Below are 71,774 nucleotides of genomic sequence, written 5' to 3'. Positions count from 1 at the left end.
AGACAAAGCATCTTTAAGTTCAGAAGTTGAGAAAGAATCAAATACCTCATTTTCATCGTCAGAGTCTGGATCTCCTTCTGATTCTGAGTCAGAGTCAACAGCATCCTTTGACTCTGCTCCTTTGTCTTTGACAATAGCCATGAGTCCTTGAACTTCACCATCAGAGTCAGCATCCTCTGACTCTGATTCATCAAAAGTCACCATCAGACTTTTCTTTGGTTTGAAATGCTTCTTTAACTTTTTGTCCTTTGATGAGCCTTTGTATTTGCTCTGCCTGTGCTTCCAGATGCAGTTGAATTTTCTGGATATCAGAGTCAGCTCATCTTCATCAGAATCTTCTGATGCTTCTTCAGATTCTTCTGCTTCAGCTTGGAGAGCTTTTGACTTCTCAGATTTAGCCTTCTCAGAGCGCTTCAGCTCATGGCATTTCAGTATGCTGATGAGTTCTTCTAAACTCATATGCTCAACATCTCTTGTAAGCTCTATTGAAGTCACTAAAGGCATCCAGCTTTCAGGAAGACTTCTGATGACCCTTATGACATGATCTTTTGTAGTGTAGCTTTTGTTGAGAGGTCTTATTCCAGCTACGAGCAACTGAAATCTGGAAAACATATCCTCAATGGATTCGTCAGGTTCCATTTGGAAGGATTCATACTGCTTGATCAGAGACAACGCCTTTGTCTCTTTCACCTTTTTGTTTCCTTCATGTGTCATCTTTAAGGAATCAAATATGCCCTTGGCGGAATCACGATCAGTAATTTTCTCATATTCTTCATATGAAATGGCACTTTGCAGAATAGCTCTTGATCGGTGATGATCTCTGAACTCCTTCTTTTGATCTTCACTCATCTTCTCCCTTGGGATTTTTACACCATGTTCATCAACAGGAGGGGTGTAGCCATAAACAACAAAATCCCAAAGATCAGGATCAAAGCCAAGAAAGAAGCTTTTGATTCTATCTTTCCAAAAATCAAATCTCTGACCATCAAAGATAGGTGGTCTTGCACTGTATTGATATTTGCTTGTAGTAGTGGTGGAATCCATGAGTTTTTCACACTGGCCCGGATCTACTGAACACTGTTAAGTGTGGTAATCAGAACTTGCGCTCTGATACCAATTGAAGGTGTGAAAAACGACTAGAAGGGGGGGTTGAAGAGCGTTTTCAATATAAAAACTTTCCCCTTAAGATTTAAAGTAAATCTTTTCGGTTTCTCTAAGATAGATGGTGCAGCGGATAAAGATAGAGAGAAGAGAAAAGCACACAAGTATTTTATCCTGGTTCACTTGATAAATCCCTCAAGCTAATCCAGTCCACCCGTTAAGGTGATTTCTTCCTTCTTAGAATGAAGGCAATCCACTAATCAGATAATTGTTACAACTGCACTTGAAACCTACAAGTGACTAACAATACACTGACTTAGCTCACACTAAGATTCACTCTCTTAGTCTTCTCTAGGATCCGATCAACCTTGATCTCCTAAAGGAATCACCACTAAGATTCACTCTCTTAGTCTTCTTAAGGATACTGACCTACCCGGTCCCTTAAGGAAAATCAAACAACTGTTTGAGGTTGGTGTTTACAAAGGTTTGCTTCTAAATAAGCTGAGTGTAAACTAAATAAGAACAGATGAAGAAAGTAGAGGCTTGAATCTTTTCTTGTATTGCAGCTCTTGATTTCTCTCACTCTTAGTCTTTCTTCTTTTCTTCAGCCTTTTATAGTCCAAGGTGCAAAGGATATTTCTGTTGAGAGAATATGACCGTTGGAGGGCATTTCTGGAACTTCCAGAACCTGCTGTGGCTGAACCTTGGTAGGTAGGCTTTTCAGAATAGTACACTGCTCTTGTACTTCTCGATAGAGACATTTGCCTTTAACCATTGACTTCTGATCAGAGTTATGCTTCGTGTTGGAACTTGTGAAGCTTGGTGATCAGAGTCAGAGGGATGCTTGGATCCTCTGACCTTCGTAACTTCTGCTTCTGGACCTTCAGAGCTTCTGAACCTTCAGAGCCTCTGGTCCCTCAGAGCTTCTGGTCTTCAGATCTTCTGATCCTCAGATCTTCTGATCCTCTGATCTTCTGATCCTCTGATCTTCTGATCCTCTGATCTTCAGATCTTCAGAACTTCTGACGAATATATCTTCTGGTGTCAGAATCAGAACCTGTTTGTCAAAACACTCAAGACAAACATTAGAGTATCATAGTTGTTCATCCACAAATAAATACTTGTTATCATCAAAACATAGAGTTGTACCACATGACCAAATCTTGATCTTACAAGAATAAATAAAGATACATATTTATTAATTACATTAATTAACTTGTGATAATTTTGATTAAGTTAATTGGATCTATTAAACTTGAATTCAGAACCAGTTCATCATCATCAACATCAACAGATCTAATACAAAATAACCTAGATCTCTCCACCTTCCTCAGCCAGTCACCCAAGCCACTTCTCCATCCCTCTACTTTTTTCTACTTCGGTACATCTGCATCCTCGCCATAACCCCCAACAACCCAGGAGCCTTTACCCACACACCACAACAAGAGAAAGAGAGATGTTAGAGTGGAAAAATCAAGACTTTTCCTTGTCACATGCCAGATTCGAACCCATCTCCGCCAGATTCATCATCACTCCCGCTTCATCGCTCCCCCTTTCCCTTTTCTCTTCAGATCTCTGGATATCCATGGGCTGATTCGAAGCTTGCGGCCATGGGCTGACAGGATTCGATGACGATGGCCTTGGATATCGCCATCCACAGCGCCGAGGAGGTCGATCCACACCTCAACCTCGTCAAGCGGCCTTCGTCTCCCTCTCGATCTAGATCTCGTTCAGCAGCTATGGGTCGGATTATCTAGACATTGGGGTCATCAAAGGTAACGCCTTTTCACCTGAGTTGGGGTTGCTGATGTTGGATATGTGGAAGAAGCTCTGAGGTGATATGGATTCTGGAAGAAGAGGCGAAGCTGCGAGCTCGGTGGTGGGGTTGGTGACGGCGGCGAGCAAAGCGGCGCGACGGTGAGGATGGGTTTCAGATCTGGGGTTGGAGGTCGGTTACGGTGGGGATGGGGTGAGGTTGGGTGTGGGTGGGTTTCGGTGGTAGGGGTTGGTGACGCTGGGTTTCAGATCTTCATCATCTAACATGACTGAGGCAGAGGAGGCTCCAAAGCAAGTGGTGGTCAGTGATGTTCCACAGCCTAAAAATTTATGATGAATCGATAGTGATAAAGGGTTCTGCAACACCCACCCCACCCAACATGGCGATCACCAACCACTCCGCCACCGCCGTCTGGTTGAAAAGCTTAAAGCTTTCAACTTTTTTCTCATTGAACAAGGGTCAGATCTAGTGGTTGAGGGTTATGCTTCTGAAATATGGGTTCTGAAAGAGAAGAGGAACATATTAAGATAAAAAAAATTGAAATTAATTAAAAGATAAATGTTTAATTAAGAAAATATCTATTTTGATTTTTTTTTTTTAAAACTTCCTATTCCAGGTCAAAAGGTGCATGTGTAACCTTACACAAGTTTTTACTTGTGCATGCTAAATTTTTCCATATTATACAAGCTCAAAAATGAATTCAAAAATTACCATGTGTGTATTGCTAATATAAAAAATTAATGTATTGAAATAATATTTTGAGTCCTTCAAATATTTCCTCCAAGTTTCGCCAGCGGTGACATAGTCATGTCATGGTCACCCCCAATATTTTGGTTTTATTTGCTAAAACCATGTAAAGTTTTATGTAGCACTATCCTAAGCATTAGTATTATAGGTGTCCACTAGGGTGGACAAGTTTCAAATTGGTCCACCGGTGGACCAAGGGTGTTTTTAGTAATTTAACTATAAAAAAATTAAACCCTAAATCCTTCTCCCCTTTCACCAGATCTGGATCCTTCTTCACCCTTCTTCACCAAACCCACAACACCAGATCAAATCGTCCAACTTCTCTGGCGACGTCGACATCGATGACGGGAACAACCTCACTCGCACCCTCGATGAGCTCAAAGAGGCGCAGAACGATCTCAAACTGCACCCAAACAAGAAGACTTTCTACCAGCACGCATATGACCTCAAAACTCTCATCTCCTCCGCCATAACCAACCAGGTAACCTGCTTAGACGGATTCTCCCACGACGGCGCCGACAAGCAGGTGAGGAAGGCTCTGGAGAAAGGGAAGATTCACGTGGATCACATGTGCAGCAATGCTTTGGCCATGGCGAAGAACATGACCGATTCTGATATTGCAGATTTTGAGAAGAACAGTGTTGCAGGGGAGAATATTCCCCAGTCCACTGTTCTTCATCAAATTTGTTAACCTGGGTTTAGTGAGGGATTGAGGGGAAATGGAAGAAACATAAAAGAGACAAGAAGATGAGGGATTAAAGATGAATCAAGAAAGGGAGAAAATGAGGTTGAAATTTATGCCTTTTTTAGTTTAATTTTCTGAAATTGAAAATTAATAATGGGTTTGATTACAGATCCAGCAAAAGGATGAGGAAAGAAAACATTTTCTTGACAGATCCAGCAAAAGGAGGAACGAAATATTTTTTCTGGGTTTTTTGGGTTTATGGTTGTTCTCATGGAAGAAAAAAGAAAGGAATGAGAGTATGATTTGAGTGGAAGTGGTGGGTAGAAAAAGAAGAAATAAAAGATGAAGGGAAAATGTAGTTGGAAGAAGAGGATGATGGGGATGCTGGGATTTTTAATGGTGATGGTGGATTTTGCAATTTAGAGGAGATGGAGAGTTTCAGAAAGAAAGAGGAAGAAGATGAGGTTTTTTTGTTTTAACTCAGATTCTTCGTTAACTTTCACTTTCTTCTTCCTTTGTCTATGATATGATTCAACCTTCTTCTCCCCTTCCAAAAAGAAACTTGCGGCCAACATTCCCAAACCCAGAAACATAGTTTTTCTCACTCTCACAAATAATTTTGAGAAGAACAGAGTTGAAGGGGAGAATCTTAAATTTACATTTTTATCCTTTTAATCATCATTTAATCCTAGCCATCCAATAAAAGAATATTTCAAGATTCTCATATCCAACGGCATATGATGATGGTCCAGTGGGCACCAGTATTATATATGTTAAATTCTCAATATTATTAGTATTTTATCTTAGGCTTAACCGCTAGTTATATCAATTGTGTAAGATCAAGATTTGGTCATGTGGTACAACTCTATGTTTTGATGATAACAAGTATTTATTTGTGGATGAACAACTATGATACTCTAATGTTTGTCTTGAGTGTTTTGACAAACAGGTTCTGATTCTGACACCAGAAGATATATTCGTCAGAAGTTCTGAGGATCAGAGGATCTGAAGATCAGAGGATCTGAAGATCAGAGGATCTGAGGATCAGAGGATCAGAGGATCAGAGGATCAGAGGATCAGAAGATCTGAGGATCAGAGGATCTGAAGACCAGAAGCTCTGAGGGACCAGAGGCTCTGAAGGTCCAGAAGCAGAAGTTACGAAGGTCAGAGGATCCAAGCATCCCTCTGACTCTGATCACCAAGCTTCACAAGTTCCAACACGAAGCATAACTCTGATCAGAATCATTGGTTAAAGGCAAATGTCTCTATCAAGAAGTACAAGAGCAGTGTACTATTCTGAAAAGCCTACCTACCAAGGTTCAGCCACAACAGGTTCTGGAAGTTCCAGAAATGCCCTCCAACGGTCATATTCTCTCAACAGAAATATCCTTTGCACCTTGGACTATAAAAGGCTGAAGAAAAGAAGAAAGACTAAGAGAGAAAAACCAAGAGCTGCAATACAAGAAAAGATTCAAGCCTCTACTTTCTTCATCTATTCTTATTTAGTTTACACTCAGCTTATTTAGAAGCAAACCTTTGTAAACACCAACCTCAAACAGTTGTTTGATTTTCCTTAAGGGACCGGGTAGGTCAGTATCCTTAAGAAGACTAAGAGAGTGAATCTTAGTGGTGATTCCTTTAGGAGATCAAGGTTGATCGGATCCTAGAGAAGACTAAGAGAGTGAATCTTAGTGTGAGCTAAGTCAGTGTATTGTTAGTCACTTGTAGGTTTCAAGTGCAGTTGTAACAATTATCTGATTAGTGGATTGCCTTCATTCTAAGAAGGAAGAAATCACCTTAACGGGTGGACTGGATTAGCTTGAGGGATTTATCAAGTGAACCAGGATAAAATACTTGTGTGCTTCTCTCTTCTCTCTATCTTTATCCGCTGCACCATCTATCGTAGAGAAACCGAAAAGATTTACTTTAAATCTTAAGGGGAAAGTTTTTATATTGAAAACGCTATTCAACCCCCCCTTCTAGTCGTTTTTCACACCTTCAATTGGTATCAGAGCCAGGTTCTGATTACCACACTTAACAGTGTTCAGTAGATCCGGGCCAGTGTGAAAAACTCATGGATTCCACCACTACTACAAGCAAATATCAATACAGTGCAAGACCACCTATCTTTGATGGTCAGAGATTTGATTTCTGGAAAGACAGAATCAAAAGCTTCTTTCTTGGCTTTGATCCTGATCTTTGGGATTTTGTTGTTGATGGCTACACCCCTCCTGTTGATGTACATGGTGTAAAGATCCCAAGGAAGAAGATGAGTGAAGATCAAAAGAAGGAATTCAGAGATCATCACCGATCAAGAGCTATTCTGCAAAGTGCCATTTCATATGAAGAATATGAGAAAATCACTGATCGTGATTCCGCTAAGTGTATCCTTGATTCCTTAAAGATGACACATGAAGGAAACAAGAAGGTGAAAGAATCAAAGGCGCTGTCCTTGATCCAGAAATATGAATCCTTCATCATGGAACCTAACGAATCCATTGAGGATATGTTTTCCAGATTTCAGTTGCTCGTAGCTGGAATACGACCTCTCAACAAGAGCTACACAACTAAAGATCATGTCATAAGGGTCATCAGATGTCTTCCTGAAAGCTGGATGCCTTTGGTGACTTCAATAGAGCTCACAAGAGATGTTGAGCATATGAGTTTAGAAGAACTCATCAGCATACTGAAATGTCATGAGCTGAAGCGCTCTGAGAAGGCTAAATCTGAGAAGTCAATAGCTCTCCAAGCTGGAGCAGAAGAATCTGAAGAAGCATCAGAAGATTCTGATGAAGATGAGCTGACTCTGATATCCAGAAAGCTCAACTGCATCTGGAAGCACAGGCAGAGCAAATTCAAAGGCTCATCAAAGGACAAAAAGTCAAAGAAGCATTTCAAGACGAAGAAGAGTCTGATGGTGACATTTGATGAATCAGAGTCAGAGGATGTTGACTCTGATGGTGAAGTCCAAGGACTCATGGCTATTGTCAAAGACAGAGGAGCAGAGTCAAAGGAAGCTGTTGACTCTGACTCAGAATCAGAAGGAGATCCAGACTCTGACGATGAAAATGAGGTATTTGATTCTTTCTCAACTTCTGAACTTAAAGATGCTTTGTCTGAAATTATGGATAAATATAACTCTCTCTTGACTAAGCATAAAAGGTTGAAAAAGAATTTCTCTGCTGCCTCTGAAACTTCTGTTGAACATGAGAAAATTATTTCTGATTTGAAAAATGATAATCATGCTTTGATCAATTCTAACTCTGTGCTTAAGAACCAGATTGCTAAGTTAGAAGAAATTGTTGCTTGTGATGCCTCTGATTGTAGAAATGAGTCTAAGTATGAAAAGTCTTTTCAAAGATTCCTAGCTAAAAGCGTAGACAGAAGCTTAATGGCTTCAATGATCTATGGCGTAAGCAGAAATGGAATATATGACATTGGTCATTCTAAACCTTCTGAAGTTGCTCCATCATCTCTTAAGAAAGGAACTTTCTCAATGTCAAAATATCATGCTCAAATTCCTTTACATTATCCTGTTGAAAGACCCAAAGTTGTCAGAACTTCTGGGCTAACTAACAAGAAAGGACCCAGAAAGTGGGTACCTAGGGATAAGATTATATATGTTGCAGATATCTTCAATAGGTCCATCGAAACTCCAACCATGGAACCTGGACAGTGGATGCAGGCAACACATGATGGGAGAAAGGCATATGTCCCAAGATCCAAAACTTGAACCTGAAGGTGAAGTTGATCTTGGAGGCATCAGTAGAGTAAGATTTGGTCAAGTCAAAGCTAGCTGAAAAAGCTTGCAGAGATGAGCATGACCGTTTCAGAAAGAAACAAAGACTCAGAACTTGTCGAACCAGAAGCAACAACATCAGAAGATGCTACTACAACTTCTGACTTGCGTCATCAGAAGAAGAGTTGGTTCCTAGCTTCTCATTCTGAAGTATCTGAAGATGAAATTTTGTCCAGAACGGAGATGTCACCAGAACCACACTTCTGCTCTCATCAGAAGATACACTAATCAGCAGCCAAGTATCCCTTGGTATTCCTTCTGAGGGGGAGTATTTCGTCTTATGCTCTTACTATTTTTTCCCACCTTCATTCTTTTTGCTTATGACAAAAAGGGGGAGAACTTATAGTATCTTGACAACTCCTATATTATTTAGCTCAGAATCTAGATATTACTAACGTTGATATTAAGTACTAGATTCAGGGGGAGCTTAGCTCAGAATCAAGCACGAGTCTTGGATTCAGAAGGAGCAAGATAAACTATACACATCAGGATAAGTTTTAACTCTGATACCTTATACTCTGAGTGTATTCAGTTTATTTGTTTAGAGTTGTTCATCAAAATACATGGTTTTGTCATCATCAAAAAGGGGGAGATTGTAAGATCAAGATTTGGTCATGTGGTACAACTCTATGTTTTGATGATAACAAGTATTTATTTGTGGATGAACAACTATGATACTCTAATGTTTGTCTTGAGTGTTTTGACAAACAGGTTCTGATTCTGACACCAGAAGATATATTCGTCAGAAGTTCTGAGGATCAGAGGATCTGAAGATCAGAGGATCTGAGGATCAGAGGATCTGAGGATCAGAGGATCTGAAGATCAGAGGATCTGAGGATCTGAGGATCAGAGGATCAGAGGATCAGAAGATCTGAGGATCAGAGGATCTGAAGACCAGAAGCTCTGAGGGACCAGAGGCTCTGAAGGTCCAGAAGCAGAAGTTACGAAGGTCAGAGGATCCAAGCATCCCTCTGACTCTGATCACCAAGCTTCACAAGTTCCAACACGAAGCTTAACTCTGATCAGAAGTCATTGGTTAAAGGCAAATGTCTCTATCAAGAAGTACAAGAGCAGTGTACTATTCTGAAAAGCCTACCTACCAAGGTTCAGCCACAGCAGGTTCTGGAAGTTCCAGAAATGCCCTCCAACGGTCATATTCTCTCAACAGAAATATCCTTTGCACCTTGGACTATAAAAGGCTGAAGAAAAGAAGAAAGACTAAGAGAGAAAAACCAAGAGCTGCAATACAAGAAAAGATTCAAGCCTCTACTTTCTTCATCTGTTCTTATTTAGTTTACACTCAGCTTATTTAGAAGCAAACCTTTGTAAACACCAACCTCAAACAGTTGTTTGATTTTCCTTAAGGGACCGGGTAGGTCAGTATCCTTAAGAAGACTAAGAGAGTGAATCTTAGTGGTGATTCCTTTAGGATATCAAGGTTGATCGGATCCTAGAGAAGACTAAGAGAGTGAATCTTAGTGTGAGCTAAGTCAGTGTATTGTTAGTCACTTGTAGGTTTCAAGTGCAGTTGTAACAATTATCTGATTAGTGGATTGCCTTCATTCTAAGAAGGAAGAAATCACCTTAACGGGTGGACTGGATTAGCTTGAGGGATTTATCAAGTGAACCAGGATAAAATACTTGTGTGCTTCTCTCTTCTCTCTATCTTTATCCGTTGCACCATCTATCGTAGAGAAACCGAAAAGATTTACTTTAAATCTTAAGGGGAAAGTTTTTATATTGAAAACGCTATTCAACCCCCCCTTCTAGTCGTTTTTCACACCTTCAAATTGTGCGATTTTGGTCCTTAACAAAAAAAATTAGCACTTTTCATCCCACACATTATCTATAGTTTTCCGTCCACTCTTATCCAAAATTTGACAGTTTTTGGAAAAAAAAAAACAAAAACAAAAGCCAAACCCCAGAAACATGATGATTATTCATCTTCTCCAATCATCTTCTTTATTATCTTCTTCATCTTACTTGAAAAACCAGCTCATCTAAACCCAGAAACTAAACTTCACTCCATCGCCCCTCAAAATTTGTTCACTTTTACCTTCCTTCTTCACCATCAATCTTCTGACCAACCTCTCTCACCACCACAACACCGCCGCTAATCTCAACACTAGCAAAACACCACCAACAACCCACCCAGAAACGCGAGGTGAACCCACTTCATCCCGAAATCTGCAACCCAAAGTTTATGTTCAGCATCATCTCACCATATCCCCAAATTTGGAACCCCACCACCATTCCCAGACCCCAGATCAGAGAGAAATAAAAGAGGAAGAGATCGAGAGTTTTCCCCAAAACTGCAGTGTTTGGGTTTGCCTCTTTGCCGAAGCTGAAGCCCAAGTCGTCGCCGGCAATGACAACATCGCATTAGGTTGCGACTGCGGCGGAGGAGGAGAGAGAAGGCTAGGGAATCCAACTGGCAAAACCACCCTGTATCGCTCACCTTCCGCTTCTTAGCAGGACCCCCACCCGAAACGTCGTGCTCCACCACGCTAGCGATGAGGCTATCTAAATCGCCGTCAGAATTGGAATCGTTGCTGAGTTTGATGTCCGAGTCAGGAGGGAAGAGCGGAACGACGCCGCTGTTTCTCTGCCTCCGATCTTCCACATTTGGAATGTCCAACACTTCCTCTTTCACACGAGCATCATCCATGGCGAGAAAACCAGAGGATGATGAAACGAAGATTCTAGATTCAACAGAAGATTTTTTAAAGCTGAAAGAAAAAAGAAAAACGGAAGCGACAAATGATGAAATCAGAAGCATCATCCCTGGCGAGAAAACTAGAGGATGTCGCTTGGTTTCATAGATTTTGTGTGGTTGTTTTTGTGGTTTTAATCATTTGTTGAACATGCCCAGTGGATGAGATTGAGAGAGATGGAATGGAGAGTTGAGTTTACAAGATAAGGAATCACACCCATTTCATTGTTAGGATTGAGTTCTGTTTCTAGGTTTTTATGAAGATGATGGAAAAATTGGTTAAAGATGATGAAATTCTGGATTTTTCATATGAAGGTGATGAATGTTTGTGAGACCAAATCTATATATATTAGAAAAGAACAACTTCTAGCATGACGTGTCGCTCTCACAGGCCAAGTTAGTGACGTGTCGCTCCCAGATTAATTCTCACATAATATTTTACATGTAAGCTCTTTCTCCTTGGCCCCACTTGCCACATGTGCCCTGATTTTTACTTACCTTATTTCTCCTTAATAAAAAAATACATTTTTAAATTTTAGATTTGATTAGGATTTTGGTTTTTTATTTCTTGATTTTATCTTAATTTATTTTTGATTTATTTTTAGAGTATTAATTAATTTTTATGGTATTTTTATTGAATTTTTGGATTTTTAATTAATTCCGGATTTTATGAGTTTATATTGTGATTTGCTAGATTTTGATAGTTTTTATCTATTTTTAAATTTTAGATTTGATTAGGGTTTATGTTGTTTATTTTTGTATTTTATCTTAATTTATATTATTATTTATTTTTAGAGTATTAGTTATTTTTTATGGTATTTTTATTGAATTTTCGGATTTTTAATTAATTTCGGATTTTATGAGTTTTTATTGTGATTTGCTAGATTTTGATAGTTTTTATCTATATTTATTTAGAACATTTTTAAATTTTATATATATTAGAAAAGAACAACTTCTAGCATGACATGTCGCTCTCACATGCCAAGTTAGTGACGTGTCGCTCCCAGATTAATTCTCACCTAATATTTTACATGTAAGCTCTTTCTCCTTGGCCCCACTTGCCACATGTGCCCTGATTTTTACTTACCTTATTTCTCCTTAATAAAAAAATTCATTTTTAAATTTTAGATTTGATTAGGATTTATGTTTTTTATTTCTTGATTTTATCTTAATTTTTTTTTGATTTATTTTTAGAGTATTAATTAATTTTTATGGTATTTTTATTGAATTTTCGGATTTTTAATTAATTCCGGATTTTATGAGTTTTTATTGTGATTTTCTAGATTTTGATAGTTCTTATCTATTTTTATTTAGTACATTTTTAAATTTTAGATTTGATTAGGGTTTATGTTGTTTATTTTTGTATTTTATCTTAATTTATATTATTATTTATTTTTAGAGTATTAATTATTTTTTGATGGTATTTTTATTGAATTTTCGGATTTTTAATTAATTTCGGATTTTATGAGTTTTTATTGTGATTTGCTAGATTTTGATAGTTTTTATCTATATTTATTTAGAACATTTTTAAATTTTATATATATTAGAAAAGAACAACTTCTAGCATGACGTGTCGCTCTCACATGCCAAGTTAATGTTGTGTCGCTCCCAGATTAATTCTCACCTAATATTTTACATGTAAGCTATTTCTCCTTGGCCCCACTTGCCACATGTGCCCTGATTTTTCCTTACCTTATTTCTCCTTAATAAAAAAATACATTTTTAAATTTTAGATTTGATTAGGATTTATGTTTTTTATTTCTTGATTTTATCTTAATTTATTTTTGATTTATTTTTAGAGTATTAATTAATTTTTATGGTATTTTTATTGAATTTTCGGATTTTTAATTAATTCCGGATTTTATGAGTTTTTATTGTGATTTGCTAGATTTTGATAGTTTTTATCTATTTTTATTTAGTACATTTTTAAATTTTAGATTTGATTAGGATTTATGTTGTTTATTTCTGTATTTTATCTTAATTTGTATTATTATTTATTTTTTTATGGTATTTTTATTGAATTTTCGGATTTTTAATTAATTCCTGATTTTATGAGTTTTTATTGTGATTTGCTAGATTTTGATAGTTTTTATCTATATTTATTTGGTACATTTTTTAATTTTAGATTTGATTAGGATTTATGTTGTTTATTTCATGATTTTATCTTAATATAAAATTTTTTATAAGTGATTTAAATCAATAATACATCCCATCAGCAAAAATCCTCTTAAAACCCTGCCTACCTCCACTATCTCCTCCATGGAATTCATCTCCTCCATGCAATTTTCATCTCATCTCTCCACTGAACGGAACCACCCCCACAAAATCGTCTCATCTCTCAACGGAACCACTTTGTCATCGACTTGCAATCGCATCCCTCCGATTTGCTGCCTTGGACTGATTCGGAAGGTTGCAGATGGAGGTTTCAAATTATTTTCTTCCTTTGCTTGCATAATATGTTAGTCACTTGTAGGTTTCAAGTGCAGTTGTAACAATTATCTGATTAGTGAATTGCCTTCATTCTAAGAAGGAAGAAATCACCTTAACGGGTGGACTGGATTAGCTTGAGGGATTTATCAAGTGAACCAGGATAAAATCCTTGTGTGCTTTTCTATCTCTTATCTTTAGCACTTAAGTTCTCGAAAGATTTGTCAAAATCTTTAAGGTGGAAGTTTTGTTCTGAAAACGTTATTCAAACCCCCCCTTTCTACCGTTTTTTCATACCTTCAATTGGTATCAGAGCGCAAGTTCTGATTACCACACTTAACAGTGTTCAGTAGATCCCGGCCAGTGTGAAAAACTCATGGATTCCACCACTACTACAAGCAAATATCAATACAGTGCAAGACCACCTATCTTTGATGGTCAGAGATTTGATTTCTGGAAAGACAGAATCAAAAGCTTCTTTCTTGGCTTTGATCCTGATCTTTGGGATTTTGTTGTTGATGGCTACACCCCTCCTGTTGATGTACATGGTGTAAAGATCCCAAGGAAGAAGATGAGTGAAGATCAAAAGAAGGAATTCAGAGATCATCACCGATCAAGAGCTATTCTGCAAAGTGCCATTTCATATGAAGAATATGAGAAAATTACTGATCGTGATTCCGCCAAGGGCATCTTTGAATCCTTGAAGATGTCTCATGAAGGAAACAAGAAAGTGAAAGAATCAAAGGCACTGTCTTTGATCCAGAAATATGAATCCTTCCAAATGGAAACTGACGAATCCATTGAAGATATGTTTTCCAGATTCCAGTTGATTATTGCTGGAATAAGACCCCTCAGCAATAGCTACACCACTGTGGATCATGTCATGAGGATCCTTAGAGGTCTTCCTGAAAGCCGGATGCCTTTGATAACTTCCTTGGAGCTAACTAGAGATGTTGAGCAGATGAGTTTGGAAGAACTCATAAGCATACTGAAGTGTCATGAACTAAAGCGTGCTGAACATCAGGATCAGAAGAAGAAGTCTATAGCCATGAAATCGAAATCTGAAAAGGCTAAGGCTCTCCAAGCAGAAGGAGAAGAATCTGAAGAAGCCTCTGAAGATTCTGATGAAGATGAGCTGACTCTGATATCCAGAAAGCTCAACTGCATCTGGAAGCACAGGCAGAGCAAATACAAAGGTTCATCAAAGGACAAAAGGCCAAAGAAGCACTTCAAGACCAAGAAGAGTCTGATGGTGACATTTGATGAATCAGAGTCAGAGGATGTTGACTCTGATGGTGAAGTCCAAGGACTCATGGCTATTGTCAAAGACAAGGAAGCAGAGTCAAAGGGAGCTGTTGACTCTGACTCAGAATCAGAAGGAGATCCAGACTCTGACGATGAAAATGAGGTATTTGATTCTTTCTCAACTTCTGAACTTAAAGATGCTTTGTCTGAAATTATGGATAAATATAACTCTCTCTTGACTAAGCATAAAAGGTTGAAAAAGAATTTCTCTGCTGCCTCTGAAACTTCTGTTGAACATGAGAAAATTATTTCTGAATTGAAAAATGATAATCATGCTTTGATCAATTCTAACTCTGTGCTTAAGAACCAGATTGCTAAGTTAGAAGAAATTGTTGCTTGTGATGCCTCTAATTGTAGAAATGAGTCTAAGTATGAAAAGTCTTTTCAAAGATTCCTAGCTAAAAGCGTAGACAGAAGCTTAATGGCTTCAATGATCTATGGCGTAAGCAGAAATGGAATATATGACATTGGTCATTCTAAACCTTCTGAAGTTGCTCCATCATCTCTTAAGAAAGGAACTTTCTCAATGTCAAAATATCATGCTCAAATTCCTTTACATTATCCTGTTGAAAGACCCAAAGTTGTCAGAACTTCTGGGCTAACTAACAAGAAAGGACCCAGAAAGTGGGTACCTAGGGATAAGATTATATATGTTGCAGATATCTTCAATAGGTCCATCGAAACTCCAACCATGGAACCTGGACAGTGGATGCAGGCAACACATGATGGGAGAAAGGCATATGTCCCAAGATCCAAAACTTGAACCTGAAGGTGAAGTTGATCTTGGAGGCATCAGTAGAGTAAGATTTGGTCAAGTCAAAGCTAGCTGAAAAAGCTTGCAGAGATGAGCATGACCGTTTCAGAAAGAAACAAAGACTCAGAACTTGTCGAACCAGAAGCAACAACATCAGAAGATGCTACTACAACTTCTGACTTGCGTCATCAGAAGAAGAGATGGTTCCTAGCTTCTCATTCTGAAGTATCTGAAGATGAAATTTTGTCCAGAACGGAGATGTCACCAGAACCACACTTATGCTCTCATCAGAAGATACACTAATCAGCAGCCAAGTATCCCTTGGTATTACTTCTGAGGGGGAGTATTTCGTCTTATGCTCTTACTATTTTTTCCCACCTTCATTCTTTTTGCTTATGACAAAAAGGGGGAGAACTTATAGTATCTTGACAACTCCTATATTATTTAGCTCAGAATCTAGATATTACTAACGTTGATATTAAGTACTAGATTCAGTGGGAGCTTAGCTCAGAATCAAGCACGAGTCTTGGATTCAGAAGAAGCAAGATAAACTATACACATCAGGATAAGTTTTAGCTCTGATACCACTTGTAGGATCACGCGCTTACCACTACGCCAAAACCAATTGGTGTTAGTGAGGGCGCAACGTTATTTCTTATAGCGTAGCAGACAGCGCCCCGTTTCGAATGCTACCTGCAGGCAGGATGCTGACCCACCTGGACCCAACAATGATGTCATACTTTATGATTTATCTTTTACAATCCTGATTAGTGTTACTATCACATCCTTTTTTTTCCATAATATGTGTTTATCGTTTGCTTTATTGGTGATTCCTTATATCTATTATTTGTGTCATTGTTTTCATGTTCATGAAGAATGTGAAACGATTTCATCTTGATCTCAATCAGGCTTAGATGACAAGTCTTTTGGTCCACTTTGCTTAGCATTTGAGACCCTTCTATTTCATATGTTGTTTAATATATTTTAAATAATCAAATAATTGATTAATGTATCAAATACGATAGACATATTCCCCGTGCAACGCGCGGGTAAAAAAACACTAGAATTTCCCCTTCTATATTGATTTATGAAATTTATAAGATTTTGTTTCTCTGATAAATGAGAATCCATTGAGTAAGATGATTTGCATTTAAGTCTGCTCTGAAACCTAAAAGTGGTTGTTGTTTGTATTTGCGTATAATTTTCAATTGTATGTTTTAATTTTAAAGTACTATAATGCTATCTACGTGAGATTTTGTTTTATATAAAAAGTATCATTATACTTTTTTTATACAATCATTATATTCTAAACTAATTAATTGATATTATTTTAATAGAATAAATTTAATATAATTAACTTTAGTATTATTTTCAAAATTTTAAGAGTGTATATTTATATAAGTATATAACTATAATAATTTGATAATAAGAAAAGTAAGAGGAATACAAAATATTAATACATATGTACTATAAAATTATGACATGAATTTATTAGTGCTAACAAATTAGAGTTACGAGATTTCACGGGGAGAAACATTTTACATGAAAATGAAAATTTGTACGAGTTAAAAAAAATGAAATTCATTTTCTATAACTTAAGTGTATTTTTAATAATTTAAAAAATAATTATATATTTATGTATTGTTATATATCTAAAACACAAAAGCATTACCCTTTATGCAACACGAGTATACATCTTCACAAACAAAATTCAGTTATACCTCACATATGCAAAAATTAAAGCTTTTGGTTTATTAACTTCTGTGTTTTTCAAAATTTGTACTCTTTAAATATCTACATCTTTATTATGATTATTCTTACATTCTTAGCATCTTAAATATTTATAATTTAAAATATGAATCGATGTATCAAATACAATAGACATATTCCCCGTGCAACGCGCGGGTAAAAAAGCACTAGTTATTTTAATTTTTTAATTAATTTTTTACAGTATATTCCGTTAAATTTTGGATGGAATTAGACGGAAAACTAAAAGTGCAAACATCATATAACGTGTGGGATGAAAAGTTTTAATTTTGTTAAGGACCAAAATTGCACAAATGATATAAGTCCCGATCAAAAGTGCAGTTAAGCCTTTATCTTACCTTCTACTTTTATTTGCTTGAACGCATTTTCACTTAGTCATTCACAATATCTTTAATATTATTTTAATTTTTTATATAAGTCCAAAGTAACTCTTTAGATATAGCTTTTTTATAAAGTTTATATCTCATCCACTTTCACATTTATCTTTGACATATATTAGAGCTCACTCTTTTGGCTTTTACGTCGTACTAAAGGTGTTAATTTTTTGTTTGGAGAGACAAGTTATTCTTCTCCTTAGTTTTTTGGTATATGATGCTACTTTTTGATTCGAAACTCATACTACTGCTTTTTTCTGAATTTTTTTTGACATTTTGTTGCTAGTCTAACGAGGCGTGTATGTTAGTTATTATCCATTATACTCAATTTACCTATAATAATGTTAGTATATATTAAATTTATTACACAAATTATGCATGTCAAAATAATTGATTTTTCTAAGAAGTCATATACATTTTAACTTGGTCACCCCAAATTAAAATTCTGCCTCTTCCACTACTATGTGGCAAGGAGCAATTGACGAGGAGTTGAATGCTATTGAGAAGAATTAGACATCAGAACTTGTTAAGTGTCTTCATGACAAGAGACTTATAGTTGTGAAGTGGACTTTCAAGCAAAAAGTAAAACTAAAATGGAGAGCTTTCTAAATACAAAGTCGTATTAGTTGTTAAGGAGTTCAAGTGGTAAGAATTATAGGACATAAGAGTTGGGTCACTTTGGTGGATAAAGGGTGAGGGTCCAATGTTCAAAACCTAAGGAGAGACTAATTTACTAACATTAGTAACAACTAACACTTGCCTATAAAAAAAAGATTCTTATGAAAGGCAGGATTAGACAACAAGGAAGCCTTTGCACCGGTTGCAAGGATTGAAAGAATTAGATTAATGGTTTCAATTGCAAGCAACAAAGGTTGGACATTACATCAACTTGATGTAAAGTTTACCTTTCTCAATGGACCACTAGATGAAGATGAGTATGTGTATGAACCCACTAGAACTAAAATTTATAGACATGAAAATAAACTATATTGGCTAAAGAAAACGTACATTATATATGGGTTGAAGCAAGCTCCTTGAACTCGGAAAAATATCAAACCATTAGATGAATTTAGAGAGTTGAGGGATCATCTATTGGTATTGGAAATTTGCAATATAATGTCTTCAATTGCACATTAGTTCGGACGCATCAATCCGCTCCAATGTCATGTGATAGAGGCTTTTTTAACAAAGTTTATCTCTGGAAATAATTTGTACAGTTAGTTTTCGTTAATGATCCATGGATTAAAGTTCAAAACAGACCTTGTCCAACAACAATTACAAACAGGGATCACATTCCTTGTACCGTAGAATGCAATAGAATGCACTGTATAATGCAATAGAACTATAGAATATAGATCCATAAATAATTGTAGAGTATTAGCACAATTTTCACAATATTGAACAAAAACACTCCGATCAATTATCCCGGTTTGTTCAATTTGAATTCCTTCCCCTTTCCCTATTACTTTCTTTTAGTCATCCCTATTTTTTTTTTCAATAGAGAAAGTTTCATTATTGAAAAGGCCAAGCCCAGTACAAGGCTACAAGAGTCAAACAAATTCAGCCTTTTCTACAGAGCCCAAACAATTTTCCAAGCAACACAAGGGACTGCTAGCTGAAATACACATGTAAACTTATAAGAAAGTTCATTACACTTAAGCACATGACTCTTTTATACATCTGAACACGCTAAAGGAGATTAAACAAAACAACTTGCAAGCCCACGCAGCCACCAAGCCCAAAACTCAGCCCAATGAAAGAAATCCATACAAACCCTAGCTTTTGGGGTACAGAGGCGACAACGAAGGGAAAGACAACGGAGGTAGAACAGCGCCGGCTCCACCGCTCAACCCAGAACTTAATCTCCAGCAAACAAAGCGAAGATTTGATATGACAACTTATATGTCGCTTCTTCAAAACCTTGCCGGCTATGACTTTTGTGTTTGCGTTTGTTTTCTTTTTGTTGCCAAAAACTGATGTGCACGTTTTTTTGTTTTGGTCAAAATGTGTATGTTAATGTGACTTTCTAAGCTCAGTGGAAAAGATAGATCACAACTCACACCAGAGGGCTTTTTTCTCTACAGTCCAATACAAACCATTAGATAGGCCAGCCCATTGATCAATGCATTGGGCACAGTTTAGGCTTTAATTCGTTTTGGATTTGGTCTGAGATTTCCACTAGTCATGGAAAAAAGAGGTGATAATTAATTCTTTTTTTTTATGAGGATGGAAAAGAGGCAATGGACATTAATATATAGTATGATACACAAAATATTATCATTTCATATTAATTTACCAAAAAAAAAAATTCATATTAATTTAAAAATTTATTAACTTCGTTCCTTAATATTGTATGTAAATTTACTATAGTATATGTACCAAAAAAAATTTACTATAGTATAAATATTAAAAAATATTTAATGATTGATCCGACAATATATTTTTCACCGATTTAATGATTGGTCTGATTTTTACTTCTGTCACATAAGTTTCAAAAATGTTAGTAATCAAATAGTACTTTTCAAATATCTTTAGCTTATAAAAAAAAAATTTCCAAATATCTTTCCTGAAGTGTACTTTTTGAACATCTTTCGCATTATTATGTTAATTATGTGCAAAATGAAAAGGTACCACGTATTTACTGAAAATGATTCAAATATTATTATGGCAGTGACTATTTGCGCCTCCCCATTTTACTAAGTCCGTCATCTCCTTTTTTTAAAATTCCAACATTGCCCTTAGTAAAAAAAACATAAAAAGGTAATATTTTATTTTTACTTCCCACACACCATCTCCTTCTTCCTCCTCACCCTCCTCCTCACGCTCCTCTTAATCCTCCACTCCCAACTTCTTTTGGGTGATCTCAAGTCAAGAATAGAAGCTTACCCATGTAAGTTTTTACCTTTTTCCGAGCTTTTTTTAGCTTTCATCGCGATTTCGCAACTTTCCGATGTAACTGGTTAGTCTCACACTTAAACATGCGGTAGTGAAACAAATTACACGCTCTCGCTAACATAAGTGCGGAAGTGTGAAATTTATACCTTCCGCTAACTTGTTAGCAGAAGTGAAAAACTTAGTCATTTCAATCGTGTTAAGGTCTGGTACTGCTACCGTAATAAAATTGATTTTCCCGCACTTAAAAGTGCGGAACGTGATGTGTTGGAATAATAGTTCCGCAGTTTAAACTGCGGAAGGCAAATATGTGCTGTCGCATATTAAAGTGCGGACAGAACATAGATTTTTATATTGATTGAGCTTATTTTGTTGATTGCAGCATAATGATACCTGAGATATATGAGGAAGTAAATAGGCCCAATATGGAGATTGTGCCTTCTGTGGATCTTACGGAAGCTTTCACCACTAGCCAAGTAAGTTTTGTTGAATTTAACAAGTTATACACTATGTGTAGGTCATGCGATGTATACTTAATTGAGTTTTTGAATGTTGTAGGCTTTTGAATCCCACAAAGCTCTTGTTAATTGGGCCAAAGCTGTAGGTAAAGAGCATGGCTATGTTATTATTATTCAGAAGTCGGACTATGGATCTGACAAAAGGAGGGTCGTGATGACACTAGGATGTGAGCATGGCGGGAAATATAAACCATCAACATTGGTGTTAAAGCGAAAGCGGACTGGAACTAAGAAGTGTAATTGTCCATTCAAGCTAAGGGCAAGGCGTAGTGATAAAGATAAAATGTGGACTGTGCTTGTGCATAGTGGGATCTGTAACATCCCGATCTGACGACTGGCCTCACGGTAACAACACGAGTCTTTTCAATGCACTTTATCCTCACTCGCGCACTTCCCGGGAAAACTTCCCAGGAGGTCACCCATCACGATATTGCTCCAAGGCAAGCACACTTAACCATGGAGTTCTTATCAGTTGGGCTCCCAAAAAGAAGTTGCAACTTGTTGTTATGGGTAGTACAATCAAATCTTTTATGCCTTCCTCAACTGTATAGTCCATCCCTACACAGTCTCGGAATACCTCTTGTTCGGGTGTGAGATCGGCTCATTCCTGTGACACCCGGGGCTGACGAGGGTGGGGAGTGATCGCCGGTGCAGTGAGGCACGGATAAGGAGCGGCTCCTGCCAAGCCCCCTGTGACACCCGGGGCTGACGAGGGCGGGGAGTGATCGCCGGTGCAGTGAGGCACGGACAATGAGCGGCTCCTGCCAGGCTTCTAGGCGGAGGGTCACAGGAATGAGCCGATCTCACACCCGAACAAGAGGTATTCCGAGACTGTGTAGGGATGGACTATACAGTTGAGGAGGGCATAAATGATTTGATTGTACTACCCATAACAACAAGTTGCAACTTCTTTTCGGGAGCCCAACTGATAAGAACTCCATGGTTAAGTGTGCTTGCCTTGGAGCAATATCGTGATGGGTGACCTCCTGGGAAGTTTTCTCGGGAAGTGCGCGAGTGAGGACAAAGCGCACTGAAAAGACTCGTGTTGTTACCGTGAGGCCAGTCGTCAGATCGGGATGTTACAGGATCCATAATCATGACACTGCTGAGGTTTTTCAGGGTCACTCATATGTTGGCCGTCTAAATCCAGAGGAAAAGGCGATGGTGGGAGAAATGATTGAAGAAAGGGTCAAGGCCAGTGATAGTTTGATTGCTATAAGGAAACCCAACCCAACCAACTTGACTAGAATTAAACAGATTTACAATGAGAAGCAAGCATACAACAGGTCAAAGAGGGGATCGTTGACCGAGATGCAACACTTGATGAAGTTATTGGAAGAAGACAAATACGCACATTGGTCTAGGGTGCAGGATGGTACTGATGTGGTCAGATCTTTGTTTTGGGCACACCCCGATTCTATTCACTTGCTCAATGAGCTTCCTCATGTTGTGATTCTGGATAGTACATACAAGACCAATAGGTACAAGATCCCTTTACTTGAGATGGTGGGGGTTACGTCGACAAATTTGACATACTCCATTGCTTTTGCGTACATGGAGAATGAGCAAAAAAATGAGGTTGTTTGGGCTGTGAATAGATTAAAAGACTTGATCAGTAATGAGGACAATCTGCCGAAGGTCTTTGTTACAGACAAAGACCAAGTTTTGATGGAAGCATTGGAAACTGTTTTCCCGCAGCTCGCTGTCTTCTATGTCAGTTTCATGTACTTAAGAGTGTAACTGGCCAGATGAAGAAACTTGTGAAAGACATTGAGACGCGTGAAGACATTACTGATAGATGGAATCGGTTGATGTATGCTGCCAACGAGGTTGAGTATGATAAAGCTGTGGGTGCTATGTCGAATACCGGTGAGCTCTGGACTTACATTGAGACTAACTGGTTGCCTTTGAGAAGCAAGTTTGTAAAGTTTGAGATTGATACTTGTATGCACATGGGGCGCACGACAACAAACAGGTAATTTGTTGCTATCCTTCATGTTTTTTGACTTCAAATGTGAAATGTTTTCTGTTTTTTGATTTCATGTTTATACCATGCGCAGAGTTGAGGGGGCACATTCAAAGCTGAAGAAACTTATGTTCGACAGTAAGGGTGACTTGGTCACTGCGTAGACTGCGATGAACAAGCTTATTATCATGCAGCATGACAAGATAAAGGAGTCCTTCCAGCTCAGCATATTTGTCACAGAGCATTCCGTGAATGACCCGTTCTATAAGCATTTGCGCGGGTTTGTATCTAGAGCGGCATTGCACATTATTGTCAATAAAGATCATTTCGTTGGGGTAAATCCTTATACTTTATCCTTCATACGTATATGTAAAACCTTATACTTTATGCTTATACTCTTCTTTGTTTGTAGGTTACTCTTCGTCAAGGGCATCCAATGCCGACCACAGCTCACTTGTGGGCATACAACTGTCACCCGGAAGCAAAAAAATGGGAAGAGCCTTACACGCAGCTTATCTGAAACAAAAAAATGGTGGATGTACTGATATTATTGACCTTAGTGATGATTAATTATGTTGGATCATTAAGTTGTTTTGTAACGAATTGCTTGTAATTTATATGCGTGTAATGGATGATTACTTTGAACTTTATAGCTGTCTCATTAAATAGCTTGTGATGCCTCTGGATTAGACTGTGCATGCCTCTGTAGTAACTGCGAGGAAATTTAACCTGTCCGCACTTATAACTGCGGTAGGTTCATAAAATATATACTTTCCGCAGTTATAAGTGCGGTAGGTTATGAGGCATCTCGAAGAGGTTACTGTAAGCCTCTGTAATAGCGTCAATTTCCCGCAGTTATAACTGCAGATGTGTTAAAAATTTCAACCTCTCTGCAGTTATAAGTGCAGAGGTGATTTCTTGGCAGAAAAACATTTGGAATTATTCATATAACATGAATGTATACTTATATACTTATAATGCGAAAGTATGATGCTAAACAAATTATCCAACAAAACATAACAAAAGATCCGAAATTATCCAACAAACACACATAGTTGCATTATCCAACAAAACATAACAAAAGATCAGAAATTATCCAACAACATTAAACAACATTATCCAACAACATAAATGATCCGAACTCATACAAACAAACATTAATAAATATAAAAGTACAAAGGTCCCTAAATCTAACGCCCAGCATTTGAAGGCCCAGCTCACGAGTCCCCTCCCCTGATCTTTCTTCCCCTCCCGTGCACTGCTCCCTCGATGATGGTATGCATATTGTGCATCGCATCCCACATCGGTGAACCTTGTGGGGGCGATCCAACTGTCGTCGGATCAACCGCAATGCCAGAGTACAACGCAAGCTCCGCAAACTGGCTCTGAAATGACAATATATAAGGTCAATATACACATAATCGTAATGTAAGCCACATAGCGAAAACAAGTGTCAGTACCTCTAGAAATGCGAAGCGGTCGACTTTGTACTCATTTGGGACCATGTAAGGGTGTGAGACCTTGATATACCAAGGAGTGTATTCACCAGTGGTCTGAAAAGGGAAAGCAGCTTCTTCCGACAGATGGAAAATGTGATCATTCCAGTGCGCAAATCGACGATCACACTCCCGGCACGTAACTGACGATGGTGGGGGATCTGGCACATACTGGATCCTGACAAACTGCCTGATGACTCGATCTGGGAGGTATGGGAATATCATCCCGGCATGCCTGATAAATCCCCTATACAAGGCAACCTGAGGGAAGGGCCAGTGAGCATAATGCTCTACATAAGGTCTCCAAATCACAGAACTGGCCGGAAACGTGTCCAGGTTCATCCTCTTCTGCGCAACCTCAGTAGTCCCTTGAAGCGCCTCCCAAGATAGTGCAACGGGCCTGTCTGGCGTGTAGGCAGGGTTGTCCCTGCGCTCAAACAAGGATCCGAGAAAGTGGGCAAACACCCATGACTGCAAAAGAGAAAATGCCAAAGTATGATGCTAATTATTAAAAAACAATGACAACAAACGTTTTAACCATAATCTCATCATCCTGCTGATCCTGTATAGCAGGCTCTTGTTCAGCATTCCTACCCCTTCCTCTACCCCTTCCTCTATTAGCCTCTTCTGACCATTTGCGGTTAGAAGCATGAGTGGCGCTACGATCCCGTGGAGCAGTAGGTTCAGCAGAAGGACCAACAACACATGCAGTTTTCCTAGGAGGCCTGAAAATTAAAAATACAAAAATTTATACTCATACACAACAATTTATTAACATAAACAACAGTTTATTAACATAAACAACAGTTTGTTAACATAAACAACAGTTTATTAACATAAAAAAGAATTTATAAACATTCAGAGATAATTCAGAGAGAATTAAAAAAATTTGACCATCCGCAGGCTAACCGCACTTAAACATGCGGTAGTCATAAAACCTGTCCGCAGTTTAGATTGCGGGCAAGTCACAAAACATCCTCCCATGACAGAATCAAATCGAGGGACTGAATGAAGACACAAAATACAACCTAAGCCTCAAAAACTTGTAAGAAATAACTTACATTGTTGTTCTTCTTGTGGGTTATGGGTTGTTGTTGTATTTTGTGGGTTTCTCCTTCTTGACTTGGTCTCCTTCTTCCTCTTCTACTTCAACTTCTTCTTCTTACTGGTTGTCCTCCTTTCTCTTCCTCTTCTTGACTTGGTTGTGAGTTAGTGTGGGTTTGAGATACTTGATTTTGTGAGGGTTGAAAATTTTGAAATTGGGTTGGAGAGGAAGAGGGGTTATACGGTTGAAAGAGGGGGGAGGGTTTGTAGGGAAAGATAAGGTAGTTTTTTTTTTTTTAAATTTAAATTACTGAAGGGTATTTTGGTCTTTTTTCAATTTTGAGGAAGGCGCACTTAGTAAAATAAAAGGCGCAAATAGTCACTGCCTATTATTATTGGTCATCGTACGAGACACGTTATATGAGATCCTTATCCGGATTCATGTGAATTTGCAACCACATTGATTGGATCCAAATGTAAAGATTACGAGATTCTTAACTAATTTCCAATTTGATGTACATAGCAAAGGCCCCATGTGAGGGCTGAAATTGACCCATTCTTTTAGATATTTTTAGTTTGCAACAGCAACTTCTTGTCGGCAGCAGACACCATTGCTAATAGTCTAATTCTAATACTCTTGTAAATATCAACGACAATATTTCCTGTGTTGTTATTTTAATTTTTCACATATTTTATAAAATGGTTGTTATTTTATAATTTCAAAAAATTTATCAGATCTTATTTTCTCTATACTCTGATTTAATATTATATCTCTTACCTATCACCTTTAATTCTCACCAATTTATTTTCAAAGATACTTTTAAGTAAAAGTGAAAAATAAGAGCTTTTAGGAAGAAAAAATTTGGTTTCTCAGTTTTTTATTTATTTTTTAAACTTAGAAACTACTTTTAATTTAAAAGTTGTCTGTTTAGTTATAAATTCGCAACACTGGGAGGTGGTCGTGGCAGTAGCAACAATGTTGGAAGTGAATGGTTGTGGTGGAGGTGATGTAGAAGTGGTGATGGTAGTGGAGAGTAGTGATAGCAATGATGGTGTTGGTGGCAATGGAGATGGTGGCAGTGGTGGTGACAATGATCGTGGTGGTGGTGGAGGTGATAATAGATGTGTGGTGGTGGAGGAGGATGGAGGGCGGCGATAGTAGTGGAAGTGATGGTGGTGGTGGCAATGAAGGATGTGGTGGTGGTGGTGGTGGCGGCGACGACAATGGAGGTGGTGGTGGTGGACGGCTAAGGTGAAGGTGACGGTAGAAGTGGTGGTGGTGGTGGAGGTCGGGTAGAGGTGAGGTCTCTACAGCTTATTTGAAAAAAACTCCATCATTTAACTTTTTTATTGAAAAGTCACTTTTTTATATTTTATTTATAAATAAATATGTAGCTTATTTTTTAAGAGCTTATTATCAAGTGTGTTTGGCCCAACTTTTCTTAAAAATAATTTAAAAATAAAAAATAAGTTGGGTCAAATACTACTTAATTATCGTTCTCTCTCTTTTTAATAAAAGTTAACTTTACATATGGGCGATTTAGACAAAATTCATATCAATTAATAAACTCTTAAATAATGTATATTACCTTAAATAACAACCATTTGTTTCTGCTACTAATGTGCGACTAATAATGGTTAAAAATCTTCACAAATGTCTTATAAATATCCAGCAATCTGAATGTCGATGGATAGTGAAACTTATTTGCATCTGTTAAGTATCGTAATCAACATGATGAGAGTGGTTTATAATATCTCTCTAATTTGGACTTCCGTGGGGATCTTGGCCATCTAACTATAATCGATTGGGAGTTGGAAGGTAGCAATCACAGAAGTAGAACAGGTCAAACCCGTCTACATCAGCTTATGGAGAAAGGACAGCTAGACTATACACCTATCATCTTGTTTGATATGGTTTTCTCTTATTGCTTTTCTGCTATGTGTCTCTTTCCTTGTTTCCAGTTTTTGGTGCTAAAACTTTTCTACAAGATCTCGTTCGATCAATTATTTAAAGAGATAATTCCTTTTATCAATATATAATTTCCCAAAATTTCCACTTTGAAAAGTTATTGATAGGAAAACATGCATACTTATGTATATAAAATAAGAAGTAGAACTTCAATCACGTTTCAGTTTTCCATTTACCTCGCAAATAGAAAAAAATGCACGTTTTAATGCACTAATGAAGAAGTAAAACTTTACTTTGTTAACTTCACACGAATATTGACAAATATCTAAACATATAGCTTTAGGCTTAGGTTATCCCTTGGCACTATGTGTAAACAAATTGACGTTAGCAAATACTTCATGGTAAAAAATGAACAAAGTTCTATTGAATCAACGTAAAAATTTATTACATTTAACTGATATCCAAACAAAATCGTGCATCAGTGTCCAAGGATCATCTTGAGTGCGCATAATAAACTACCAAGGAGACATGACCATATGACAAGCAACAGCAAGCCCTGTCTTTCGCTTTTGTATTTATTGCTCACATCGTATATCAGTACAAAGTTACAAACAAATAAACCAGATGCAAATAATTAAGCAATACATTTTTCCCATGACATTGACTTATGCACATTAGAGAGAAATTATTCCTCACTTTACTAACTTACGTACAAGAATATTTATTATTGAGGGTTGCCCAAAATCATCTACACATGAGGTGATGCTAGCTTCTTCAATCTCAAGTAATAATAATATGCTACAACAACATCGCAACATCCCCTCCTCTTTTCACCCCACCAACACTTGAACTTCACTTCAACTTGATCCCTTTGCTTATTTCTCAAAATTACACAATATTCCTATTCCTCCACTTTTTAACTTTGATTTTGCCTTGGCCATTAAGCACTTACTTACCGTGCTTTACCAACATGGAATCATTGATTAACAAGCAGGATTAATCCATCACTCTAATTTATCCACCCACTCTGCAGCAATCCTTCCAGAGCTTCGGCCGCCCAATTTCCCGAATGTTAATCCCTTGAAGCTGCTACTACCACCACAGTCATTCATGTTTCTCGGTTTCCTTGACTTGCTAATCTTGGAACAATTCATCATATCAACGTTATTATCTTGATCACCTTCATCATAATAAGCGCTTTCTACCTTCACAACCACCAGTCTCGCTATGGCGCTTCGGCAAAATGGACAAACTGGGGGGTTAATACACGCAGTGGCAGGGTTAGGCTTGTTGTGGCAACATAGGGCTAGTGTGCATTGTGCACACATTTGGTGACCACAGCTCTGAACTTCAATTGTGCAAACTTGCTCAAAGCAGATGCAGCACAATTCAGACTCACTAATCTGCATAATGTGACACCCAACAATAAACAATGAGTTTACTAATTTCAATAGCACTAAATTCGGAATATAAACTCAATATGAGGTTTAAAATGTTGTAGCATTTCAAATTGATTCAACTTCAGAATTCCAACTATAACTCTACTGAATTCTAAGGTATTTAAATGCCCTGATTCAATTGAATTACAAAACACAAGAAGTTGGTGTATTTAAATGTAGAGGGTGTTAGATTACCTCAGAGATATTGTCATCTACCCCATCAGAATGTGATGGAGATGGAAGAGTGTAAGCACTCCCTTTCAATATGTTTTTCTCCCTTTCTTTGTTTGAGTCCATTAGGGCCTGTTCTAATAAAGCTTTGGCTTCCAGATTAAGCTCACTAATGAACTTCAATGGAGATGGCCAGACAAGAGGCTCTGCCGACGCAGGGTTTAGCAAGGACACACATGCTGCTCCATGTTTGTGTTTCAGAGCAACCATATACGGTATCCGCCTGCATAAAAACGCCAAATAGCATGAAGACAACCTCAGGGATTGTGAGAATTGATGACGGGGAAATGTAGCCTGGTTAAATACTATGAATCCATTTCACTAACAGATGGCCAAATTGTGACATGAGGTAAGTTGCTCCCAAAAGTTGAGAAATTACAACAGGTAAATGCCAGAAAAGAGAGGACATTAGTACAGGAGGAGGGCCCCTCAAAACAAGTGATGTAATCATGATTAATCAGAAAAAAGATTTTCCTAATTACTTCAAAAAATTGTAATATTTCAATTGCATATTAGTTTAGATCAGCTTCTCTTTCCTCATAATGAATTTTAACACCCAAAAGCTACTCACATAAGTTTACCCTGGAACTAGTTTTAGCCTCAAAATCAATTGTAAAATGATTTCCAAACATTGACTAAGATAACTAACCAATATGTAACAAAATTAGCCACATAAATTAAGATGGAATGTGTATAGATATGTAATTTAAGTCCCAAACCCAATGAGCCCTTATCAAAATGGCAAGAATCTGTGTTGAGAAATAAAAACATACCCAGATGCATCGCGTTGAAGACGATCCGCACCCCATGCCAACAGTTCACGAATGCAATCCAGAGATCCTCCTCTAGCAGCTAGATGAAGGGGAGTGCTCCCAGGACACCTGCAAATAGCAATTGATTAATCCACAAAACGGAAGAAAAAAAACACCTCAGATTGAAGCCAATCACCAGAGAACTTTGACAGATCAATACCCATATCCACCGGTTGCAGCACAAACAAGAGCTCCACTGTCCAGTAAAATATGCACACATTCTGGCCGTCTTTGGCGAGCTGCCAAATGTAAAGGCGTTGCGCCCTTTCCATCTCTAATATTCACAAACCGAACAAATCCCCTGCAATGAATCCAAAAATATTAAAAACAACAACAACAAAAATACCAGTAATTGGAGAGAAATTGATATTAAAACAGAAAAAAGGACAAACCAAGAAACAGCCACCGAACTAGATTTAGCGGCAGAGAGAATTGCCTTGAGGCAAGAAGAATGGCCATAGTAGGCTGCATAATGTAAGCAGGTTCTTCCGTTTAGGGTATCAAACATCAACACCTGAGAATTGCATACATCAGTTTCCTAAATTCATCAATAATTAACTGCATGTTTGAAAATTCTTATATAATTGATAATGAACCGAAAACCAATTATGTGTACAAATTTATGCAAGTAGCTTCCGGTGACAAAATTGATTATGAGAAAATTGAAGTTGATCCAAACATGTTATTAAAGGGTGGCAACTCAGAATGAGACTGCAATGAAAACATTACATTAGCACCCGCTTCAAGGAGCTTCTCCACACAGGCAACCCTTCCGTGCATTGCTGCCAACATAAGCGGAGTCTGAAAGATTCACAAAACGCAATGAATGAAGGGTAAGCGAATATAGCATTCTAGAAATGGAAAGAACAAAAAAAAAAAGCAAAATGACACGCGCTATAAAAACAATGCAAAATGGAGAAACATAGCTACAATTTACCTGCTTCTGGCGATTCAAAATATCTGGGTTAACAGATCCATCTAAAAGCCTTGAAAGAATCTGCAAACAGAAACAAATGTGAAATGGGTAAATGGGTATCCAATTGTGAAACTGAATCAGCGTGAACTGAACGCATCAGGGAGTGAAAGCTGGAGAGTTTTCACAACAAAACGAATTAATGGGAAAAAGGGTACCTCGATCTGGCCATTGGCAGCAGCAATATGAAGAGCAGAGTGGCGATCATAGAGAGTGGTTTGGTGGAAGAGAGTTGGGTCTTGTTCCAAGAGAGCTGTAACAATTTGAAGGTCACCTTGTTGCACAGCAGTGAAGAGACCATGGTCATGGTTGCCTCTGCAACTGAGACCCTGACCCATTATGGTGGTGGTGGTGGTGGTGGTGGTGGTGGGAGAGGTGAAGTGGTTTGTTGAACTTCACCTCTCTGCTTTTGGCTGCGCCACCAGGTTTGGTGTCTTCGATTGGTGAGTGAGTGTTATTGGCTTATGATTTATAAATATATAAGATTTTTGTGTTTTTAAGAAATGGAATTGGAAATTGTAACTGTGTGTTGTGTTTTGTGAGAGAAGATTGAATTGATTAATAGGAAAGGAATCAAGTGAAGAGTGAGGGGTAGAGATGGTAGCTCACCGTGTCAGTGAATAGCAGTTTACTCAGAATGACTTCAAAAAGAGAATGACTTCGGGCAGCAATTAGATGAATTAGATTCCACCTAAAGATTGGTTTCTCTGCCCCCATATATATTTAACATATAAGTAATGATGAATACAAAGTTTACATTCACATATTTTTTTTTCTATTTCTCGACATTTCTTGTTACATTATAAATTAGAGATTAATTTCTATGCACCGACGGTGTAAATAAGTTTTACACCATCATTTAATCACATCTCTCCATTTTGTTAGCTCATAATTAATTTTAAATTTAATAATATATAAAATAGAAAATGGAATGTTATGATTGAATGATGGTATAAAACTTTTTACACCGTCGGTGCATAGAAATTAATCTCTATAAATTATATCACTCATTTTTCTTTTGTCTTCTCATTATCTAAGGTGAAAGTGAAAATGAGATGTTAAGACAATATTATTCTATTAACACTTGAATAAAGATATGATAAAAATAAAACGGATAAATGTGTAATAAGTGATGTAATTAGAAAAATAGTAATGATAGATTTATACTCCTACACCATTTTAATATCACTTTTTATGTGTTTTCTGCTTATCTAAAAAAAAACTTTTTATGTGTTTCTATCTTCTATTTCAATCATATGATTTATTAAATATCTTATTTTCTCTCTCTTTTCTTCGTATCTCCTTCTTCTTTTCACTCCATCTACAATTTTAGGGGAATGTGGATAAAGCTTTTGTTCGGGAAAAAAATTAGCAAGAAAAGGTGAGTGAAAGTGGTATGGAAGACAATATATATAAACATATTAAAACTGTTAACACTTGCGATTATGTTATTAATATGCGAGGTTATCATATGTGGCAGTTGTATGGTAGGTCATGTTAAAATTTACTCAATTTGTGAATTATGTTTTTACAGCTAACATTCAATATATATTATTTAGGGAATTGTTATTCAGACCCCCCCACAGCTACTCAGACCCAATGGAAAATCGGAAATCCGAAAATGTCCCTTTCGAACGCACCTTGAACTTGCGTTGCGAGCGCACGTTTCAAGGTGCGATTAAGTAGTGCTAGAGTTGATGTCCCAGTGTCTGACTATACATAGGAAAGACACATATACGCACTTAGTTAACTGCGTTAGGCGTGCAATTACATAGTGCGTAATATGCGTCGCTCTTTGGAAAGGCGTTACCATCGCACACTGAAAGTGCGTTGGTCACGCAGTCTTAAAGGGCGAGATTATGCAGAAACTTGACAGAAACAAACAGAAACAGAAACTCCAACAGAAACAGGAACTTTACACCAACAGAAACAGAAACTTCAACAAAAACATAAATGTTACATTATAATCTACCATTGATACATTACAACTAATATGAAAATTTTCAAATGGACTACTACAACATCACGAAACTAATCTTCAGCGAGGTTTATGATTCCATTGATCTTATGTATGTCTACATTTGCCTTTTGATAGAGTTCGTTGAATAGGGCCATGCGATCTAGGTATGGTAGCTGCCAACCACGAGCTTCAACAGTACAATGATACATCCATTGTGGATTAACCGTTGGCAAAGGAAAGTCACTTGAAATAAGCGCCTACAAAATGATCAATTATATTGTTAAGCATCTCATAAAGTTCATGTAATGTAAGGTAAATTCATACTAAATGTAATATTGATCAGTACCTTCACCCAGTGGTTGTTGTTGACAAGGAGTAAACATATAATCTGGTGCTCTGACGGATGTAGCACTGGACCGGTGAGAGGGAAGTAGGTGGCGCCCCCTCAATTCGACAAGGTCACGAACACAATCTGGTACATCGTAGCAACAATGTGGCCCATATCCGGCACGCATAACTAGTTCTCCTCCGTTGCAAACTCATTTGGAGCAAGATGCAAGGCTTGTAATACTTTTTCGTAATGTATGTTGGTGCCATACATACCATGATAAACACTTTGCCGTAATCTAAGCTCCTTTATCATGTCTTGTCGAACTTGACGCCAATTTTGTTCTCCCTTACCCATCAAGGAAGCAATGCATCTATATCCACAATTCTCATCATCTTCAACATTCTGAATGTCAATGACATATTCACGGAGGAATTCGGGCACTTCATGGATGTAGTTGGTCGAGTAAACTTTGCCTTTCGGGTGCTGTGGCGGGAGTTTAGCTGAGTTGCTTGCAATCCTTTTTCTTCTCTTCTTAGGTGCAGATTGCTTCAAAGCAATGCTCTTCCGTTTTGCCGACCGGGTCTTACGCCTCTTGCCTTGTGGAGCTGATGAGTTGCTAGCTTGCTTTGACCCAGCTATTGCATTCTCCCAAGATGAAGGAATGCGTCTAGTAGAACCCTTAGGTTCATTGGGTCGACCCCTTGTAGGCAACTTGTTTGGAGGAGGACACATAGAAGTATGATCCGGGTATGCAATCTCCTGAAGCCTCTCTTTGATAGCTTGTCTTCTCGGAACATTAGCTTCTTCAAACATCTTTGCAGTGACCTCTAACTCTGTCGCAATGCTCAATCCCAAAACAGGTTGGGATTCATCAGGTGCAGATGTTGATGTAAGCCTCCTCCAATGTTGGTCCACTGCCGTCAATGGAATAGTGGCCATCCTACCAATCTAACATGAACAAGGCAGGTCGTGTGTCCTCCTCATAGTGCAGCTGCATTTTCCAACGCGCGCTTTCTCATTTGCGATCAACATGAGCGCATATCTTGAGACTACACCACGCAGGTTGTCGTACAACTTCTCCTTAAATGTGTGCTCTCTGATGAAGATACTTGCCTGAAAAGCAGCATTAATCCTTGTATGTTGGAGCAGTGTGCACCTATGTATAGCTGCCCAAGCCGCACACATGTCACTCTTGATATCTTTGATGCACGCTTTCAGTTTTGCGTGTGCACCTTCAACCCTGTGCAAAGGTATAACATTAACATTAATACATACTTAATGAATGTAGCATACTTAATGAAATGTCAGTGTCTAAGAATGTACCTGTTTGTAGTTGTGTTACCCATGTGCATATAACGGTCAATCGCATACTTCACAAACTTGTGCTTAAACGACAACCAAGTTTCCTTAATGTAATGCATGGGGTTAGAGTGCTCCCCAACAAGTGAACGTAAGAAGTCCATGCTCGCATTAAACTCCTCCGCTGACTCGGCATACATGACTCTATTCCATGCGTCCCCGACATCATCCCACATCTCCTTGTCTTCGATAGTGAGCTTGCACTTTGCCTTCACACACTTAGCAATATGGAATTGGCATAGCAATTGAGCTGATGTAGGGAATGTGGTTGTAACTGCGTTCATCAAAGCAGTGTCTTTGTCTGTAACCCTTACTTTAGGCATGTCCTCCTCCCTATAGAAAGTTTTTGAAGTGCCCATGTAACTTCAGGTTCACGCTCATTGCACATGTAGCCAAAACCGATGGTGTATGTGAATCCAACTGATGTCATACCAATCATCTCCAGCAATGGTATCCTATACTTGTTGGTCTTGTACGTGATATGAAGCAAGACAACAGTAGGAAATTGGTTGAACAGTTGGATGGAAACTGGATGTGCCCAGAATAAGGACCGGATCACCGTGTAACCCTCTTCAGTTCTGGACTACTAGCGTGTACTTGTCTTCCTCCAACAACCACATCAAGTGCTGCATCTCTGACAATTGTCCTCTCTTGGCCCTAATGTGTGTCATCCGCTCATTGTACACTTGCCTTATGGTAGTCAAATTCTGAGGGTTGACCTCCTTCAATGCCAGCAACATGTTACCTGACTTGACTTTATTGTCAACCATTTTACCCACCATATCCTTTTCTTGACTTGTAAGGCGACCGACATAGGCATGACCAACCAGAGTCTCGGCTGGCGCATGGTTGTGGTCTCCACGTACTACAGTCAACCTCCACAAACCATCTTCTGATGTGTATCTCGCCATGAGCCTGAACGGACAATCACATTTCTTGGTTCCTGTCCCCTTCCGCATCAACACATGCTTGTACGGTTTGTACTTGCCACTCATCTCGCACACCAAAATAGTCAATTGTTTGTCTTTACTCCTACGACCCTTGCTCCCATAATCAGACCTTCTAATAATGATCACAAAGCCTAGTTGCTTTCCTACATTCTTAGCCCAATCCAAAAGCTCATCCCGAGTAACAAAAACCTACAGAATATTAACACATATACGCATCACATATAAATTCAACTTATTTGACATAAACTCACTCATTGGTTATGAAAATACCCTGTCTGTGGTAAATTGTTCTGTGTAGTCCGCTGCAATTGGCACATCATGTCGATCTTCTACATTGGATAGTTGCCTTTCTTCCACCCTTTCTTGTGGCATGTCCACTTCATATGACTTAGGGAGACTCATTCTGAAATGCAAAACGAAAATTGCAAATTGTTTACTGTTTCTGTTACAGGCCATAACTGTATAAATCGCACTTATAAAGAGCGTCACAAACGCACTTTATAAGTGCGACAGAGACGCAGTTTAACATTGCGTCGGGATAATAATAACAGAAAAGCGCACTCTCAGTGTGCGTCTCTGTCACACTTTCAGAGTGCGACATTAACGCACACAAAGAGCACGGTGCTAACGCTTATTAAAAGTGCGATAAATCTAGATCAGGATCGGGATTAGTGCAGTACCTTCACAGACGACGACGGCAACGAGGGAGGAGAAGTCGGGTGAGGACGACGACGGCGGCGGCGGCGTTGGTGATGGTGTTGGGTGAGGACGACGACGGCAGTGGCGTGGGTGGTGGACGCGGTGGCCGGCAACAATGTGGGCGTGGAAGTTGAGAGTGAGTTTGCCAGTTGAAGAAGAAAGATAATGTGGTGAGAGAGAGGTGAGGGGGGAGGGGGGGCTTTGAACAAAGCATTAGGAAGAAGGTGAGGATGGAGGGAGGGGTATTTTTCAAATTTTCTCTTTTCATTAAGGGTATTTTTGACATTTCCCAGATTTTTGGGGGTCTGAATAGCTATGGGGTGGGGGTCTGAATAACAATTCCATATTATTTATAATATTTTCTTTATGTGCTAGAACAAATTTGTAAAAAAACTCTTTTAACTTGTGAATTATGTGTTTCTTTGTCCAACCAAGTCGGTTGTCGTAGTGGTTCAGCAATTCATCCTATAAGCAAGTGGTTTGTTCGATTCCCAACTCTTACGAATGGAAATAAAACATTAGTTAACTTCTTACTGTTTAGTGCGCTAATAGTAGAGCAAGTGGTTAGTCTCACAACTATCACCTTTGGAGATATATACCTTTGTTAACATTGAAAATGTATTTCTTATTCCACGCCACACAAAATTTATATTACTCTAGTTCTAGGTGAATCAAAAATATTTAAGATAAGTAGAATTTCTACTTTTTTTATCTTAAATATTATTAGCCCACCTAGGAGTAGAGTACTTTAACCCAAGTTTTTTAGTATTATTTAGACAACTATTTTTATAAAATTTATACAATTTAATCTAATTTTAATATTTAACAATTTGAAGTATATACTCATATATTACACTTAATCTTCTAAAATAATTATACGAAAAACTTACTATTTACTACTCACTCTTCCACAAAGATTGTTGTTTAAGGATGTGGTACAAAGAGTAAGATGACAATTATTGATAGTATAATGTTACTATAGTATTCTTACTTAATTTTACTAATACCATGTGCAACTATTAAATTCTGATTGGATAGAGAAAAATGTAGTTAATACTCCCTCTGTTCGTTATTATAAGTCACTTTTTGTGAAAAATTGTTCCTAAATATAAGTCATTTTTAAATATTTAGGTAGCTTTAAATAAAATTTTCCAAAAATCTAAGAAAGTTAAAAGAACAATCTTTCTAGAACAAAATGTACTAGTAAGTATCCCGTGCATTATTTATATTTTTGTTATGTTTACACTATGAAAATTTATTTGTAAATTATATCATCCATTTCAAAATAGTTGTTGTTTAAGGTAATGCTTAGGGATGGCAATTTTCACCTGAAGATGGGGATCCTTGTGGGGACCGCCCCGTTTGGGGCCCCGAAACAGGGGAATTTTCCCCCATAGGGACAGGGATAAGGACGAAAATCACCATGTTAAGAATTTGGGGACGGGGATGGAGATCACTCTCCCTGCCCTGCGGAGTCTCTGCCCCGTATATATAAGTTAAAATACAATTACACTTACAAATATTCAATTACTTACGTTATATACTTCACTTTTTGGATGAGTTAAATGCTCGAGATAATATTTTAGGTGTTGGAGTTCATATATTTTTATGAGTTGAATGTTATATTTTACGTTTCAAATTGTTTATTTTGTAGACTCCACACATTGTGTGATGAATTTTATTTAAATTTTATCATATATTTATATTGAATTTAACGTAGTTGCATTGTCACTTGTGACATTTAAATTTATTGCATGCACAAACTTGTGTATTTTATATACTTTATTTAAATTTTTAATGACATGTTAGGGATCCCCGTGGGGACGCGTAGGGACCCGTAGGGAGATGAGGAACGAGGATGGGGTGAAAATGTCCCCCACTGCGGGGAATGATGATGGGGGTGGGGACAAAAAGGAGATGTGGGGACGGGGAGCGGAAAGACACTCCCCACCCTCGCCCCGCGCAGATGTCATCCCTAGTAATGCTCACTGTTCAAGAACTCATTAATTGATATAAAAATTGACTAAAACACCCTTATTTAAAGTTGAGTTTTAAGAGAGAAAATTATAGTTATAGGTTAAGTGATAGATGAGAATTGTGATCGGTAAGAATTAGATGTGGTATGTGCGAGATATAATATTAAATGCTTGAGAGTATATATGTGAAAAAATATGTGATAAGTAGTTTTAAATTCCTAATACAACAACTATTTTGAAAAATTTGTGAAAATGTAAAACAACAATCGTCTGAAATGGAGAGAGTAGTTTTTACTCCCTCCGTTCCAAAACTATTGTAATTTTAGTTTTTTTCTTTTTGTTTCAAAATCGTTGTTGTTTTACATATCTAAAGCATTATATCTCATTTTCTTCCATTCATGCCCTCATTTAATATTATATCTCCCAAGTACCACATCTTACTTTCATCAATCACAATTCTGACAAATTAGTTGACCAATGATTTTTATTCTCTCTCTTCCATATAACTCATATTAAATAAGAGTGTTTCAGTCAAATTATAACATCAATTAATGAATTCTTAAACTTTGTGCATAACCTTAAACTACTACAATAATTTTGGAACGAAATGAGTACTTTTTAGTGAGGGTTACAATCAGGTTTCACCTAGCTTCCGTGTGACAGACAAGTATTTAATTATGTATCGTTGTAGATATTCAGTCCCTGTCTCTCTCCCTATCAGATATTAATTACACCTAGGCTTTGTTTGGTTGGGTGGAAAGAAAATGGAAGGAAGGAAAACACGGAAATCAATGAATGAATTTGGACTAGGAGCCAAACAAAGCACTAGACACGCTAAACCATGTCATTCATTAATTTAATTAATTGCAAAAGTCCATGCATATACAGATATACTATACATACATTACATATCGTGTATCATTGAGAAATATTTTTTATTCACGAGCAATCATATAATAAAAAAGATCAAAATGCGTTAATTAAAAACTCGGATTTCAAATTTGACGGTACTGATTTGGTCTTGTTACTTTGTTTGCTGTCGTACGTAAAAGAAATCTCAGAGAGGAGCCATAATGTATTATAGTCAACAACACCTAACTTTCTTGTAACAAAACTTAATTTGAAAATTAAAAAAAAAACGAATTCTCATGGATTATCGAAAATGGATGATGATGATGATTGATGAGCTGGCTTCCGTAACACACCATCAACTTTCAATTTTCTTACTCTTTTCAATAAATAAATTGAAGCATGAAGATATTTTGTTTGAATTTTTTCTCCTTAATTAAGAATTTCAAAAGTCTTCTCTGATGTCATCAAGCATGTATTAATGTATATCTATTTTCGGTCTTATTTATAAGAACTAAAGGTAAGAAAATCTTTATTTTTTTATAATAACCAAATGAAAATTTGTGCTGTATTAATTTTTTTTCCAATAATACCCATATTAATTTTAACTAGTAAAATATGTCTTATTAATTATTCTTTCTCATTCTCACTCTCAAACACTAATATTACCTCCGTTCCTATTTATCTGTCTAGGAAGAGAATGTTCTCACAAATTAAGAAAATCGATTAATTGGGTTGATTTTCATAAAAGTATTATTTGTTTTCCTAAATCACCATTTATAATGTATTTTATCTTTCTTCATTTATTGTTTCTGTAAGAACATTTCTTAGAAAAACATCAATTAATGTTATCTTGAAACTCTAAGTGGACTATGAACAAAAATTTTCTTCAAAGTTGACAGTTAATAAGGAACGGAGGTAGTAACTACTTCATCCGTTCCTATTTAACTATTCACTTTGAGTGGAGGCACACATATTAAGAGTGTGATTAATTTTGTTGATTTTTAGAAAAAGTGAAGATTATTTTTCTATTTTACCCTTTAAAGTATGTGTTATCTCTCCTCATTTATTGTACTGACAAGAGTATTTGTTGTAAAAACATCATTTAATGCTCTCTTGAAATGCTAAGTGAACAGTTAAATAGGAACAAAAAAATTTCTTCAAAGTAGACAATTAAATAGAAACGGAGAGAGTACATTAGAACAAAGGTAATTTTGGAAGTTCATTTTAATTTAGGACAAATTAATGCATTTTATCTAATTTAACTATATTTCTTAAAGTATGTGATTTTTTTTTACTTTTTGTAAATAGGACCGAAAGAAAGTAGTATGTATTTATTGGTACGAAGTTAAAAAAATCCATACTTGCACGCAGCGCGCTTACCTTTACCTCCTAATCACATAGCGCACTATATGAGGCAATCAAGGCAGCGAAACGAGCTAAGAAGCCGACCATTTGCTTCAAAGTTGATTACGAGAAGGCGTATGACTCCGTCAGATGGGATTTTCTGTTATATATGATGGGTCGCATGAATTTCTGCAGGAAGTGGATTAATTGGATCAAAAGTTGTCTATGTTCAGCTACTGTATCTGTTTTGGTGAACGGAAGCCCAGGAGAGGAATTTAATATGGAGAAAGGGTTGCGTCAAGGGGATCCGTTAGCTCCTTTTCTTTTCCTGATTGTAGCTGAAGGGCTTAACAGATTATTTTTCCAAGCAGTCAGTAATGGGAGCTATGCAGGTTTTAAGTTTGGAAAGTCTAATGCGTTGGAAGTTTCAATGCTGCAGTTTGCTGACGACACTGTGTTCTTGGGTGAAGCATCCATGAGGAATATTGCTACAGTAAAATGTGTGCTGAGGTGCTTCGAATTGGCATCAGGCCTGAAAGTAAATTTCCACAAAAGCAGATTAGCAGGGATAGCTGTAGATGGAAATAATTTAGCCCGGTTTGCTGCAGTGCTAAACTGTAAACTGATGACAATTCCTTTTGTTTACTTGGGTATCCCAGTTGGGGGGAAAACAAGAGGAGCACAGCTGTGGGAACCAGTAATTGCTAAAATCAGGAAAAAGTTGTCTAAATGGAAGCAAAGAACAGTGTCTTTTGGGGGAAGGATTTGCCTGATTCAGAGTGTGTTATCTGCCTTACCTCTGTTTTTCCTTTCGTTTTTCAAACTGCCGATAGGGGTTGGCAAAAACTGTGTGCGTCTAATGCGCAATTTCTTATGGGGAGGCTCTGAGAATGACAATAAAATTGCTTGGGTGAAATGGGCGGACGTATGTAAGCCCAAAGAGCTTGGGGGTTTAGGGATCAAGGATCTTTTTGCATTTAACAAAGCCTTGCTTGGGAAATGGAGATTGCGGTATTTGACAGAACCTGATAGCCTTTGGAGGAGGGTAATTGAGGCACAATCTGATCACTATTCATGTGCTTCATCTTGGTGGAATGACATTATGTCCTTATGTCCGGAAGATGTTGATGGTTGGTTCTCTGCGGGTCTGAAAAAGCAGGTTGGGGAAGGGGATCAGACAAAGTTCTGGTCTGAGGATTGGCTTGGCTCAGGTATATTATCAGCAAGGTTTCGTCGACTGTATATTTTGTCAAAAAATAAATACAGCAGCATAAAGGAGCTTGGGTTTTGGGAGAGTGGTGTTTGGAAGTGGAGGTTTGAGTGGCGTCGATGCTTGAGAGGACGAGAATTATCTTGGTTGCAGGATCTGGAGGTAGCCATAAATTGCGGGAGGGTGATAGAAGGGAGGGGTGACAAGTGGGTGTGGGAGCCGGGAGATGGTGGGACTTATTCTGTTAACACAGCTTACACTTTTTTGCAGGTACATCTTTGGCCGGATCTGGCGTGTGACTTTACAACACTCTGGTCAGCTCCTACTCCTTCTAACGTGAGGGCCTTCGTGTGGCGGTTGGTGCTGGACCGGATTCAAACACGGGACAATCTAAGACGACGGCGGGTGCTCTTCAATCCGGAGGATCTGAGTTGTCCATTCTGTAATACGGTGGAGGAATGTAGCGCTCATTTATTCTTCACTTGCACCTTCTCCACGGGCGTATGGCAATCACTACATCACTGGTTGGGGATCTCTGTGGCCTTACCGGCTTCATCTGTGGCCAATTTTGCACAGTTCTCAAATATAGCAAGGAATAAAAATCAGCGTCTCGGGGAATTAGCTATCTGGATGGCTACTGTTTGGTCGCTTTGGCTTCAGCGGAATTCTATTATTTTCAGGAACAGTGAATTGGATCATAGCTATCTCCTTGATCTGATCCAATCTCGTTCTTGGCACTGGCTTAAAGCGAAGTTTTGCAACTTTACATACTCTCTTTTTGAGTGGAAATCTTGTCCTTTGGAGTGCATTTTTTCTCTGTAGGTTCGCTTCCATTTCAACTCCATTCCAACGTGATGATACTGCAAGGGGTTCTTATTGCTGGTGTGGTACATATCTGCTAGTTGATTGGAAGGAAAGGTTTAGGATTTTTGCTGCTATATTGGCCTACTGTGCATATGAGGAGCTATGGCATGTGGATTATTGTCGAGTTTGCTGGCCATTATTGGTATTGTTTTGGTACTGTGTGGGTCTAATGGCTTTAGTAGCATTTACCAGGGAGGGATATAGCTTTGTTTAGTTTGTTGGGGGGTTTTGCTGGTTTCAAATTTTACCAGTTTGTCTCTTAACCTTTTTCTCTTCTTGTATCTTTTTGTGTTCGGGTTTAGCACCCCTTGTGCTAGTTCAATACAATTCTTTGGCTTACCTAAAAAAAAACATAGCGCACTATATGTCATGTTCCATGCGCATTGCACTGTTTTTCACTTTTATTTCGAAGCATAAAGTTAAAATGAAAGCCATTTAAAAGATGAAACAATTCGTGATATAGCACTAGCAAATATACTTGAATAAATGCATACTATATGCTTTCAACCACCACTTTGATTATGTACCAAAAACAAACCACCACTTTGTCTTTAACTTTTTTTTATAATTTTCAATTTGACATAATATGAATGGTAAAACGATTTTTTATCACATGTTAATTTGTCCAAATAGGATAAAAAACAAACTAGCAGCATTTCAATATTTGACATAACTAGAAACCTATAGCTCGAACTAAAAATCTGCAATTAATTAAAATTAGTAACTCACATCACACGTGACACCTAAGCTGGGTGGCAAGATTTGCTTATTTTGTTTAACACTAGACTTAACCTAGTCATTGAAATTTATATTCTTTTATTCCTTTTCTCCTATTACAAGGAAATTCATTCCTTGAAGAAATTAAACAACCCCATTGAAAACACATCCTAAGGAAGGAAACTTTGACATGTTATCTATACTCATGGGCCATGGCCTTATCACGAATACAGGTCCTCTTTTCTATACGTTGATCAATTGTTGAGTTGATGAAATGAAAGTAGAAGTGAATTTGTTTTTATTAATTTATAGTGAAAAACAATGTATTCAGCATTTTATCTTTTCTCTGATTTAATCCATAAATTAAAGTTTAATTTTTTTTCTTTCTAAATTCTTACTAATTGCTACATGAACTATGTGTCATGCAAACTTCGCTACAAAATGTCTAAATGGCTTTTACATAAACTATGTGTCATGCAAACTTTGATGTCATAACATGCATGAATCAATTATCTTAAGGTTATTTTTATATAAATAATTTTATATTGTACTTTTAACAAAAAAATAAACCATAAATTAAGATCATCTTCCAAAAGAGAAAAAGAATGTGCAATCGTTTTTTTAAGTTTAGAATATTATATAAATACTTTTACACGTATAAAGTGACCATACTTTTAAGTTGTTATTCACCAATGAATATATACAATATAACACATGAAAATATTTAATTTATGATTCCTACAATATATTTTTTCAGTTTAGTTTGATCTCATTCAAATAGTAATTTGATATTGTCCTTGATTTTATAATTTTTATTATTTGAGAGTTTTTCTTTGTAGAAAAAAACTTAAATTGTCAACCTGCACATTGTCTTTTTAACACTAATCTTCATATAGTTAATAATAATTACAAACGTAAATATCTATATATAAAATTATAAATACATGTATAATAAATCATAAAATTATTTAATTTTTTTTGTCCTTACTAGGATTAATCTGATCGGATACGGTGACAGTCCCTTCTAATAAATGATTTTTTCGGGATTTGATTTTGTGATCTCATTCTAATAGGGATAAAACTTGTCTACTACAACTTATAACACCTTGGTAAGATATATTTAAATTTAAGTAAATAATTTGTAAATATTACTTTTATTTTTCTTTTAATGTGAGAAAATGTTTCCCACATACTAAGCAAAACTAATATTAATAATTTTTTTTACAGAAAGTGAATCTTATATTAAAAAGTTATTGGTAAAATGTCTGATGAAGAAACAACAAGAATATTTTTTTTGAACAACAAGAATATACAAAGAAAAATTGAATAGTGGGACTTATTAACCATTTAGTTTAGAGTTCAATTTTTAAGCGGTGCGTACGTATGGAGAGACATTTGCTAGAAAAAACTACTTACTTAATGTAATGTCAGGTCCTCATAGAATTAGTATCATAACATCTAGTTCTAAGGATAGATAATGAAGGAAAAAAAAAAGAAAAAAGAAAATCAGTGTCCACATGTATACTTCATACTTCATCGTCATGAAACAAAATAGGGTACCCAACAAGATATATTATAATCTCTTTTTTTAATTCGGAGAACTTTTTGATCTCTTGATATATCGGACGTGCATGTGTCGTTTTCATTGGAATCAACACTACTGGTAAATTCGTTATTATTAGAAATTTAATTATTCTCATTATTGCATTATTATTAATACTTTTTGTGCTTGTCGACATAATTCTAATTATTACCTAGTGGCGGGTATCCAAAAGAGGATGCCTACATCATCTCTAGATACTTAGACGCAAACTAAATAATTAAAAATTCTTTCTAATGGCTCTATTCTTCCCAATCTACAACCATATTCTTTTTTTTTTTTGAAAGTAACCATATTCGTCACCCTATCTATCTGATATATATATATATATATATATATATATATATATATATATATATATATATATCACCCTCACTAATTAGAGTAAAGTAGGGGTAATAACTTTATTCTGTTAGAATTTTCTGCAGTGCTTGGTTCTTCTTGTATTATTATTTATTATTGTTAATAATAATGATTAATTAACATTTATTTTTGTACATATTTATCTTTATTTCATATTATATCACATTTTTTTATTTTATCTTTTTTTCACTCTTCTCGTGAGCGGAATTGTAGTGTGTGAGTGGAGTATTATTCCATTGTTAATGCCTTTGTTGTTTATCTTTTTTTTTTTTGAACAGACCTTTGTTGTTTATCTAACTCCACTGCCTTATTTGAATTTACTCAATTTAGCAATCCTCTTTTTGGATTTGGATGAAAATCCCTTCAAATTTCTCTTACAGGATTCGAACCCTGGACCTTCCCCTCCCCAACCCTTATATCATCTAGCTCTTACCACTTGAGCTAACCCTCGGGGACATGACCATGTCATGTGAGATTTACACATGAGTGGATCCAAATCCTTTTAGTATCAAAATCTTATTATTTATTTTTTGTAGTAGAGTTTTCTTCAACCCGATAATATAATCATTTTTTCAGTTCAACAAACTTTATAAAGTAATTTGGTAATTAAATAGAATTGATGAGTTTCATATTTCTAGTGATCCCACTTAACTTTTAACTAATTTATTAGTGTTGGAAAGAAAATAATAATATTACTCTCATTTCTCAATAGAGTTTGACATGACTTGGGCCTTTTTTATTTTTGGATGAAGACATGGGGTAAAGTCGCATATTGAGGATCCTTTACTAACAAGCCGAATCACCCAGCTATGTTCAAAGCATTAACTAGCTTCAACACGCTTCTTATTCCCTTTTCCTCACCTGGGCCCAAGAGGCCTACAATGATAAAGGTTTAAATAGAAAAATTAGCCCCAGTTGAGTATTAATCGAAGCCCTTTCTATATTATTGTGCTGGTCAGACAAAAGAGCTAAATTAAAAAAAATCTAATGTCAACATATGTGTTATAGTTAGAACGAGTTTCGAGTAATGATATGTACACACCTCATTTTTTAAACACTTCATTTCCACCTATTTTTATTTCTATCTCTCTCCTCTTATCATCTATCACATCTCATACTTTCTCTCTCTTACTTTTTCTTTTCTTCTTATCTCTCTCCTCATTCCACCTCTTTCCACCTCTCTTAGAGGTGTGAAAGAATCATTATTGAGTTAGAACTCATGCCTTTTCTCCTTCACTCCTTGACTACTTTCTTTATTTTTGTTGTAATCCTTGGCAGTTGGCAGCCATAAAGTAAAAGGCTAAACCAGGTGCAGCCCATCTAGTACATTTTTATATCCTACATTTCTTCAACCAATAGTGTCCACGGGCTGATCTTTACCTATCGGATCACATCTTATATCAGAGAAAATAATAAACCAATGTTAACAAACAAAACTGGAAATTTAAATGGAAACAAAAAAATATACATGGTATTAGATATGAGATTAATTTCTATACACTGACAATCATTCAATTATATCATTTCATTTACTATTTTAAATGTTATTAAATTCAAAATTAACTATGAGCTAGCAATATGAAGAGATGTGATTGCATGATTGTATAAACTTATTTACACTGTTAATGCATAGAAATTAATCTCATTAGATAATAACTTATAGTACATTGCAAAACATATAGTCACTACTTTACTAATTACTAGGTATTATACCCGTGCGTTGCACGGGTTTATTACAACATTTTTTAACATTATATAATAATAATTATAATTTAAATTATACATAAATATTAGAATAGTTTTTTTTAATAAAAAATAATAATTGTGTTCAACATTTCAATAATTTTGAAAAAAAACTTTTCAATAAATAGTATTGGATTTCTCTTATAAATAATTAATATTGCTTGAATTTAATAATTAATATTTAATAATCAGCATTAGATCATTTTATAAATTTATTTATTTAATAATGTGAAAAATAATACAGTCAATTATTTTACCCTTTTTTTGTACATTTTACAGAGAAAGTCATTTTTTGAAAAGGGCAATGACAACTTTTCAAACAGGTTTAGACATGTTAAAATGGAGAAAAATAAAGTAATGTCATCTTTGTCAACTATAATAAGATATAAATTAAATAGATTAAGTATTATGTAATAAATTTATATTTATTCAACTTTGGTCATAGCTTATTTTCTCTATTAAGTTTGCTCAAAATTGTTTTTACAAATATATAATAAGATCATAAAATTATATTGAGATTGTTTCTTCAAATAAAACACATACATTATAGTTTTTTTTAACGTTACGTTATAGTTAATTGTAAATAACTTATAGCGTAATTTTAAAACTTAAACTATTTTATCTAAATTATTTATTGATAACATTATTTTGTCATTAATCAAGTTTAATTTTATTATTTTTCCCTAAAGCAAATTTCAAGTCAATTTTTAAGTTTATGAATATTATTATTCAATTTAGGTAGTTGAATAACTTTTGACAATACAATTTTTTTCATTTTTTAATTTTATTATTTAATATATTAATTACAAAGAAATTTGCTATTGTTTCCTTTATTTTAATACAAAGGTAGGAAGATTTTACTGCTTAATGTGTTTAATAAATTTTTTATGATAACTAAATTAAAAAATAAATGACTATGACTAATATATATTTTTTGAAATATTTTTGTATCTAATTAAATATTTTTTTAAATCATTACACTAACTCGTATTAACCTCCCTACCTGAAATAAAAGTGTAGCTTTTGTTTATTAGAGTGTCTTGTTTCGTTTTTTTTTTTCCATACGTTTTTAGAGAACTAAAGAGTTATGTTTCAGGAGTCTTTTGTCATGTTTTATTCTACCTTATACAAAAAACATAAAAATTAGTTAGTAGTCGAATAACTAATTGATTTGAAAATTTTATTGATAGCTTTTGTTTAGTTTAATGTATATAATACAATTGAATTATACATTTTTGTAGGTGTTTGAATAGCTAATAACTTAGACAATTTTATTCATTTTTAATATTTTAATTTAATTTATTTAATACAAAGGAAAATGTTAGTACAAAAGGTTCAAAGTAACTTTTACATTTTATTAGGTGGTGTGAAAAATAATAATAAGTTTTATTTTTTATTTTTTTTAAATTCCTCAACTTATGATGAATAATTATTATTAAATTAATTTTAATTTTAATATATAACAAATTAGAAAGTTTTACAATTAGAAAGAAGTATAAAAAATTACTATTAACTACGTAATATTGTTATTAATGTAAATTTAGTTGATTTCAATTATTATTATTACTTAAAAATTCCCCTCATGTTGGAATTAATAATTAAAATTTAAATAATATCAATATTTAATTTAAAATATGAGAAATTGAAAAGTTTAACAACTACTAATTAATAATTAATAATAAGTGGATGTATATTAAAACTTGAATAAAAACTTGTTTAACTTCATTATTTAATGCATTTAATACATATAGCTCAAGTGAGCTTTACATATATATATATATAGATTAAATGTTGGAAATGATTACAAAATTAAGTCATTAATATTATCAAGTAGGGCGTCAGTCAGGAGAACAAATGCAGGAGTTCCATACTTCTAACTTTTTAACTTAACAAAAATTAAGTTGTTAGATTATGGTGATGTTCATAGGAGCAAAGGTTAAGCACTTCAATGCCATAAAGCACAAACAATAATACACGTCAACCATTGAGAACTCAATTCACTATAAATATAGGTTTAATCACATTGTTGGTTGAGTGCTTTATTTAAATCGTACCTTCAAAGCTAAGACTTAGTAGGCCTCTCTCTCGCTATTTGGATACCTTTTGTCCTCGTCAGTTCTCTTATTTTCTCTCCCTTGTAATTAGGTTGGGGCACTCCTTGTGCTCCTATTTAATTTTTTTTGCTTATAAAAAAAATTGTAAGTAGGGTATTATTCATATTGCTCTCTTATTGCTCTTCTTTACTTGGAGTTTCTTTCTTTATGGCATTGAGTTGATTAGAGCGTTAGAGTGTCTTCTTCTAGATACCTCCCCCATTTTGGATTCTCACTAATCCGTTGTGCGTAGGCCACATTCACCGTAAGACCCTACATTTATTAAATAATTATATTATAATCATAATAATAATAATAATAATAATATGTGGCTTGTTCACTTTGACTGTTCAGAAAACTCAGAGAAAAAGAGATGAACTGAATAGAAAAATCTATTGAATGAATAAAAGGTGCATACAAAATAGCTTCAGAGTCTATTTATACTATCAACAAGAAGGTGTATCATAACTATGCTATGACCTTGCTACACAGTATACTAATCCCTAGTTTGTTAGTCATAGCTGCCTCCATAACTGTTTTCTGCTGAGTTGCCACTGCTGAGCTGTCCAGTAGCTGTAATTGCATTGCTAGTAGATGCTTCTGATTGTTTATTCAATAGCCTCCCACAAGCTGGAGCATGATAGATGTCTAGCATGCCAAGCTTGCCCAATAAGAAATTAAAAGGATCTGCTACTTGAAATTTAGAAGGCACAGGTAATAATCTCATCAACCCAGCTTCAGATTTCTCTCTAACAATATGACAATCAATTTCTAAGTATTTGGTTCTTTCATGAAAAACTGGATTAGCTGCAATGTTAAGAGCACTTTGATTATCACAATATATGACTAAAGGCTTCACTGGTTCAGTCTGTAAATCCTTGAGAAGATAAGTAAGCCATTGCAATTCACAGGTAGCTGAAGCTAGAGCCCTGTATTCTGCTTCTGAAGATGACTTTGACACTGTTTGTTGCTTCTTTGATCTCCAACAAATAAGTGACTCACCAACAAAAAAACAATATCCAGTCACTGATCTCCTTGTATCTACACAACCTCCCCAATCTGCATCACTAAAACCAAGTAATTGTACTGCTGAGTTTCTTGGAAAGAACAACCCTCCGCCTGGACTCCCTTTAGGTATTTCAAAACTCTGTCAGATGCATTGTAATGTGCTAAGGTTGGTTTTGAAAGAAACTGACTCAGCTGTTGGACTGCATAGGTAATATCTGGTCTGGTTGTGGTGAGATAAAGCAACCTCCCAATAAGCCTTCTATATGAGGAAACATCCTCATAGGATTGCCCCCCATCTTGAGACAACCTGAGGGATAGATCAAGAGGTGTATTGACTGGTTTGCTGCCCAGAACTCCTGAATCTTGTAACAAGTCTAAGCAATACTTTCTCTGACTTAAGGAGATTCCCTTAGCAGAATGAGCTACTTCTAAGCCAAGAAAATATTTCAAGATGCCTAAATCTTTGATCTTGAAGGCAGTATCAAGTGCTGTTTTGATTTCTACAAATTCTTCCAAGGAATTCCCAGCCAAAATGATATCATCCACATATATGAGTAAGACAGTGAAGCACTCACCCTTATTTTTGGTGAACAAAGAGTGAACAGAATGAGCTTGTGTATAGCCACAAGCAACTAATAAGCTAGTCAACTTAGCATACCACTGCCTACTAGCCTGTTTAAGCCCATATAAAGATTTATGAAGCTTGCAAACGTGTCTAGAATCAGTACAAGATACTCCCTCTGGTTCCATCATGTACACATCCTCATATAAATCCCCACGAAGAAAAGCATTGTTTACATCTAATTGATGCAAATGCCAATTGTATACAGATGCAAGGGCTAAAACCATTCTTACTGTGGTGAGCTTAGCAACTGGTGAAAATGTATCAAAATAATCTAACCCTTCAATCTGATTATAACCTTTAGCTACTAAACGAGCTTTATACCTCTCTACTGTGCCATCTGCTTTCCTTTTGATCTTGTAAACCCATTTATTGCCTATAGGAACTACATGAGGTGGTAAAGGTACTAAGCTCCATGTGCCATTAGCCTCTAATGCAGAAATTTCTAAATTCATGGCATCTACCCAGCATTTATGTTTGGATGCTTCAGCATAAGTGTGTGGTTCAGGTTCAAGAGACATGACCATAACATATTTATGATGAGGAATAGACAAATTGGAAAAAGACATATAGGTAGAGATAGGATATTTACTACATGAAGATGTTGGCCCAGCTTCACAAGAGGAGGAGTGACAAATATAATTTCTGAGATGTGATGGTTGATGCAGCTCTTGTGGATCTCCTTATCTGATCAGAAGAATCAGATGCAGGTTGAACAATTGCAGAAGGTGTCTTCTCTGATGGAGGAATCTCTGTTGGAGTGGTGAATGCATCTGAAGGTACCTTCTCTGATGTAGGAATTTCTGCTGAAGAAGTGAATGCCTCTAAGGAATCAGATGAAATCTCAACACTAGCATTCTCTGGTGTCATAACAGTCCAGGATAAGGCTTCTGATTGCTCATAAGGAAGGATATGATCATAGAACACCACATTTCTGGAGACACTCAAGGATCTACTTAATAAGTCAAGCGCCACATAACCCTTAGTGCCTGATCTATAACCCATGAAAACACATTTTCGAGCTCTTGGATCCAGTTTCTGCCTAGCATTGTGCAATGCTGACACATAACACAAAGAGCTAAAAACTTTTAGATCTGTTAAATCTGGTGGTTTGTGGTACAAAAGTTCATAAGGAGACTTATTTTGTAGAACCACAGTTGGTACCCTATTGATTAAGAAAACTGCATGTTGAACTGCATAATTCTAGTAATGTTTTGGTAGTTTAGACTGAAATAACAATGCCCTTCCTACATTTAAAATGTCCTGGTGTTTTCTCTCAACTCTCCCATTTTGTTGGGGACACTCAAAACTCAGGACCATTATCTGTCCTAATAGTTTTCACCATAGCACCAAATTGAGTCTTGGCATAAGCTACAGAATCCTGAACTTTGGAAGGCACTTCTGATTTTTGTTTTAGCATAATAATCCACAAAAATCTGGTGTGATCATCTACAACGGTTAAAAAATATTTATGGCCATGAACTGTTGTTGTTGAAAAAGGACCCCATATATCAAAATGAAGCAGGTCAAAAGGTTTCACATCTTTATTCAAACTTAGAGAATATGACAACTTCTTTTGTCTTGCCATATGGCATACATCACATTCTAAATGCTTGGCTAATGCCTTATTTACATGGATATAAGGATGTTTTGTAGTCATATCTAGCAACCTATCCTTAGACAAGTGCCCTAATCTAAAATGGCAAATGACTGAACTAGGTATTACTGTAGAAGTAGCTGTGGTAACTGTATTGAGCCTTGAGTCTGCTTGTACTTTCAGATCTTGTGACAGCCTCAATGACTGATCTTGTGACTTCCTCTCTTGAGCATCAACCATCAAGTAGTACAATCCTCCCTCTTGTTTAGCCAAACCAATCATCTTCTGGGAATTGAGGTCCTGTATCAATGAATGTGAGTAATAGGATTGAACAACACATGACAAATGTTCACATAATTTTGAGGTGGAGACAATATTAAAACTGAATTCTGGTACATAAAGGACATTTTTGATGGATAATAAGGGGGAGAACACAACAATACCAACCAAGTGTGCCTTGACCAGAGTACCATTTGGTAATTGAACATGTATAGGTTTAATCTTGGAAAAAGAATGGAACAGGTCCAATGAGGAGCACACATGATCAGTAGCTCATGAATCTCATATCCAAGAGCTACAAGTTTTTGCAGAAGTAGAATTAGAGGATAAAATGATAGTTCTACCTTTTCCTATCACATGTGAATTTTCATGACTCTTATGCTGAACATTAAACTGATTGACATTGTGCGGATTCTCATGAATCCTCAACTGGTTAATTTGTGTGGAATTGACAGACTAAGAATCATTTCCTTGGATCAAATTCAACAACTTCTGAAACTAATCTGGTGGACTAGGCGAGACCCCAGGGTCCCTCGCCCAGGAGCGCTGGCCTCAAGCGAGGGGCGCACCTGAGACTTGGGCCTCCCTCCCTGAGGCCCAACTGGCCCATTAAGGTACATTAGAGGTGCCAAGCCTAAATCCACACCTATAAATAGGGGACGGTTACCAATTGTAAGGGACTCTCAGCTCATTTGTGAAATAACAAGATTGAAATTCAGTTACTCTTTCTCTCTCTAGCGGTTAGAACTTCACTCTCTAAGCATTCATATCACTTTCCGCACACTTTGGGTACTATACCCCTATTCTATGTTCTTGGATAGAACATTTGGCGCCGTCTGTGGGAACGGTAGATTTCGATTTCCGGACTACGTGGATCGTGATTCAGTTGAGTGAAGCTCGTTTTTCTGTGCGATTTTTCTTCAGTTTTCTTTGTGGATCGTGACTTGGTTCCCGCGTGATTGCAATTTGATTTCGAGAAGTTCGATTTTCTGTGATATTTTTCACAATTCGAAGACTTTTGGTTGAATTCTCGGTTCATCAACAGAGCCTGATGGAGCCGTCTCGCCAACGACGTAGCAAGGAACCGGAACGAAGCTACGTTTCTTCCCCACGCACCGCGAGGTTAGATAGACATCGCTGTGCAGAAGCACGCCGTGCTCTGAGTGGCGACTTAAGATTGCAAAATGAGTGTCTGCAGGAGCAATTGAGGTACTATCACCTTCGGCAGTGGAATCAAGAAAAGGAGGAAGCCGAGGCTGCTGTCGAGGTTAAACCTTTCTCGGCGGCAGTACGAGAGGTGACCGTACCGGGCGATATGACAAACCTCGTGTTGGAAACGTACGACGAGAAAACCGATCCGAAGGATCATCTACTTCGTTTCAATGCGAAGATGGCGATAAGCGCGGTTTCCGACGCGGTAAAGTGTAGAATGCTTCCATCCACATTCCGAGGTGCAACTATGGACTGATTTATGGCTTTGCCTCAGGGATCCCTAGCCAGCTTCCGCGACCTCTCATCAAAATTCCTCGACCATTTCTCCGCGAGAGCGATCGAGGATCTGTTTGATATTCGGCAGGGGGAGCGTGAAACCTTGAAACAGTATATGAAGCGATACAGTGCCACGTCCGCGAGGTTCGAAGAATTGGAGCCACGCGTGTGCGTGTGCGCTTTCAAAGGCGGTCTGCCCCAGGGAAAGTTTAGCTGCGAACTGAGTAGGGAGCTAGCATGCTCAATGACGGAAGTCCGCGCCCGAGCGCAAGACTACATCCTAGAAGAGGAAATGGAGGCGCACAAGAGGAAGCACGAGAGGGCAGCGAAGGTGTCGCTGGCGAGGAAACATATACAGGATGAGGAAGCGAGTCACGAGCAGAGGGTCAAGGAAGCTGGCCGATTTGTTAAGAAAAACAAGGGAGGGCTATCCAGTTCGGGAAGAAAAAACGTAGGGTACCGGCGCTCTCGGCGAATAGCTGAAACGAGCCGGCGAATGAGACCGAAGGGACGCTCAAGTAAGGAGTTGACAAAATTACTTTTGGAAGTAGGGATTGAGGACATGGACAGGGAAGGCGAGTGCAGAATGGATCCAGGGTACGTGGCGAAGGATCAGCCCAAGTGGTGTGAGTACCACAACTTGGAAGGCCATAGCACCACTGACTGTTTCATGCTGAAGGATCAAATCAAGCAGCTAATCAAGGCGAGACAACCACGGGCGGCGAGGAGGAAGGAGGCTAAGGAAACTGACAGCAGCGAGGGCAAAGGGACGGTTGAAACGGCTAACACGATTGCTGGGTGTTTCGAGGGTGGCGACGGCGTATCGACAGCAGCACGAAAGCAAGTAGGGGTAACAGCATCAGTGCAAGAGTATCCAGCCCCATTTGGGTGCCAACACCCAGACATAGTAGTGTCGTCCGCGGATTTTGAGGGAATCAAGGCCCATATAAACAACCCGTTGGCGGTAATGGTAAGAATTAAAGGTTTCAATGTGCAAAGGGTGCTCTTGGACCAAGGCAGCTCGGCAGATATAATCTACGGGGTCGCATTTGAGCAGTTGGGACTGACAGACAAGGATTTAAAGCCATACACAAGAAACCTGGTAGGTTTCTCGAGAAAGCAAGTTCAGGTACGCGGCTGTGTGGAGTTGGACACAGTTTTTTGAGTGGGCGAGGACGGCGAGCTTTTGAGGATAAGATATCTGGTCCTACAAGTTGTGGCAGTTTATAACGTCATCATAGGACGAAATACTTTAAATCGCCTCCATGCAGTGATATCCACGGCCCACCTTGCGGTAAAGTATCCGCTGCTCTGCGGAAGGGTAGGGAAAATAACGGTAGACCAAAAGGGGGCGAGGAAATGCTACAACCATTGCCTTGACTTGTACGGTAGGAGGGGAGCTGGCGACGGACACAGGTGCGTTGAGATTGAGGTAGCCGAAGGCGAGCAAGAACATCTACATCTAGCAACACAGAGCCAGGGCGACGCGGGCGAACAAAGAAGGCGGGTCGACAAGCAGGTGAATGGGACGAAGAAAGGGAGAAGTCAGGACGAGGAACCCCGAGAGGCGAGGGAGAGCGGATCCATTACTCGAACAGATAGTGAGTGGTATGGCGAGACCCGGGACATGAATGAAACCAACAGAGGCATATTGGCGATCAAGCCCAGGCTCACCATTGAGCAGGAACGACGCCTAAGTGAGCTGGTAGGGGACAACTTCGACCTCTTTAGTTGGGAGCAAAAAGGAGCCACTTCCAGGGGGCTGCCCACATTTAACCGGCCCTCTCGGAAGGCTGGAGGAAAGGATAAACAGTGGCAGAGTCGTCAGGATAAGAGGAAATGCGAGCAGCTAGTGGATGAGAGTAAGAGGCCAATGAAGTCAGCCCGGCACGCCGAGCGGGAAGATGAACAAGGATGGATTCCTTTTTACGACAAGGGGGTCAAGCAGGGCGACGAGGATGGAATACTGAGTGTGATACTCTGACCAAGGAAACAACCAAAAAGCTAGGACTGAAAATAAAGATGCACTATTTTTCTCCGACACGGGAGTTTTTTAACGAGGCATCCCTCGATGTAAAAATTTATGCAAATCAAATACAAAAAGAATATTCTCAGCAATACTCCTAACTATTAAGACCGAGACGACAGCCTGGTGGGAAAAATTCCCTAAAGGTGGTAATCCCAACACGACCTTGAAGTCTGGAGATCGCTCCGGAAAGTCCGGCGCTGACCATAGCCCCTGCAGGCGACGTGTGCGGATAAGCTTCTCATCGCCACCCGTTGGCGGCGTGCGCGAATAAGCTCTTTATCCAAAGAACCTCCCCGAAATATGGGCGAGTCGAGTCTTCCTGAAACGCGAGAAGCATTTTTAACTAGGCAAAAAGTCTCGGGTAAACTCATATGGCCTTTGGGCCCCGAGCAAATGTAAGTCCCCACCTAATAAGGCTGGCGGAGCCACACCTGCTCTTACGGGAAATATGCGTGTGAACAAAAGCCTCGGTCAAATACCGAGCGGAAGTCCTAGTTATGCGCAGCACACTCTCCAAAAATTACTCACGCAAAACTCGGAATCCAGCACTGAAAACACGTGCTAAGCGTCGAACAACGGAAGACGAGATAAGTAGCGGGCTGATGACCCTATTTTAGTAGTGTTTTTAGGGTCATTTCTTTGTTTGTTTTGAGTCTTTTTGTTGAGTCTCATGTAATGTTTCATGCATTATCATGCATTTTTATCTTTTCTTGAGTCTTTACTTTGTTTTGGTAATTTTGTAGTTTTATAGGGACTTTTCTTGCATTTTAAGTAAGTTTAGGACTTGCATGGTTTTGTTGTGTTAAATGAAGGACCTCTTGTGCTAATGAGCTCTTTGAGCTTCTAGATTCTTCCTTGACTTGTCGGTTAGGTTTGGAGAGCAGAAACTGAAGGTAATAGAAGGCCAAGAAGCATGGAATTGAAGGAGGACTCAAAGAGGGCTGAAGAGGAGTTACAAGAAGCTGAAAAGTTCATTCCAGCGAGGCTTGAGCGCCTAGGCGCTGGGAGGCGCCAATTAGCTCCAAAGGGCATGTTTTTGCCCTGGAATTGGCGCTCAGCCGCTCTGAATTGGCGCCTGAGCGCCCAGACTCGTATTTTGTGGCTATAAATAAGGCTTAGGCCAATTTCATCAGAACACTCAGTCATTTTGCTCATTTTAGATCAAGTTTGAGAGCTGAGGAGAACCTTAGGGCTGTAGGAAGGCTTCCAACTTGTATTTTTCTCAGGTTCTATTTGCATTTTCTTTATGAATTCACTAGCCATGAGTGGCTAGTTCCCTTTATTGCTTTGGGTTAAGAGATTCTATGAAGTTTTAGTTTGTTAAATCCTATCTCTATGCATGAGTTCTTAATTTACCTTGTATTTCAATTTCATTATGCATGTTTAGCTTTGGTGCACCCTTGCTATAGGCTAGATTATAATCAAATGGAAGTTTGTTATGATTTAGGGACATGAATTGGAATAGGTCCTTCTATACTTGCTTCTAGGCATAGAGTGAGGGTAGGGTTTTGTTGGCCTGAATATGTATGCTTAAAAACCTCTTATGAATGATTAAGTACACAAGGAATTGGGCTTAACTTTCAGTTTGAGAGAATTACTTTTGTGAGGAATCAACTAGTAAGTACATAGGCTAAAGCAACAAGAGAAAAATCAAGATGTCACATGCATAGGATAGGTAAACTAAAGTGGATTAGATGATCAACAACCCAAGACAATTTTCCATCAATTGTTAATTTCAACATTTTCCAACATCGCTCTTTTGCAAAACTTTTGTCACCATCAACCAAAACCAATTTCTGAATTTTACTGTTTTACGAACTTGCAAACTTTAGACTTAAATCAACAATTCTCACTCACAATCCCTGTGGTTCGATATTTTAAAACCCGGAGATATCTGTGCACTTGCAGATTGACCAACACTCAACCTCTGAACTTAAATGTGCTTTGTCTGATATCATGGATAAATATAACTCTCTCCTGACTAAGCATAAAAAGTTGAAAAAGGATTTTTCTGCTGTTTCTAAGACTTCTGCTGAACATGATAAAATTATTTCTGAGTTAAAAGAGAATAATCATGCTATAGTAAACTCTAACTCTGTGCTTAAAAACCAGATCATTAAGTTAGAAGAAGTTGTTGCTTGTGATGCCTCTGATATTAAAAATGAATCCAAATATGAAAAATAGTTTCAAAGATTTCTAGCTAAAAGCGTAGACAGAAGCTTGATGGCTTCAATGATCTATGGCGTAAGCAGAAATGGAATGTGTGACATTGGCTATTCTGGACCAAGTAGAAATGAGCCTCCTATGCCTAAGGCTAAACCTCTGTATGAACATTTTGTACCCTCTGGTACTATATTTCCTGAACCATTGCCTGTTAAAGTTGCTAACCCCCCTCGTAAAAAGGGAACTCTCTCTATGCTTAAATGTCATGCTCAAATTCCTTTACATTATCATGTTGAGAAACCCAAGGTTGTCAGAACCTCTGGGGTAACTAACAAGAAAGGACCCATAAAATGGGTACCTAAGGATAAGATTATCTATGTTGCAGATATCCTTGATCGCTCCACTGAAACACCAATCATGGTATCTGGACAGTGGATGCTCGCGTCACATGACGGGAGAAAGGCGTATGTTCCAAGAGCTAAAACTTAAGTCTGGAGGCGAAGTTGGCTTTGGTGGCAATGAGAAGGGTAAAATTGTTGGTTCTGGTACTATTGGTATTGAAAATAGTCCATGCATTGATAATGTTCTGTTGGTGGATGGCTTAAATCATAACCTATTGTCTATAAGTCAATTAGCTGACAAGGGCTATGATATTATCTTTAATCAAAAGTCCTGCAGGGCTGTAAGTCAGATCGATGGCTCTGTTCTGTTTAACAGCAAGAGGAGGAACAACACTTATAAGATCAGATTATCTGAGTTGGAAACTCAGAAAGTAAAGTGCCTTCTTTCTGTTAATGAAGAGCAATGGGTATGGCATAGACGGTTAGGGCATGCCAGTATGAGAAAGATTTCTCAGTTGAGTAAGCTTGATCTTGTCAGGGGCTTACCCACTCTGAAGTTATCTTCAGATGCTCTTTGTGAAGCATGTCAGAAAGGCAAATTTACAAAAGTCCCTTTCAAGGCAAAGAATGTTGTTTCCACCTCAAGGCCATTGGAACTTCTGCATATCGACCTTTTTGGACCAGTGAAAACTGAGTCTATAGGTGGTAAAAGATATGAGATGGTCATTGTTGATGACTATAGCCGCTGGACATGGGTAAAATTTCTATCCCGCAAGGATGAGTCTCATTTTGTGTTCTCTACCTTTATTGCCCAAGTGCAAAACGAGAAGGCTTGCAGAATTATGCGTGTCAGAAGTGATCATGGTGGAGAGTTTGAGAATGACAAGTTTGAGAGTCTGTTTGATTCCTATGGAATTTCACATGATTTCTCTTGTCCTAGAACTCCTCAACAGAATGGGGTTGTTGAGAGGAAGAATAGAACTCTTCAAGAGATGGCTAGAACCATGCTTCAAGAAACTGACATGGTAAAGCACTTCTGGGCTGAGGCAGTAAACACAACATGTTACATTCAGAATAGGATCTCTATCAGACCAATTCTGAATAAGACTCCTTATGAATTGTGGAAGAAAGTAAAACCCAACATTTCTTACTTTCATCCTTTTGGTTGTGTTTGCTATGCTCTGAATACTAAGGATAGATTACATAAGTTTGATTCTAAATCTTCTAAATGTCTATTACTTGGTTACTCTGAACGTTCTAAAGGCTTTAGAATTTATAACACTGATGCTAAAACTATTGAAGAATCTATTCATGTTAGATTTGATGATAAGCTTGACTCTGATCAGTCAAAGCTAGTTGAAAAGTTTGCAGATATGAGTATAAATGTTTCTGATAAAGGCAAAGCTCCAGAGGAAGCTGAGCCAGAGGAAGAGTCTCCAGAGGAAGTTGGTCCCTCTGATTCACAGCCTCAGAGGAAGAGTAGAATTGTTGCCTCTCACCCTAAGGAGTTGATTCTGGGAAACAAAGATGAACCAGTCAGAACCAGATCAGCATTCAGTCCCTCTGAAGAGACTCTGCTTAGTCTGAAAGGATTGGTATCCTTAATTGAACCAAAGTCAATTGATGAAGCTCTTCAAGACAAAGACTGGATTCTGGCAATGGAAGAAGAATTGAGTCAATTCTCCAAGAATGATGTTTGGAACCTTGTCAAGAAGCCTCAAGATGCTTACATCATTGGAACCAAATGGGTTTTCAGAAACAAGCTGAATGAAAAAGGAGATGTTGTCAGAAACAAAGCAAGGCTAGTTGCTCAAGGCTACAGTCAGCAAGAAGGAATAGATTATACTGAAACATTTGCTCCAATAGCAAGATTTTAAGCTATCAAACTGCTGATCTCATTCTCAGTGAATCACTACATAATTCTTCATCAGATGGATGTTAAGAGTGCCTTCCTGAATGGATACATCTCAGAGGAAGTGTATGTGCACCAACCTCCTGGTTTAGAAGATGAGAAGAACCCTGACCATGTCTTCAAATTGAAGAAATTTCTCTATGGTCTGAAGCAAGCTCCCAGAGCATGGTATGAGAGACTTAACTCATTCCTTCTGGTAAATGAGTTTGTAAGGGGTAAAGTAGATACAACTCTCTTTTGCAAAACTTACAAAGATGATATCTTAATTGTGCAAATTTATGTTGATGATATTATATTTGGATCTGCTAATCCATCTCTCTGCAAGGAATTTTCTGAGATGATGCAGGCTGAATTTGAAATGAGTATGATGGGAGAACTCAAGTAGTTTTTGGGAATACAAGTTGATCAAAAACCAGAAGCAACTTACATCAATCAGAGCAAGTACACAAAGGAACTTCTGAAGAAGTTCAATATGACAGAATCAACAATTGCTAAGACTCCTATGCATCCTACATGCATTATGGAGAAAGAAGATGCCAGGGGAAAAGTATGTCAGAAGCTTTATCGTGGCATGATAGGTACACTTCTATACTTAACTGCATTTAGGCCAGATATTCTGTTAAGTGTACATTTATGTGCTCGATTCCAATCAGATCCTAGAGAAACTCACTTAACTGCTGTTAAGAGAATTCTCAGATATCTGAAAGGTACCACTAACCTTGGCTTGATGTATAAGAAAACATCAGAGTATAAGCTTTAAGGTTACTGTGATGCTGATTATGCTGGAGATAGAACTGAAAGAAAGAGTACTTCTGGAAATTGTCAATTTCTGGGAAGTAACTTAGTCTCATGGGCAAGCAAGAGGCAGTCTACTATTGCACTATCCATTGTAGAGGCAGAATATATCTCAGCAGCTATTTGCAGCACTCAGATGCTCTGGATGAAACATCAGCCAGAGGATTATCAAATCCTTGAGAGCAAAATTCCAATTTATTGTGATAATACTGCTGCAATGTCACTCAGTAAGAATCCAATCTTACACTCAAGGGCTAAACACATTGACGTAAAGTATAACTTTATTAGACATTATGTTCAGAAGGGCGTACTTCTTCTGAAGTTTATTGATACTGACCATCAATGGGAAGATATCTTTACAAAGCCCTTAGCAGAGGATAGATTTAATTTTATACTGAAAAATCTGAATATGGACTTTTGTCCAGCATGAAGATGGATCAGAACCTCTGACTATGATGCTTCCTCATCAGAAGTTGTCTAGTTCAGAAGGTAAACTTGTCAGAGGCTAAGTACCCATTGGTGCTTACTCTGAGACAGGACAGTAAACGTGTGTCAGCCTATTCTGATGCCTCCTTCCTTGTGCCCTCCGGTTAATCTGTTGTAATGTGTGTAGATGTGCTTATTCTCCACCGTGTGTTTTGTGTATTAACTATTCATAATGATGTTTTTAATTTTTAGCCGTTGATTTTACTTTTGTTTTACAATCAACAACGGTTACTTTCTAAAAACCACTATGCACACACGTTTTCCATCACTCGTGTTTTTCGCTTCTCTCTCCTGTTTGCAAAACCCTTATCTTCTTCAATTCTCTCTCTCTCTCTCTCTCGTTCATCCCTCTTCTACCCAAGCCTCCAACCTTCAACTATGGTGAGATCTGAAAGAGCTGATTCCGGTGAAAGGGCTGATTCCACCGATGGAAGAGTGTTCCCAAGAATGGCAGTGGGTCTTCCAACAGGGCAAGTAGGTCCCGTTCTTCGTCCCAGATCGATAGAGGGTGCTCAAGAACAAGTCCAAGATGCTGAGGATGTTGTTCCTTTGTCCCAAAGGAGTTGTGCAGTTACATGCGTCTTCCCTCCAGAAGAACTTCAAGTTCTTGCTGAATGGCGTTTTGACCTAGACAACATTACTGCTAATGGGGTCGATCTTCGTCCTGAAGTACAGGCTCAAGGCTGGGAAGGATATTTCAATAGATTACATGGTCCAATCTATGACAAACTGGTGAAGGAATTCTGGAAGCATGTTGATTGCAACGAGTATCAGGTTGTGTCCTTTGTTCTGGGAAAAAGGATCATCATCTCAGAGAAGTCTTTTGCAAGACTTCTGGGTGCAGATACAAGTCGTGGCTACAGATTTCAGATGCAAGAGTCAAAAGTCAAGACAAGTACCAATGAGAAGGTCAACAAGGCTTTATACTCTACATGGAGACCGGGCAAAACTGATTGCAAGACAAAGGATCTTCATCCTGACTTGAGAATCTGGCACAAGATCCTCCTGAACTGCATAAATCAAAGACCCTCTCCAGATTACATCAATTTCACTCAGAAGGTGATGCTTTTCTTCATCAAGGAGCACACCAAAGTCTGCCTGCCTTACTTTCTATTCTCCTATTTGAAAGAATGCATTAGAAAGTCAAGGACTACTGCTTCACCCAAGTCTGCTATCAAGTACATACCTTTTGGCAGATTACTGTCTGACTTCTTCATTGAGAGCAAACTGATATCTGCTCTGACCAAAGCTGGATGCACAGAAGACCTAACAACAATTGTTGGAGATGTCTTCACTCCCACATCATTGAAGAGAATGGGCTTGGTAGAAACAAAAGTTGAGGTTAACCCTTGAAGGTGCGAAAAACACTAGAAAGGGGGGGTTTGAATAGAGTTTTTCTAATCACGGGTATATTTTTGAGCTTTTTCAAAACTCAAGGATAAAAACTAAGTGCTGAATGATAGGAAGTAAAGCACGCAAGTATTTTATCATGGTTCACTTGAGATAAAAGCTCAAGCTAATCCAGTCCACCTGTGAAGGTGATTTCTTCCTTCTTCTGATGAAGGCAATCCACTAAAATCAATGAGTGTTACAACTGCACTTTGCAACCTGCTAAGTGACTAACAATACACTGATTTTCACACTAGTATCCTCTTAAGAAGCTGATCTACCGATCCTCTTAAGACTAGCCAAATACTGAATCAGCCTTGATTCAGTCCTCTCAAGATCCGACCAACCTTGGTCTCTTGATGAACTTTACAATATAATGTAAAAGGTTTCGGGTTTACAATAAGTGCTTCTAACAAGCGAATAGTAAACTCAGATGTTTTAGAACAGTGAAGAAATAATGCTAAGAGAATGGTTCGTAAGTGTTGAATATTTTCAGCAAAGTTTCTTAACTTCTTTCTTCTTTCTTCAGCCTTTATATACTCCAAGACTTGTGATGTAGCCGTTGCTAGGGTTTTATCCGTTGGAGTGGCAATTCTGTGATATCAGACTGCTAGGCTGTACAAGGTAGGTGGCGGACAGACTGAGACATGTACGACGTTGTACTGTGAAAGCGACCTGTCCTTTCACCAGTTGACTTGAGATCAAGGAGCTTCAGATGAACATTGGTGAAGCTTCTGATCATCGTCAGATTGAAGCTTGGATTCTTCTGACCATGCAACTTCTGCTTCTGAACAAGTTCCTCAGAACTTCTGATCGTCAGAGCTAGAATAGCTTGGGTCTTCAGAACCAACTTCTTGTAAGTCTTCAGAGCTTGAGTCTTCTGCTTCTGGACCGTTCCACTGGAACATCTGGTCTTCAGAACTTCTGACTCCGGTTCTTCAGAGCTTGCATCTTCAGAGCTTCTGAGGTATTTGCCACTGTTGAGAACGAACATGGTAGGTTAAAGAGCTCTCTTTTTAGTAACCCTTGGTTCTTCTTCTTCTGAACGAATAGGCTTGGGTCTGATTCAGAACCTGTTTATCATAACTTAAAAAGACAAACGTTAGGGTATCACAATTGTTCATCATCACAAACCTTAATTGTAATCATCAAAACATAGAGATGCAACCACTGATCAAACCTTGATCTTACAACCCTGCTACTTCAAAGTCAAGAGGAAGAAGAATCCCTCTGAAGGACTACCCTCTCTGGTCAAAGGCTGATGATCCAGAGCCTATCAGGTTCTACCTTGATGATCTGAAGCAGCAAGGCTTTGTGATTGATGTGGATGAATTCTTCAGAAATCTTCCAGAACCTCCAGACTTTGAGTCTCCCAGGAAGAAGAAGACCAAGAGAAAGCAAGTGGAACCCTCTGAGACACAGGATCCCTCTGATGGTGATGATAATGATGATGATGAACCACCACCTCAGAAGAAGGCAAAGAAGGTCAGAATTGCAACGCAAGTCATTCATCTGGAATCTGCAATCTATACCAGAGTCACCAGATCTGCAGTCAGAGCTTCAAGTAAGTTTATTGCTCTTTCTGATGATGATGACTTAAATCTGCTTGATGCAATTCCTGTTGTTTCCAACCCTGAACCCACACAAATTGATCAATCCACTTCACATAATTCGCCACCTAGGGCTTCATTCTTTCAACCCTCCATTGAGGAAGAACCCCTCTGGAAAATGCTACAAACTCCTAAGTCCACTACACCAACCTCACCCATTATCCTTCCATACACTCCACAAACCTCTGAACCACAGGCTTCTGAGACACAAGCTTTAGAGATACCAACCACTGAGAAATCTAACTCTGAGCCTCAACCCTCCGATCACTCACATCAGGAACCCTCTGATAGAGAAATTCTCTCTCCTACTCCCTCTGTCTCTTTTCCTACAAATGTTCCATTTTCCTCTCCTTCAAATAAATCTGAAGCCTCTCACCAATTCTTTCAAATTGCCAGAGAAAGAATTTCAGAACTTCCTGAACATTTCTTAAATGTTCCAAGTCCAAACCACTACTCTGGACCAAGACCAGAACCTCTGGATGCTCCTGATTTTCCAATCCATGCAGTCCCTTTGTCTTCAAAACCACCGCCTCTTCCTCCTTTTCCTCCACCTCAAAATGAAAACTCTGTCTCTGACCAATCTCCAAATCCTGAGACTGAAGTTTCTGATCCAAACCTTGAGATCAATACCTCTGAACCCCAAACTGTGCAAATTAGTTCTCCTCATGGTGTTTCTGAAGCTACAAGTAGCAATCATCCTTCTTCACCTGAAACCTATCTCTCCATTGTTCCCTATACCCAACTTAGACCAAACACCCTGCTTGATTGCATCAACTTATTTAATCATGAAGCATCTTTAAGGGTTCGCAATGTGCATGGTCGCATTGACCTCAGTGAGAAACCAGACCTGGTTGCAGAAGACTGGGATCATCTTTGCACTTGGATGCTTGACCAAGCGGCAGTAATGCTGGGTTTCCTTACTGCTGAAAGGGATCAAAGAGTTGAAGCTGCTAGCCAGCGTTTCAGAAGAAGAGATGCACTAAATGAACAAAAGTTGAGAAATCAACTTCATGCTGCTATTGAAGAAGCACGGAAAAAGAAAGAACAAGAAGAAGAAGCTGCAAGGTTTGAAGCAGAACAACGTGAAGCTGCAAGGTTGCAAGCTCTGGAACAAGTAGCTAGATTACAAGCTGAAGCTGAGGCTCCTAGAAATCAGGCACTTGGAATTATTCCATTTACTGATGTTGCCTCCACATCTGCTCAAGTTCCTCACTCTGATCAAGCTGTTCCATCTGCTCAAGCTCAGTCAGACTCAAGACTTGATCTCATCGAACAAAGACTTGATTCTCATGAAGCTCTTCTTCAGAGTCTTAAAGAGATGTGCACAGAACTTCTGAAGAGGACACCCAAGCCTTAGTCTTTAGGAACTCTCTTTTCTTCTGTTTTTCTACAATGTTACTATGTTTTCGTGTTTAACTCTGGTTCTTTTATTAAATTATCATTTTTCCTTCCTATGTGCTTGCATAATTTCTTGTTCATCATTACTTAGTTTTCATTCATACGTATTAATCAACAAACAAGTTTTTTCATTAATAACATAATTCATACATTTGCATTGATACGTTTAAAAAGGAGGATTTTTCCTCATTGATCTACACTGCCTACGCATCGCTGCTTTCTCAAGCTCCAGACGATGCTGCCTATGTTCTAAGTGGACCAAGCTCCGGCGCAGCTCCTGCCTCTCAGGACCCTCCGCCATAGTCTCCAGAGCCGCCTCTGCTGCTCTGATCTCCTCATAAAGGTCCAACTCCTTCTGGAAGAATTCTTGCATTTCCTCCACGAATCTAAGGAAATCTCTGAGGATGTTGTCCATTTCTAGACTCAGGCCCATGCCTAGTAGCTGGTTTGTCAGACTATAGACACTCGGCTCCTCTGGATGGCGCACATTGATGAAAAGATCTTCATCAAAGGCTTTCTTCCTCAATTGTTCGATGCATGCTATGAAGGATGCCATTGCAATATTGAATTCAAGTGAAAACGAGATGTGAAGACCGTTATGCTTTAACCGCTATTTATAAGCTCAGTTCAGTCTCCAGAAGTTAATGTTAAAGCAGTTTATCGAGGATTTCTTATTGGTAACATATGCTTACCTTTAATTCCTTGGCCGGTGGTAAACGTTCCACTCATTCATTTAATCTTCTGCATACGCATTAATTAAATACGTTTTCTTTACATTTTCTTTTCTCCATCTTTTTAAACTTAGACCTTCTCTAAGGGGGAGTACTTTGTACTTCAAGCTAAGTTTTTCACACCCCATGCTTTTTGCTTATGACAAAAAGGGGGAGTATACAACCAGTTTTTGATGTGTTCTGTGTTAGTGTGATTTCTTTTTCGTTTGGAGAATTTAAGAGTTCCACTCTTCTCTTTATGACCATAGATCTGTCCGTGGGCAATTGCAAGGAATACATTTTCACTTCTTCTGAAGTGATCATATGCTAAATTGGTTGACTCTGATAATTTTACCTTGCTTTTGACTATGAATATTTATGCGCTCTGATATTCACATATTATCTATGTCATAAATTCTCACTCTGAACTCTTTTATTATTTAGCTCAGAATCTTGATATTACTAATGTTTTCATTAAGTCTTAGATTCAGGGGGAGCTAGGCTCAGAATCAAGCTGTGACTTGGATTCAGAATGAGCAAAATAAACCATTCACCTCAGGATAAGTTTATCTCTATTCTCTAAACTCTGAGTGAATTCAGTTTATTGTTTAAGAATTGTTCATCAAAATACTTGGTTTTGTCATCATAAAAATGGGGAGATTGTAAGATCAAGTTTTGATCTAGTAGTACAACTCTATGTTTTGATGATTACATGTTAACTATTGTGTATGAACAATTATGGTACTCTAACGTTGTTTTCTGAGTGTTCTAATGACAGGCTATGACTCTGGTCTCATTTCACATAATTCAGAAGCACAATGCTAAAAGAGTAACCTTTGCAACGCTTTCGCACTTACTATGTTCAATCTAAACAGTAGATTAAGCTTCAGAAGATCTGAAGATAGTAAAGCTCTGATACAGATTCAGTCTACTAGAAGCTCTAAAGGATCAGAAACTCTGAAGGATCAGAAGCTCTGAAGGTCCAGAAGCTCTGCAGGTCCAGAAGCTGAGTAGTGAAGATTCTGAAGTCCAAGAGTAAGCTGGCTCTGAAGACTAAGTACTTCTCCTCTGAGTCCAGAAGCAGAAGGTACAAAGGTCAGAGGATCCAAGCTTTCTTCTGACTCTGATCACCAAGCTTCACAAGTTCCAATATGAAGCATCACTCTGTTCAGAAGTCAACTAGGATAAAGGTCATGTCACTATCCAAAGTACAAAAGCAATTGTACCATTCCTGACGACCTTACCTAACTTATTCTGCCACAGCAGAACCTGGAAAACCCAGATCTGCCCTCCAACGGTAGCATTCCATGCAAACTTCCAAACCTAATTCCTTGGAGTATATAAAGAGGCTGAAGATGAAAGATGCCGTTTGAAGAAACTTTGTTGAAGCTCACGTGAAATTCAAATATTCTTTTAAGTAATCTTTCTTCACATTGTACTTATTGTGTTTACTATTAGCTTTCTGAGAAGCATTTCTTTGTAAACCAAAACCTTCAAACAGTTGTTTGATTTTCCTTAAGGAGACCAAGGTTGGTCGGATCCTTGAGAAGACTAAGAGAGTGAATCTTAGTGATAGCTAAGTCAGTGTATTGTTGGTCACTTTGCAGGTAGCAAGTGCAGTTGTAACAAACTCTGATTAGTGGATTGCCTTCATTCTAAGAAGGAAGAAATCACCTTAACGGGTGGACTGGATTAGCTTGAGGGATTTATCAAGTGAACCAGGAAAAAACCATTGTGTGCTTTCCTCAACTCTTTTCTTAGCACTTTTATCTTTGGTGGTTGAAGAGATTTGTTAAAATCTCAAGTGAGAAAGGTTTTCGATTGAAAACGCTATTCAAACCCCCCCTTCTATCGTTTTTCATACCTTCAAAGCCTCCACCGCATATATCTCGGCGTAATTATCCAGCTCCCGCTGGAAGAGATCCTGCAGTTCCTCCACGAAGCCGAGGAACCATCTGAGGATGCTGTCCATCTCTGGACTCAGATCCATCCCTAGTAGCTGATTGATCAGCTGGTAGATGCTAGGATCCTCTGGATGCCTAACATTGGTGAAAAGGTCTTCATCAAAGGCTTTCGTCCTTAGTTCTTCGATGAGGGCTATGTAGGATGCCATTGCAACGTTGATTTAAGAAGCAAATTTGATGTGAGGACTGTTATGCTTTAGTCACTATTTATAAGCTCAGTTCAGTCTCCGGAAGTTATTGCTGAAGCAGTTTCTCGAGGAGTTTTCCTTGAAAAGGATGCGACTCGCAATAAAGGCTTAAGTATTCATGGCCGGTGGTCAACGATAACCGTTGGAGTTTGGAGAGAAGCACTTAAGCAAACGTCAGGATTCTCTGGGGAAAACAACTCGCATGATTTATAGCCCATAGCCTTCTTGGCGGGGTGCTTATACCTGAAGTTCGTGACAAGAACAGTGTCGGCGGAGAAGAAGGACATAAGCTTGATTGGATTTTCAAGAGAAAAATAGAATAAACATAGAATGTGAAAAGAATTTGGTGTTCTCATTTAAAAACAACAGGGAAATCATTCATTAAGTACAAAGTTAACCTAAGAATCGCTAGTATTTTTTGGTTTGCTCTACATCTTCTTCGGTCAGGAAACGCTCGGCGATGAAGCCTGGAGGATCGTCGATCCCAACCAACCCTGTGGGGGTAACCTTTTTGAACGCCCCCATCTGGCGAAGATCAATCAGAGGATGGAGATGTTTGACTTGGGCTTTGGCGAGGAAAAAGCCGCGGCCGCGCTCGAAAACAGCATTGGTAGCAGCGTCTGACCTCATCTTTTCCTCTAAGGCCTTCGCATCAAGTTGAGCTTGAGTCTTCACTGAAGATAAGGCCTCGTTTTTCTTCACCAGCTCAGAACGAAGGTTTTCAAGATCAGTTTCCATCAAAGAAAGGGCTTGATCTCTGGAAGCTACCATGTCCGCCTTCGCGTTAGATTCCAGCTGCACCTCCTGCCGCAACTCTGCGAGAGCATTTTCCAAGTCAGAAATTTTCCTATCTCGGAACTCTAAGCTAACCGCAACGCGATTGGACTACTCGGCCAGCTCTTTGGAAAAGGAGGCTTCTTTGGCGTTCAGTTGGGCATGGAGCGTTTGACGTTCCGCGGTTAATTTGGCATTGAGACCACGGAGGCGAGCCACCTCTGATCGCAACCCATCGGCATCCTGGGCGGACCGGTTGTAGCAATGAAAGGCGTGGAGAACTGTCGCCAATGGACCTTCCGAAACTCTATCTAAGCCATGCTGTTTAACTACCTCATCCATCCTCGCCACTTGAGCGGGTGTCAGAGATAGGGAGTACGACAATCCCTGGCTAAAGTTGATTTAAGCAATTGTTGATTGTTTAAAGTAAACAACAGGGATGGTGAGTGAGAATTGTTGATTTAAGCCTAAAGTTTGCAAGTTTCTAAAGCAGTAAAACTCAGAAATTGGTTTTGGTTGTTTGTGACAAAAGTTTTGCAAAATAGCAATGCTGAAAATATTGAGAATATCAATTGATGGAAAATTGCCTTGGGTTGTTGATCATCTAATCCACTTTAGTCCACCTATCCTATGCATGTGAAACCTTGATTTATCTCTTGTTGCTTTAGCCTATATACTTACTAGTTGATTCCTCACAAAAGTAATTCTCTCAAATTGAAAGTTAAGCCCAATTCCTTGAGTACTTAATCATTCATAAGAGGTTCATAAGCATGTATATTCAGGCCAACAAAACCCTACCCTCACTCTATGCCTAGAAGCAAGTATAGAAGGATCTATTTCAATTCATGTCCCTAAATCATAACAAACTTCCATTTGATTATAATCTAGCCTATAGCAAGGGTGCACCAAAGCTAAACATGCATAATGGAATTGAAATACAAGATTGAATCAAGAACTCGTGCATAGAGATAGGATTTAACAAACTAAAACTTCATAGAATCTTTTAACCCAAAGCAAAATAGGAAACTAGCCACTCATGGCTAGTGAATTCATACAGAAAATGTAATGAAAACCTGAGAAAAATACAAGTTGGAAGCCTTCCTACAGCCCCAAGGTTCTCCTCAGCTCTCAAACATGATCCAAAATGAGTAAAATTTCTAAGTGTATCAAAGAAATTGGCCTAAGCCTTATTTATAGGCATAAAATACGAGTCTGGGCCCTCAGGCACCAATTTAGAGCGCCTGAGCGCCAATTGCATGCCCAAACATGCTCTCTGGAGCTAATTGGCGCCTAGGCGCCAATTCACCAGCGCCTGGGCGCCAATTCAAAAGCCCTCTGAAAATTGCACTAGCGCCTAGGTGCCAATTCCCAGCGCCTAGGCGCTCAAGCCTCGCTGGAATGAACTTTTCAGCTTCTTGTAACTCCTCTTCAGCCCTCTTTAAGTCATCTTTCAATTCCATGCTTCTTGGCCTTCTATTACCTTCAGTTTCTGCTCTCCAAACCTAACCAACAAGTCAAGGAAGAATCTAGAAGCTCAAAGAGCTCATTGAAGGTGCGAAAAACACTAGAAGGGGGGGGGGTTTGAATAGAGTTTTTGAATAAAGGGTATACTTTTAGAACTTTTTCAAACTCAAAGATAAGAACTAGGTGCTGAAGGATAAGAAGTAAAGCACGCAAGTATTTTATCCTGGTTCACTCGAGATAAAAGCTCAAGCTAATCCAGTCCACCCGTGAAGGTGATTTCTTCCTTCTTCTGAAGAAGGCAATTCACTAAAATCAATGAGTGTTACAACTGCACTTTGCTACCTGCTAAGTGACTAACAATACACTGATTTTCTCACTAGTATCCTCTTAAGAAGCTGATCTACCGATCCTCTTAAGACTAGCTAAACACTGAATCAACCTTGAATCAGTCCTCTCAAGATCCGACCAACCTTGGTCTCTTAAGGAACTTTACAATGTAATGTAAAAGGTTTCGGGTTTACAAGAAGTGCTTCTAAAAAGCTAATAGTAAACTCAGATGTTTAAGAACAGTGAAGAAATAATGCTAAGAGATAGGTTCGTATATGTTGAATGATTTCAGCAAAGTTTCTTAGCCTCTTTCTTCTTTCTTCAGCCTTTATATACTCCAAGACTTGTGATGTAGCCGTTGCTAGGGTTTTGTCCGTTGGAGTGGCAATCTTATAATATCAGACTGCTAGGCTGAACAGGGTAGGTGGCGGACAGACTGA

The 71,774-nt window shown here is 37.9% G+C and overlaps 5 protein-coding genes across 5 annotated transcripts; 2 read left to right on the top strand and 3 right to left on the bottom strand.

Moving 5' to 3' along the window:
* The first annotated feature begins 18,295 nt into the window (after positions 1-18,295).
* On the top strand, positions 18,296-22,599 carry LOC130744361 (protein FAR1-RELATED SEQUENCE 6-like). Its single transcript, XM_057596554.1, has 4 exons — positions 18,296-18,384; positions 20,724-20,817; positions 20,900-21,157; positions 21,979-22,599. The coding sequence occupies exons 1-4, from the start codon at positions 18,296-18,298 to the stop codon at positions 22,597-22,599; spliced, it is 1,062 nt and encodes a 353-aa protein (XP_057452537.1).
* A 1,321-nt stretch (positions 22,600-23,920) lies between these two features.
* Positions 23,921-25,040, bottom strand: LOC130749538 (uncharacterized). The gene is made up of 2 exons (XM_057602913.1): positions 24,286-25,040; positions 23,921-24,210 (listed from the first exon to the last, which is right to left on the bottom strand). The coding sequence occupies exons 1-2, from the start codon at positions 24,661-24,663 to the stop codon at positions 24,043-24,045; spliced, it is 546 nt and encodes a 181-aa protein (XP_057458896.1). The 5' UTR covers positions 24,664-25,040; the 3' UTR covers positions 23,921-24,042.
* A 2,771-nt stretch (positions 25,041-27,811) lies between these two features.
* LOC130743386 (putative E3 ubiquitin-protein ligase XBAT31) lies at positions 27,812-31,409 on the bottom strand. The gene is made up of 8 exons (XM_057595613.1): positions 30,888-31,409; positions 30,694-30,753; positions 30,486-30,557; positions 30,149-30,270; positions 29,917-30,057; positions 29,718-29,825; positions 28,909-29,167; positions 27,812-28,677 (listed from the first exon to the last, which is right to left on the bottom strand). Exons 1-8 carry the CDS (start codon positions 31,065-31,067, stop codon positions 28,279-28,281), a joined length of 1,341 nt encoding a protein of 446 aa, XP_057451596.1. The 5' UTR covers positions 31,068-31,409; the 3' UTR covers positions 27,812-28,278.
* Positions 31,410-33,968: 2,559 nt separating this feature from the next.
* Positions 33,969-35,930, bottom strand: LOC130744360 (uncharacterized). The gene is made up of 5 exons (XM_057596553.1): positions 35,827-35,930; positions 35,600-35,732; positions 34,977-35,518; positions 34,344-34,712; positions 33,969-34,260 (listed from the first exon to the last, which is right to left on the bottom strand). The coding sequence occupies exons 1-5, from the start codon at positions 35,928-35,930 to the stop codon at positions 33,969-33,971; spliced, it is 1,440 nt and encodes a 479-aa protein (XP_057452536.1).
* Positions 35,931-53,767: 17,837 nt separating this feature from the next.
* LOC130744358 (uncharacterized) lies at positions 53,768-54,949 on the top strand. Its single transcript, XM_057596551.1, has one exon. It carries the CDS (start codon positions 53,768-53,770, stop codon positions 54,947-54,949), a length of 1,182 nt encoding a protein of 393 aa, XP_057452534.1.
* Positions 54,950-71,774: the final 16,825 nt, after the last annotated feature.

The sequence above is a fragment of the Lotus japonicus genome, chromosome 3 (assembly GCF_012489685.1).
Source record: "Lotus japonicus ecotype B-129 chromosome 3, LjGifu_v1.2".
NCBI classification, from domain to species: domain Eukaryota; kingdom Viridiplantae; phylum Streptophyta; class Magnoliopsida; order Fabales; family Fabaceae; genus Lotus; species Lotus japonicus.
This window is presented reverse-complemented; position numbering and strand designations above follow the sequence as displayed.

What these genes read in the sequence shown, in the direction of transcription:
- LOC130744361 (XM_057596554.1), top strand. Translation starts at nt 18,296, where the DNA reads ATGGTTTCAATTGCAAGCAACAAAGGTTGGACATTACATCAACTTGAT. An exon ending in GGACCACTAGATGAAGATGA is followed by an intron (nt 18,385 to 20,723) that starts GTATGTGTATGA and finishes TGTTGATTGCAG; the next exon opens with CATAATGATACCTGAGATAT. An exon ending in AAGCTTTCACCACTAGCCAA is followed by an intron (nt 20,818 to 20,899) that starts GTAAGTTTTGTT and finishes TGAATGTTGTAG; the next exon opens with GCTTTTGAATCCCACAAAGC.
- LOC130749538 (XM_057602913.1), bottom strand. Translation starts at nt 24,663, where the DNA reads ATGAACCTGGACACGTTTCCGGCCAGTTCTGTGATTTGGAGACCTTAT. An exon ending in ACCGCTTCGCATTTCTAGAG is followed by an intron (nt 24,211 to 24,285) that starts GTACTGACACTT and finishes TTGTCATTTCAG; the next exon opens with AGCCAGTTTGCGGAGCTTGC.
- LOC130743386 (XM_057595613.1), bottom strand. Translation starts at nt 31,067, where the DNA reads ATGGGTCAGGGTCTCAGTTGCAGAGGCAACCATGACCATGGTCTCTTC. An exon ending in GCTGCAACCGGTGGATATGG is followed by an intron (nt 29,826 to 29,916) that starts GTATTGATCTGT and finishes TGCTATTTGCAG; the next exon opens with GTGTCCTGGGAGCACTCCCC. An exon ending in TAGATGACAATATCTCTGAG is followed by an intron (nt 28,678 to 28,908) that starts GTAATCTAACAC and finishes CACATTATGCAG; the next exon opens with ATTAGTGAGTCTGAATTGTG.
- LOC130744360 (XM_057596553.1), bottom strand. Translation starts at nt 35,930, where the DNA reads ATGTCGCACTCTGAAAGTGTGACAGAGACGCACACTGAGAGTGCGCTT. An exon ending in TGGTTGTTGGAGGAAGACAA is followed by an intron (nt 34,713 to 34,976) that starts GTACACGCTAGT and finishes AACTTTCTATAG; the next exon opens with GGAGGAGGACATGCCTAAAG. An exon ending in GGTAACACAACTACAAACAG is followed by an intron (nt 34,261 to 34,343) that starts GTACATTCTTAG and finishes ACCTTTGCACAG; the next exon opens with GGTTGAAGGTGCACACGCAA.
- LOC130744358 (XM_057596551.1), top strand. Translation starts at nt 53,768, where the DNA reads ATGGCTTTGCCTCAGGGATCCCTAGCCAGCTTCCGCGACCTCTCATCA.